The 58,196-nt window shown below is 31.9% G+C and overlaps 5 protein-coding genes across 6 annotated transcripts; 1 reads left to right on the top strand and 4 right to left on the bottom strand.

Annotated features, from left to right (window-relative positions):
• Positions 14,367–16,580, top strand: LOC109363359 (histone-lysine N-methyltransferase, H3 lysine-9 specific SUVH5). The gene is made up of 2 exons (XM_019609601.1): positions 14,367–16,129; positions 16,286–16,580. Exon 1 carries the CDS (start codon positions 14,512–14,514, stop codon positions 16,105–16,107), a length of 1,596 nt encoding a protein of 531 aa, XP_019465146.1. The 5' UTR covers positions 14,367–14,511; the 3' UTR covers positions 16,108–16,129; positions 16,286–16,580.
• On the bottom strand, positions 17,646–18,281 carry LOC109363632 (GATA transcription factor 14-like). The gene has a single exon (XM_019609885.1). The coding sequence runs from the start codon at positions 18,279–18,281 to the stop codon at positions 17,646–17,648; it is 636 nt and encodes a 211-aa protein (XP_019465430.1).
• On the bottom strand, positions 29,491–32,362 carry LOC109325823. Its single transcript, XM_019558401.1, has 3 exons — positions 32,238–32,362; positions 31,245–31,607; positions 29,491–29,693 (listed from the first exon to the last, which is right to left on the bottom strand). Exons 2-3 carry the CDS (start codon positions 31,571–31,573, stop codon positions 29,684–29,686), a joined length of 339 nt encoding a protein of 112 aa, XP_019413946.1. The 5' UTR covers positions 31,574–31,607; positions 32,238–32,362; the 3' UTR covers positions 29,491–29,683.
• On the bottom strand, positions 34,770–37,406 carry LOC109363631 (U1 small nuclear ribonucleoprotein A-like). The gene is made up of 5 exons (XM_019609884.1): positions 37,383–37,406; positions 36,705–37,046; positions 36,116–36,248; positions 35,603–35,691; positions 34,770–35,097 (listed from the first exon to the last, which is right to left on the bottom strand). The coding sequence occupies exons 1-5, from the start codon at positions 37,404–37,406 to the stop codon at positions 34,804–34,806; spliced, it is 882 nt and encodes a 293-aa protein (XP_019465429.1). The 3' UTR covers positions 34,770–34,803.
• LOC109363170 (U1 small nuclear ribonucleoprotein A-like) lies at positions 40,207–45,128 on the bottom strand. 2 transcript variants are annotated; one of them, XM_019609328.1, is made up of 5 exons: positions 44,929–45,128; positions 44,674–44,846; positions 41,553–41,646; positions 41,040–41,128; positions 40,207–40,525 (listed from the first exon to the last, which is right to left on the bottom strand). In XM_019609328.1, the coding sequence occupies exons 1-5, from the start codon at positions 45,041–45,043 to the stop codon at positions 40,241–40,243; spliced, it is 756 nt and encodes a 251-aa protein (XP_019464873.1). In that variant the 5' UTR covers positions 45,044–45,128; the 3' UTR covers positions 40,207–40,240. The 2 variants fall into 2 exon arrangements, with proteins under 2 accessions (XP_019464873.1, XP_019464872.1); XM_019609327.1 differs by having other exon boundaries at positions 40,207–40,534; positions 44,929–45,126.

The raw sequence follows: 58,196 nt of genomic DNA, 5'->3' as shown, positions 1-58,196 counted from the left end.
GATAAGTACTTTGAAATATGACATCTATTGAATTATCAAAATTAACAAATGTATATATCATTAGATAGGGAATGGCGTAATTATGTGAATCGTAAAGAAAAATAAATAATATAAATTTAACTAATACAAACCAATGTTATTATATTTTTTGTTGAAGCGATTATGTACAATTACTAATAATTTATTATAATATTTTAAAATTATAACATTGTATTGATTATATGTTTTCATCCATACAATTTTTACACAAGAATATTTTAATGATCGGCAAGGAATGATAAATGACATATAAAATGATTAAATGATATTAATTGAGAATATTTTAAAATCTATTTAAATGTTTAATTAATACATATTCTATTTACTATATTTAAAATATATTTTCAAGGTTTCATAAAACTTTAATACATAATTTTAATGTAAAAACTAAATCATCATAGTTAATGCCAATAATTGCATAATTATAGGAAAAGAAGCATTTGGGAACTATCAACTTTTCCTTTTAATTAGTATTAAAAATGATTAATTTTATGAAATAAATTAAATATCATCAAATTTCCTCATTAATTTTAATATTATAGTTCATTCTATTAATAATATGATTTGACTCGTGATATTAACGCACTTTAATGATACTAAATGAGAATGTTTTAACATCTATTTAAATAATTAGTATTAAACATTGTTATTTTTATGAAATAAATTCAGCATTTATCATTTTTTAGCCAGACAGAATAACGACGAATTTCCTTATTAATTCTAATATAATGGTTCATTCTTTCTATTGACAATAAGATTAGATTTTTTCTATTTAAGTTTTAAAAAATGATTAAATAATATTAATTGGGAATATTTTAAGATCTATTTAAATGTATAATTACTATATATTTCATTTACTATTTTTTTTCTTTCAAAGTTTCATATCAACTTTAAAATATAATTTTTAAACAGAAACAAAATCATCGTTTTTATTGGAAATGGTTAGGATGTTAGTATTTTTTGTAGACGATACTCGAACCTTCAATCTCCTTCACTTAACCTCTAACTATCAAACTACCTCATAAGTCGTTTTTTATTTTTCTTAAATTTGCTATGGTGAGGCTTGAACCCACAACATCCTTCATTACATTTCTGAAACTTTTTCACCTTAATCATCATACCATATTATGACTCACAATCATCGTTATATATTTCTTAATATTCATTAATTATGTTATACATTCCATAATTGTTACGAAGATTACTTATATATTTCATAATTGTTCTAAAAATTTACTGTTATAGTTTTTAATTTTCTTAATCTACTATTATTAATATTTTGTTTATCTTATATTTTATATTGTTACTATTATAATATAGCAATTGTAAAATGTAATTATAAATTTCTAATTGTATTACATTATATATTCCATAGTTGTTATGGAGATTCCTTATATATTCCATAATTTAGTTGTTCTTTCTGATAAGTTTTGGTTTATGTTGTTAAGTGATTTGTTTGATTTTGTAACTGACCCGCAAATTTATATTCTATTTTTGTAACTGATACAAAAAATTTCAAGTATTCTATTTCTTCATGAGTTTCGAATCATATGTAATAATTCTACCAATTTATATCCATAATGAGAATTGCTTGAAATTTGGAAATAATTAATAATTTAAACAAAATACATTTCATATTGTTACTATTATAATATTGCATTTGTAAAATAAAATTATAAATTCTTTATATACTCCTTAATTATATTATATATTCCATAATTGTTATGAAGATTCCTTATATATTCTTTAATTTAGTTGTTCTTTCTCATATGTCTTGGTTTGTGTTGTTTATTGATTCTTTCCATTTTGTAACTGATCCGTGAATTTATATACTATTTCTGTAACTGATACAAAAATTTCTAACTATTATATTTCTTCATGAGTTTTGAATCATATGTTATAATTCTACCGATTAATATCCATAATGAGCATTGCTTAAAATTTGGAAATTATAAATAATTTTAACAAAATATAAATCAAATCAATTGATTATCACAATCAAAATTCATTGGTTATATTTCTGCAAATTTATCTCCATAATAAGGAATGCCTAAAATTTGGAAACCATAAATAATTTGAATAAAATATAAATCAAATAAAAATAAATACATTATTCTTCTCCATATATGGGAATGCCAAAAAATCGAGAATATATCATATTGTGTTATTGACAACCCAAATAATACAAATTTCTAAGAAAACAATAAAATAAGGTAATGATGTTTAAATAAAATTTCTAAAAGCACAAATATTGAGCCAAAATGAGTGTGTTAAACAACATATATATTAAAAATCATCATAATAAAATACAAAATCAACAAGTGAGTGAATAACTAACCATTAAACAAAAATTAAAGTTATCAATAACTAACTATGATTCTTACCTTATTTCAGAGAGGATACAGTCTAGGTGTTCCTGAAACATGCAAAACATAAAAATTAAAATAGTAATTCTTTAAATAAAAAAATGATGCATAGAGAGAAAATTAACCTGCAGAAATATTTAAAGGGAGAACCAAACTACAAAGAAAGATAAAAAAATGATAAAAGTAAGATAAGATGAGCCGATAAATATATTAATAACAAAAATAAATGTAATATTGTAAGTGAATGTATAAATAAATAGAGATTGAGTACATATCATAGATTTTGAAGGTTTGGTATTCCTTGAGGAAGATATACTTGCTTGTCAGACGCTAAGCAAGATAAATTTTGGAAGTATTTCACATAAGCGTATGATTTGATGTAAGTATTTCACATAAGTGATATAATGAATATTATAGGAACATAAATTTCGTATGAACACATTTTCTTTTTTTGGAACACGACATGCATGTAACTGAATGAATGATTGTATGGAATGATTTTTTTCTCTATTTTGTATGAGCATGACATGTATGTAGATGTTATTATGAGAATTTTTTTCATGAGTGCATGATATGCATATGGAGGCGACTATGACATAATTTTTTTCATGAGTGCATGATATGCATATGGAGACGACTATGACATGATTTTTTTTCATGGGTGCATGATATGCATGTGGATGTTATTATGAAATGATTTATTTTGTAAGTCTTTCATCATGCCATGAGGATACCCAAGTGGAGTGGTACTCTAATACTACTAAGACTCATGTGATGGTGAGTCACTATGATTACGGGATGAAAGTTTTCCCGACTTCTTGACAAATATGAAATAAATAATAATAAAATTAAAAATGTATACTCTCGTGTCCTGCACAAGAGTATTTGATCCTACAAGGTTTGTTTAGGTCTAAAATGTCAACCCTAAGGCGAAGTATTAAGTCCATATATGCAGGATTTGGTGGTACTAGACTTCCACTAAGTCCCCAGACTACTATCACTAGTGGAAGCTGACAACCCAAATATACAAATATGACATGAAGATGTACGAGACATCATGGAGGCCATAACTGTAAAACCTAGTAACAATCACAATGATACATTAGCACAATATCTAAGTGTGCAGGGAAACTCAATGATAATAAGCTAATGTATCACTATGCAACAAGTAAATAGGCTCGATAGATGACCAAAAGAACAATGCATACTATATGAAGTGTGTTTGGGAGTGTACAAAGCTCAACAATAGAAAGGCATAAACCACCTAGAACCTGTACATGATAGATAAACACAACTTCTATATACAATAGTTAAATATTACACATTAGTGGTGAAAAAACAAGTAACAAGAACTAAGAGTAAAATAAAAAAGGTAAAATTAAAATAATGAAACAAAATATCTACATACTTGATCATAAAAGGTTGACTCTCAACTATCCCTTGTGGAGTCGCTACCCCATTTTGTGGGTGCAACAATAATAATGCATATAAATGTAATGGAATCATTTTTAGAAGGATAATATGAAAAATCAATTTTAAAAAAATAAGGATTGATCTACTCGCAGAGAAAAATAAGTTTGGGAGCCGGTTACAAATAAGGAAGGTATGAAGCACCTTATAACGCTTATTATAATAACGATACATAAATCAATCATGCAGATATTCATCCAAAACATTAATTTTATGATCACATTATTACATAAAAATAAAGACAAAAGCAGATTTTTGTTTTTTGTGCATAAGAGGAAAATGTTTGCTTCTACATATTTCTAACTGCAATAGAGAAATCAATGATACATAGTTCTTCTAGAAAATGGTTGATTAATTGATATATTTTAATTTTTTCTATTTTTATAAAGTTAACAAGATAAGATAGCGCGACAAGACACTTGCTCTATAGTGAACTAACTCACCTTGCTTATGAATGACATAAAGTAACGCGACAAAACACTAGTACTATAGTGCACGACTTTACATTGTTTTTTAAATTATTTTAAAATTTGACAAGATGAGGTAACTCTCTTGATATAGGAGAATATACGTATCTCTATATAATATATGAGAAACATAAGAAGACACTACATATATTTTACACCGAGAGTTATAGGATTATGGAATGTTTAGATACTTTACTATAATGAAAGTTCTCTATTTATAGAAAAACTTTCAAGCATTGCATTTAATGCTACTGTCCAACTCCCACCAGATCCATGCATTTGCCTACTATTGTTGACTTCTAAAAAAGCCAAGAAAAGTGGTTTTACATGTTTTAAGTGTCTGAAAATCTCCCACTTAAAGTCACTTTTGGCGAGCTTTCAAAATCCTTCTTAACTTGTTAATCCCATGCTGCTAACATTTCTAATAGGCCATAGGATGATCTACACCATATAAACTTATCAATGTTGATTGGCTTCATCATCGCACTTGTTAGGTTCTCTTTTGAATGAATCTTCTGCATATTCACACTCTCGTCTTCTACTACTTCTCTGACAAAATGATAATGGACTCCTATATGCTTTGTCCTTGAATGAAAGGTTGGATTCCTTGCAATGTGCAAGGCACTCTAACTGTCACAATACACAATAATCTTATATTATTTTTGCCCGAGTTCTTCTGCTAACCATTGAATCCAAATTGCTTCCTTGCATACTTGGGTACCTGCCATGTATTCAGCTTCTGTAGTACATAAAGCTACTACTGATTATAATTTCGATAACTAGCTTATTGATCCTCCTTCCAGTGTAAACACATAGCCTGTAGTAGGCTTTCTTATATTAAGATCACCTTCAAAATATAAATCCAATATATCCTCTGATAGTAAACTCAGTTCGTCCAAAACATAATACAACATTTGATGTCCCTTTGATGTATCTTAGGATCCTCTTAACAACATTCCAATGCACATGACTTGGAATTGCCATGTAACGACTGGCCATTCCAATTGTTTGAGAAATATCTGGTCCCGTACATATCATGGCACACATAAGATTCCAATTGTTGATGCATACGACACTCGAGACATTTCCATCCTCTTTGCTTCATTGCTAGGACTCACATTTGAGGATAATTTATAATTGATAGGAAGTGAGATTAGGGTTGGCTTACAGTCTTGCATATTAAAGCACAACAATACTTTCTTTAAATAATTCTTTTGAGAAAGCCAAATATTCTCATATATTCCGTCTCGATAAATTTGCATCCCTATAGTTTTGTTTGTTGATCCTAAGTCTTTCATATCGAACTCCCTAGCCAATTGTGCCTTCAATTTCTTGACTAGATATTTGTTGTGGTTGACCACCAACATGTCATCTACATACAACAACAAAATGATGAAATTAGTGACACTAAACCTCTTGTAGTACGTACAAAGGTCTTAACTTAATTTGTTGTGTCTGAGACTAATAATGAAGGAACCAAATCTCTTTTACCAACATATGGGTGCTTGTTTTAGACCGTATAGAGATTTGGTGAACCTACAAACCAAGTTTTCTTGTTCTTCAAAGCCTTTTGATTGTAGCATATATATCTCTTCCTCAAGTTCTCCATGAAGAAAAGAGGTCTTTACATCTAGCCACTCAAGATGTAAATCAAATGCAGCAGACATAACTAGGACTACTCTGATAGTGGTAAGTCTAACCACTAGAGAAAATATTTCATTAAAACCAATGGCTTCTCTTTTAGCACATATTTTTACCACCAATCTTGCATGATAGTGTTCCACCTGATCATTGTCATCTCTTTTGATCTTATAGACCCGTTTATTACAAATGACTTTTCGACCTTCTCGAAGTGTAACATGCTCCCATGTTTTGTTTTTATGTAAGGCCTCCATTTTCATATGCATTGATGTCATCTATAGAGAAGTATATGAACTATTCACGTCCTCTTGAAAGGTTGATGGTTCTCCTTCTTCAGTTAGAAGAGAATATGCATCATGGCTTGCCATCACAAAGTCTGAGTGCCATGATGGCGGTCTTCTCAGTCGTGCTATCTGCCTAGCTTCTATATCATTAGCCTCATCTTATACTTGTACCTCGTGCTCCAATTCATCTTCATAAGAATCATCTTCTCTAGATTTTTCATCTATATGAACTATAGTAGTCTCTTTAGCATTGTTGGCATCCCATTTCTAACTTTGCAGTTCATTTTCTATAAATATCACATCTCTGGTGATCACAACCTTGTAGGTAGTGGGGTCCATAAGTGATACCCCTTAACACCTTCAACATAGTCCAAGAAGATACATTTCCTAGATTTTGAATCTAGTTTGTTTCTTTGTTAGGAGTTGTACATCACATACACATGACATCCAAACACATGGAGAGAAGAATAAATTGTTGGGTTGACAGTCCACTTCTTCAATGGTGACTTGAACTCAATTGTGATTGATGGCGACCAATTTATCACATAGCATGTAGTTTTGACTGCTTCTGCCTAGAAAGACTTGGCTAGTCCTGTAGTTATCAACATAGCTCTTGTTCTTACTGTGAGAGTTCTATTCATCCACTCTGCTACACCATTTTGTTGAGGTGTATGAGCTACTGTGAATTGCATTTGAATACTCTATTGCTTGCAAAATTAGAGAAAAATGCCATATACATATTCTCCTCTATTGTCTTTCCTCAAGCACTTAATTCTTTTACTAGTTTGAAGTTCCACTTGTGCTTTGTATTCATTGAATACTTGAAACACATCTAACTTCTTCTTTGTTGGGTACACCCATAATCTCCTGGAGTATTAATTAATGAAAGATACAAAGTATCTTGCTCCTCGTAGGGATATTTCCATGACTCCCACACGTTAGAATGAATCAAGCTTAGAATGTGTTTGCTCCTAGCAGTTGATTTATCAAACTTCAATCTATGTTGTTTACTAATCATGTAGTGCTCACAAAAAGGTAGGTTTACCAATTTAAGCTTGGGTAAGAGATTATGTCCTGTAAGAAGTTTCAAGCCTCGTTCTGACATGTGACCTAGTCTGTGATGCCACATCATCATTATTTCCTCTTGATTGCCTGCTGTAAATGATGCATCTCATAGAAGCATGTACATATTAACTTCGATGTTGTCTGGCTTCATCACCATAATAGCACTTTTTACAACTTTCAAGATTTCTCTTTTTATATGGGTCTTGCAACCAAGGTCATCTAACTGCCCGATAGACAATAGATTTTTCTTCAAACCCGTCACATGTCGTAACATTTTTCTTTCACTTGGATTCTTCTTCAAGAACAGCTCCAACAACATCATCAAAATATAGATAGTCAGAAATATTATTGTTTATAATGTTGATGAAAAGTTGATCATAAGAATTTAATAAACTTTGAAGTAAAAGCTCTGCAAGTTCATTTTCATCTACTTTAAAATTTGTCGATGTAAGTTGAGCAGATAGTGTATTCAGATTGTTGATGTGATCCATCACTGATGTGGATTCACGAGTATAGAGTTTCCCCTTTAAAAATATTTTATTGTGAAGTGATTTGACCTCATACAGTTTAATGAGTACATTCCAAATCTTCTTTACAATCTTCTTTTCTATAATGCTTAACAATATTGAATCTGTCATTGCTAGGTGCAAATTGGCAACAACATTATCATCCATCTCCTTTCACTTATCATCAATTACCTCAGTAGGTATGCCTTCAATTGTTGCTAAACAATTTTCCTTCCACAAGATTGCCTTTATCTTCAATTTTCAAAGGAAGAAATTACTCCCATTGAACCTCTAATAACTCATGTTTCGCTGCCATAGTTTTGACATTGATTTGTTTCCAATTGTGTTGGCTTGCACAATTTCATCGTGAATAGTTCTATATATGTGAGTAGTTTATATGTATTATCGTATACTAGAACAAATCCAATATACGTTAAAAATCAGTACAAAAGTATATAACCACACGTATGAATAGTAATCGTGATCAGTATTACAACGAAGTAGTAACTACCAACCAATAGCTCTGATGTCACTACTTGATAACAGAGTTATGAAAACAATATCATACAACTAAAATATAGTTGAGAAAATAGGAACTGACACACAACATTTAATGCGGAAAAACTATTAAAATGATGATGAGAGAAACAATCATAGACAAAAATACAAGATTTTCAGTTAGTGTGAAAATGTTGCAACTCTTTTCTAATTCAAGGAGAGAACAATTACTCTTTGTTTTGATATAAGAGAATTCACCTCTCTATATAAAATATGAGAAACTTTCATTTAATGCGATATTCATGCCTTTTGCCAACTATTATTGATTTCTAAAAAGAGAGGGGTTCATTAACTCCAAGAGTATATTTTTTAAATTTACTCCCCATCCTAGCCATCAATTATAGAGGAATCCAATAGTTTGAATAGTGAGTAGATCTAAACCATTATATTTTCATAGAATTGATGATTAGGATGATGAGTAAGTTTAAAATACTTAATTTAATTTTGAAGTAAGTGGATCCCACTCTTCTAAAAAAGCCAAGAAAAGTTGTTTTACGTGTCTGACTTTCCCAATGGTGTAGATCTACTCACTAATTGAGACCATTGAATTTCCCTATAATTGATGGCAATGATGTGAAGTAAGTTTAAAAACTTACTCTTAGAGTAAGTCGATCCCTCCTCTACAAAATTAGATAAGTCTTTACTCTTGTTTTGTTGTATTGTTAAGGAGACTAAATCAATAGTTTTTTGGTAGGTAAATCAATAGGTTTTAATTGGTGAGTTTGGTAACCAACCACAAACTCACAACTGAGAACCAATTTTTTTTTAAAATATAATAATTAGAGTATAAACTTATTATATAATTTAAAAATTATATTTAAAATTTATAATTAAAGTATATTTTGCTATTTATATTTAACCGTCTCCGATCTCTTGGCTTGTATCAACTTTCATACATGTCATCCTATCCACGGTCAGGATAGAGATTATAGGTTCCCAACAGTTTTTTATTCATTGTCCAATCATATATTAACACGTGAATAAAAAAATTAAAAATTAAAAAAAAATAATATTAAAAAATAGTATTTTGATTGGCATAGAAAAGGGAGTGAAACACCATTTGAGATTTGAGACATGTGATATATATTATGAAGGTTTGGTTTTAGGAGGATTAGCTCTCATAAACACGTTCTTGGTCAATGAGTCATGATTATTGTATGTATAAGATTTTTGTTATTACAAAATACAATTTTCACTTTTGGAGAGATTATTAATTTTTAGTAATATAAATTAGAGTAAATTACATTGACACCTTTGATTTTTAGTGAAATCATGTAAATCGCGATTTCCTTTTTTAAATCTACACAAATTATTCTAATTATATATATACATTACACTTACTATAATAGAGATAAATGTAATTTCTAAACAAAAAATGACGATGAGTCTAATTAAGTTAAATAAAATATAGTATATGGTTAAAATAATATAAGAGTTAATGTTTATTTATTATTTTGGTTAGTTATAATATAGTATAAGAGTGACTTCTCCTTAGAATTATTGACGTAGTTTGTAATGAACCAAAAACAATGAATATACATTGACTCTTATACTATTTGGATTTGTCTTCATAACATAGCACATTTTGTTTGATTTAATTACATTCATATCATTTTTTAAGAAATTATACTTATCTCTCATATAAGGATAATTAGTGCAATATCTCTATATATATAATTAGAGAATAAAGTATCTCCTAATATAAGAGATGGTTTATCTCCTTTAGTAACTAAAATCATGACATGTGTCATATTTAATTATTTTCTTCAAAAATATTTCTAAAACTAAACAAAACAGTACACATATCATACTTTTACTGACTGGAGGAGATAAATTATCTTCAGGTATGAGAATATATTTTATTCTCATATAATTATAGGTGGTTTTTGTAGGTTTAAAAATAATGAATAATTTATGTAATTTCACTAAAACTCAGGGAGGGTTAGTGTAACTTACTCTATAATTTAACTATCATATGTTCAAGATATGATTAAGGAATATAAATTAAAGAAGAAAGGTAAACATTGCCTATCTATATCTGTAGTATATATAAAGGCAAAACATGGTGTAACTTCCACATGAAGTAATTTCCACTTCATGTTTTGCCCTTCACATTATTTAATCTATATCTATACTATATATAAAGGCAAAACATGGTGTAACTTCTACCATGATGTAATTTTCACTTCATGTTGTGCCCTTCACATTTTTTAATTTTTACAAAAAAAAACCCATATAATTCTAATTAACCACCACCAACACATTATTAACATATCTATTACCTTAAACTAAACATTATCATAAACACACAAAAATTATAATATAAAGTACACTGAATATGACAAATATATTCTAAGTATAAAAAATAAATATATAAAAATTAAATACGTGCTACCATGCAATATTGACCGACAGACACGAAGTGTCTGTGTATAAATTAAGCGCATACATGTCCAATGTTTTAATAAACTAGTTTAAAAGAATGAAAATTTTAAAAAGTTGATAGAACTTTGGGACATGAAAGATAAGTATCCAGGGACAAATACAAGAAAATATGCTTTCTTTTGCCTCCCCTTGAGAGAAAAAGAGAAAAATTTGTTTAACAATACAAAATAAAAATTACACCATCAATATGTAGTCTAAAATTTTAGATCAAAATTTGCTTAACTTATTACAAATAAAAATTTGCTTAACTTAGTGCAAATAAAAAATTGCTTTAAGCAAAGTCTACCAAGATACAACCTATTTCTATCTCGTGTGAAAATGTATTTATAAGTTTTATTGAATAGTATGACTTTAAATAAGTTTATAGGCTGAGCTAGACTTTGAGATAGGCCAGACTGACCCATAAAATGTATCATATTACGCACTAATATGATAGGTTTAGACAATGAATTTGGAACACAAGCCAAGCATGTATGTGGCAGGGCCTAGCTCGACCTAAATTATTCTCACTCCAAGATATGAATGGATGAAAAGTTGTATGAAGATTGATAAAAATCAATTTGAAGGATGAAAATAGATTGACTAGTAAGCTAATTCAACAAGCTAAAACTAGTCATGAGTAAGCATAAGATGTGTTAGGCTTGTCCATTAATATTGTCCGATCAATTTTTTGACAGGACAACGTCCCTAAATATGAAGAGACATAGATTAATTTGGACGATAAAAGATGTGTCCAAATTGACATGGGCATAAATTATAACTATTAAATTATAAAATTATCCTTCACACAAGAATGATAAGCCTAAGGTTGTCAATATGCACCAAGATCAAGATTATTATAAATAAGAATGCATGTGGACATTCATAGTATATAACAATAAAATATAAAATGATCAACATGTGAGAGAAAATAGTCTTTTTTCACAAAGGGGAAACAATAACAATAAAGAAGCACTTAACACTTAAGGGTGTGTGAGAGAGGTTGAGACAGGTAACATTAATCCTTATTAGTTCCTCATTAATCAAATTTTGGATTGAAACTTGTATTTTTTAGGTATGACGAATAGGTTTGACCCAAACTGAATTTTGGAGTAAGAATAAATTTCATAGTCTGAATTATGCTCACCCTTAAAACTAGTAGTTAATATGGAAGTAGAAGTGTAAAATTATATTAAATAATTAAGTCACAACTAGGTTATCAAATCAACCTCATGAAACTTGTCTAAAAAAGTTCCTATCACCAAATAGACCAACTAATTTATTTTTATCAATGATCCTTAGTGTTGGAGATAAAAAAGATAAAAATGAGACTCTAAAACTAAATATTTAATATTTTAAGAAGTAGTGCATATATTTCTCAATACATTTCTCATTTAATTTCATTTGTTCCTTTCATATGTTATTTTACAAAAATTAACAAAATCATTCAATTATATATTTTTAGCAATATTATTACTGTGTTCTTATTATACATATGTCAACTACTCTCTAAACTTTATCCTACTATTATTATTATTTCTCTCTTTATACTTATAAAAGTAAAAATATAATTAATACTAGTCTGTCAATAAACACATCATATCTGAACAACTAACCTTTTTTTTTATGTAACTGAATATTTAATTTTTATATGTTTCATTTAGTATAATTAAAATGTATTTTTTTTTGTATTTGGTGTATGTTATATTATAATTTTATATTGGATATACTTTAAATTATATTTTTTTTGTTTTTATTAGAATGTTCAATTTAAGGTGAGATGAGTAGTTTCAATTTACAATTAATATTTTAATATTGGTTATCTATGATTATATGGTTTTTTTGTAAAAATTAAAAAAATTGTAGAAATATAAAAAATTTGTAAGAATAAAATAGAAAAGTATGAATTACATTTGAAGTCACAATATTTTTAGAATAAAAGTTAAATATTACATTTTTCTAAAGTAGAAACATACAAAATTAAAAATTATATCAACTTTTGCTTGCCAAACGCACATTGATGAAGCTGTATTTGAATGTGAACTGATTCAAAATTTGTTTCCGTTAAGAGAGCATAGAACTCAGCCGAGTGGAAACCCAAAATAAATTTCCAAAAAAGCACTGTACTACTAGTTACTCATTATCCATGATAAATGAACTTATTGATTCTAAGATGTGTGATGACTCTCACAATAAGTATTATTCCTAAAATTGAATATTTGATATTTTAATTTTTCTAAAAATATAATAAAACCTTATAACATTAAACCAATGTCATGTTGATATTAAAAAGTCACATGTGTCAAGTTAAAATATTTAGTATTTATTATAATTAATTTTTAAGTCACTTTAGTCTCTATCAAAATTACTAAAATAACACTCATATTCAACAGATTTAAATAACTACCCATTAAGTATTTTTGTTTTCATATATTTTTATAACTTCTAATTTCATGTTTATATATACTAATACTAATAAATATAAAATAACTATATATCAAATATTTTATGTTTCCCTATTTTAACTTCTAATTTTAAGTTTATATAAATTTCTATAATCTATTTATCTATATCTATACTTCTATACTATTAATAAAACCAAAATAATAACCACCACCATACCGTGACATAATTTTTATATTCCAAATTTGTCATTTGTAACATTTCTCATTAATAATTAATAAACTTCCACATATTACTTCGATTGTTATTATTTTTATATTAATATATCATTAATCTTCCATAATCTCTTTTATTTATTTTTCATTTTCTAATGTGTTCATATATTACATTTTTTTATATTTAAATTATTTTTCTTAAATAATATAATAAGAAGTTCATACATTATATATTAAAAAAAATACGAATGCCGGTACATCGGCACGCTACTTCTTCATAAAGCACAAAGATTTTTAAGGAATTTAAAATTAGTTTCATGTCATATTGGTTGGGATTTAGTAACCTCTAAACTTCTCATTTTCTCTGAAATGTCATTTTCCTTTGTAACATGAACAGACAACCTTACCTTAATGAATAACCCAATCATCATTCAAACAAGTTTCAACTTTGAACACTTTCACACTTTTCACACTATTCCATGTCTACTCGTCCAATTCAACCTGCTATTCGCAATTTCCCACATGGGTGTGGTCCCTTTTCTCAAAGAATCACTCCTATTACAAAAGGGTATCCTCAACAAGATGAAGATGAACATTTTTCAACTAAAAATCTAAACTTTGATCCATATGATGAAGTGGGTTATTCTTCAAATGCAACAGTATCATCTAAGGTTTTTGTTAGAAGTTATTCTACACAACCAAGGGTTTCAGCCATTAGAGATTTCCCTCCATTATGTGGATTAAATGTCCACAAGAAAGTGGAAAAGCATGATCATGAACCAGGGAGTGTGGTCAAAGAAAAGGTGAAAAAACATGGTGAAGAAAATTTTAGGGAAAAGAGTTTCAGAAAAAAAGTGGTTGTTCCTTCTAGTAGGATAGTGTCACATGGTTGTGAAGTTTCTTCCAAATTTGATTATGGGTACAAGTCTTCAAATGTTCCTGTTTTGGGTCATGGTAGTTTTGATGTTGGTGGAAGTTCAAATCAAAACAAGGGAAAGAATATTAAAGAAGTTCCACATTATGTTGGGAATAAGTTTTCAAAGAAGGAAGGGAAGGGTTGTCTTCAAAGAAAGATGCAGGAGTTTTCCAATGTTAATGTTGCTCCTTTCCATCGCAATGAACCAAATGCGAAAGCTCGAATTAGAGTGAGGGCGACTTTGCGCCTTTTCCATGCTGTTTGTAGAAGGTTAATGAAGGAAGAAAATAAGATTTCGAGAGGAGGCGGGAGGGCTGATGTTCGAGCAGCCAAGTTTCTTTATGATAATGGAAAATATATTAATGAAGGGAAGCAGATCATAGGATCTGTCCCTGGTGTTGAAGTTGGTGATGAATTTCAGTACTGGAAGGAGCTTAACATACTCGGCCTTCATAATCAGCTTGTAGCTGGCATTGGTTATTCGAAACGCAATGGTAGGGTCCTTGCTACGAGTGTTGTTTCATCATCAGGGCATTATGATGATGAAATGGATAGTACAGATGTTTTGGTTTATACAGGGCAAGGGGGGAATGTGATAAAAAATAAAAACACTGATAAACCCGAAGACCAGAAACTCGAGAGGGGGAATCTTGCTTTGAAGAATAGCATCGAGGCAAAGAATCCGGTTAGGGTGATTATGAAGTCTGAATCCAAGGATGGAAGCTGTAAAGTATATGCATATTATGGTCTGTATGAAGTTGTGAGATATTGGCAGGAGATATGGTCACACGGTATGTTGGTTTTCAAGTTTGAGATGAGAAGGATACCGGGTCAATTAGATGTTCCATGGAAAGAGTTGAAGAAATCCGAAAAATCCAAAATGAGGAAGGGTTTATGTGTTGCTGACATTTCTTATGGGAAAGAGCTAATTCCTGTGTGCGCTATTAATACAGTTGATGACGAGAAACCCCCGAAATTTAAATACTTATCTAGCATGATATATCCTAATTGGTATAGTCCTGGTAGTCCGGTTGGTTGTGATTGTACTAGTGGATGCACTGACTCAGAGAAGTGTGCTTGTGCAGTGAAAAATGGGGGTAAAATCCCATTCAATCATAATAAGGCTATTGTGGAAGCAAAGCCGAAAAGTGTTGTCTATGAGTGTGGTCCTCATTGCAGGTGCCCTCCAACATGCCATAATAGAGTTAGTCAACATGGCATAAAATTTCAATTTGAAATTTTTAAAACAAAGACAAAGGGTTGGGGAGTGAGATCCCTTAATACCATTCCTTCCGGAAGTTTTATCTGTGAATACACCGGAATGCTTCTCGAAGATGCAGAGGCTGAAAAAAATATCGGTCAAGATGAGTATCTGTTTGATATTGGGAATAACTACATCGATAGCAGTCTTTGTGAAGAACTTTCGAAAATCATGCCCGATGCAGCAGACTCGAGTTCTTCTGAAGTTTTCGAGGATGGTGGCTTCACAATTAACGCTGCCAACTATGGTAATATAGGGAGATTCATCAACCATAGTTGCTCTCCTAACCTTTTTACTCAAAATGTCCTTTATGATCATGATGATAAGAAGATTCCTCACATAATGCTATTTGCTGATATGAACATTCCTCGCATGCAAGAGCTGGCTTACCATTACAATTACAAAATAGATCAAGTTTTCGATTCCGATGGCAATATAAAGAAGAAGAATTGCTTTTGTGGTGCTCTGGAGTGCACTGGCAGGATGTACTAAGGCTTGCTACGGTTAACAAGAGGTGATTTCTTTTATTCTCATTCAATTTTTTTTAATAACTATGATAACCATTGTTTTGAATGCTCAACTGTGTGTTTCTATCTATCGATGTAGCTACATATGTATGTAATTTTTGTTATGAAGCACTATTAATGTTGTTTCCTTATAATTCTGGTAGGTATCAATTCATCAAAGTGTCACACTGGAGTTTTGTTCGAGAATCAAGCTAGGCATTTTGCATTTCCATCTCATTCTAATGGACACATAGTAGTGCTTCATATTTTAGTTTTGTGCCGAAGCGCAACAGCCGTTTGGTGATATAAACTGTAAGTAAAACTCTTACTCTCAGACTTTTGTAAATGAAAATGTTTGATCATATATGTAGTTTGTTTAGTAGACTATGAATTTTTAGTATTATGATAGCATTGATGATATGTTCTCTTTCTCATAGTTTAATGTTGCATACTAAATTGTCTGGTTAGTAAACATGGTTGGTTTTATTTCATGCTATCAATAATCTGAATCACATGTTATCAACATACATTTTAGAGATTCAACTTAAAATTAATGGTAGTTATAGTGAAGTCTTTTGTACTAACAAGGTTATGTATATTAGACCATTTGTTCTTCTTACATTTGGAATTGAGATTTTTCTTTCGATTCCGAGAGTATCTTCTCACCCGTTATATAACAAACTAATCCCTCAGGGCATAGTCAGGTGCCTAAGCGGAAATCCCTGCAAAAGTGTTTAATCTATATACATTGATTCATGCCTGACCAACCCACATAGGTCGGAATTAGGACTTCTCAAAAGTAGTAAACTCTGTTTCATATATATCACTTTGGCATATATATCATTTATTTAGAATAAGTTCTAGTGTAAGTTATACAGATAAAGCTACTTATAGTATACAACGAAAGTAATTCTACAAGAAATAGCAAGTTTCATGTCACTAATGGTGGTAAACTGTAATTTACCCAATAGAATGATAGGGAACCTTTTTATGATAAAAAATGGAATAAATAGGACTATAAGGGGATACTCAATCCTTATACAAAAGATGAACTTAAACAAATCTAGTTGAAGGAACGTAGACATCAACTAATAAATAAAGTGGAGATATAAACCATTGACCATAAATGAAGAATACATGACCCACAATGAATCGGGTCCAAATTATTTATATACAACAACTATTAAAATAGAAAACAGAAATTGTTAACTAGCTAATCGATTAATTCTATTAATTAATCGATTATCATATACAAAATTTACCTTAACAAACTAAAGCAACTAACCACTGTTAATTGATTAACTCTTATAGAATTACAACAATTCTAATGTAATCAATAATACATTAGATGGGCCACCCCAGAAATAAATTCATCAAAAATTGAACTTTCTAGTGTGCCATAAAGAGTCCTCAATATCTTGTATTCAAGAATCAAACCATGATAAAACTAGGATAATGAACTTGAATCTAATATTAATTGATGAGAAAATCATAGGGTATATACAACCAAAATGCTATTATTCCTCATGTTTTCAATGTCCTGAGGTTATAATGTGAGTGCCTTTTGCCACCAAAAGTTGGATTTAGAAGATGTCTATACTCTTGAAACAATTTGGTAGATCTATATCTTATTCCACATGCATTGCACAAAGTATTTTTCCCCATTGGTCCTGTTCTCCACACAGGAGTATGTTTTGTCTCACACTGGCTGCACCTTTTCTCTTCAACTGTCTCTGAATTCTCAAAACCAAATTTATACCATGTTCCATAATCAATCCTCTTTCTTCTAGGTTTCCTTGTTCTAGGTCTCCGAATAACTCTCAACTTATTTTGAACGTTTGATTGAGATACATGATCGTTTTTCGCCGTTGTTTTCGACTCTTCATTTATGTCATCGGCGTATAATAGACTCAATATATTTGGATCCAAGTCATTAGAAAAACTTGGATCCCATAATTCCATATCATGTAGTGTGTCTTGTGGAACACAAAGTGGTTTTGCTAAGTAATCATTGGAGGTATCGTCTTCGATATCGATATCGTTACTATCACAATTACAATCGTTAAAGAAATCATCGAGTAATGCGAATGAAATCATTGAGAGAAGCCGAAATTTGCTTGAAGGGAAGAAGATTGTTGAATAGCAAGATGAATATGGCATATATTTATACTGAGATATAATTTAATTAGATAGATATTTGAAACAACAACTTGTTTGATTATAATTGCTTTATCCTTATCTTGTTTTATCAGATTTATTTTCAGGATTATATCTTATTTAATTTGTTCTTGAAGTGCAAACAAAGCATACAATTCTACCCTCCATCACCTATTTTTTCTATAATTATTTTAGCCAAATCATGACCCAAATTAATTTGAATGAGATCTTTTTACTAAGATTATCCACACCATTTTTAATTACCCATTTTAATCTTTTACAATTATTCATATTATATATTATTTACATATCGCTTATATTTCTAATTTTCTTGTTTGTTTATCAATTTTATCTCATATTAATCACACGATAAGATCCTAATAAATCCTTATCCTATCTGATAATTTCTAAAATAGATCTATTAAAAAATAATTTTAAATAAAATTAGTGATATTATGTGAATATTTATCTCTTTTGACAAGTATCACTCTCATTATTTATTTGAACATGGAAATTTAGTACTTTACGATACTTTTGGGATCTAATAATGAGGTTATATATTATTGCAGAATAACTATTTGAAATACATTCTAAAAATTATTATGATAATTAAATTTGATTTATCTTAAATTTTTTTTGAAATAATATTGATTTATACTTATTAGGATCTTAACCTTTTTATTGGTGCATATCTTAGAACAACTATTAAAGATTTTTTTAACAAAGTCACAATCTTTACTTAAAATTATTTATCTATTAAATATTATATACATTATCTTATTCATGAAGTTCACAAAATACTCTACTATGTTATCGCAATTAACTAATTCCAGTAGATAAACTTAATTTACCTTTAAAAAAATCTTGAAGTAATTTAAAATTGAGTATTGACGTCTATCATCATTTAATCATATTATCATCTACTATGATTGTATTAAATAAACGGATATTTTTAAAACGATTATATAGTTAGGAGGAATATTTTTTATGATATTAATATGTGTTGAATAATAGATTATAACAACAATTCAACTATTTAATTGCCCGCTTTTAATTGCCCGCTTTATTTTTTACAATCATTCATCTTATATTTTATTTACTTATTGCTTATATTTGTTGTTTTCTTCTTTGTTGTCTATTTTATCTCATATTAATCATAGAATGGATCCTAATTAATAGATTCTTATTCTATCTAATTGTTTCTAAAATAGATGATTAAAAATTCATTTTAAATAAATTAATTATATTACAATATTATAGAATTATTTAGACAAATTTTGAAAAACTAAATATTCATATGTATTAATAAAACAACTGTTTTTTTGTATTTAATAAGAGTAACCCTTGACTAGTGAATCATAAAGTCTTAGCTTAGAAGAAACTTAGAGCTAGATCAAAATAAAATAAGTGTGTTCCCTTACTTCAAGCATATGTTCCTAACAAAAAATTTCACAAAATTACAATCACTTTACTTTTATATCAAATTTAACGATGATTAAATTTTTTCTTTATTAGCTCAAGAATCTTCTCAAATGGCTGAATATTTTATGGCATGCAAAGTAGAAGGGTCCTTTACTTTTTGCTGTAATGTTAACTAAATTAATGCTCTCATTTTAATTTATTTTAATAATTAACAATGCTCCTAATAAATTCATGCCCCAACAAATTTTGAATAGCTTCAATTTGATAGTTTTCTATTGGAACTTAAAAGTCTCAATTCCCCTAGTCAATTGTTCGTTACTTGAATTTATGTATAAAAAAAGGTAAATTATACTTTACCACCCTTTAGTTTGATGTAGTTCGAATATATGAAAAAATGTAACTATATTCATACATTGTATTACCGAATATATTAAAAGTTTAAAATCTATCCACTGAATGGTGGAGATTTGTTGACAGTATAGAAAACACTTATACATATTAAATTCATATATTAATTCTATCTATCTTGAATAAGTTTGCCTACATCGCAGCACATACAGTTCAAATCAAGAAAAGTTAATTTGATCCCTATACAATTATTTTTTTAATACCTTACCTAGTTACCTTGTTACCTAAGGAAGTACCCTCAGAACTAAACACCCATCAGATTCATTCTTTCCTTTGCTATTCTATTCTCCAAGGTGAAGAACAATAGTGGGAAAACTAGAATGCTTGACAAATAGAGTACAACAAATGAATTCTCACAATAAGATATACTAGTGTTGTAGCATTATCAATAATGATTAAAAAATAATAGTCCATTGCACAATGCTCAAACTTAGAGGGGCATGAGAATGATAGATGTGCAATATTACATCTACAAGTAAAAAGACTATTTCTAAGATTTGAAACCGTAATTTCATAGTCACTGCAAATTCTAAAATATGATTTGATTTTGGCATATATATCATGTATTTAGAATAAGTTCCAATATAAGTTAAATGGACAAGGCTACTTATGGTGTGCATGTTAAATGTGGGCAATAACGATTTTGCACTATGCTGGAATTGTCTATTACCAATGCATATTCAATAGAGCCTATATGTTAATTTTGTTCATCTCTTACTTAAAGTCATGTTGAATTTTTAATAAAGTTATTAGGTTTCATAATAATCTTATCAATCATATAAAATTTGGTCTGGAAAGAGTGAATATGATGTTCATTGTTTTGTTATATGGTTCTTAATGGTATTGATATTGCAAGTATATGACTTATGGAATATATAACGGAGGAGTTCATGACAATTTTGTTTAGTTAGTGTTTTCTTTGTAACATTTTTAATAGGAAGTTTCAAAACATTATGGTCATTTATTTTGCTTATGTATATAAACATGTTTGATTATGCGAATGTGTGAGTACATGGAGAATGTGTGAGGACATGGAGTAACATATATGTTATTAACAATATGAAAGCATGAGTAATATGTGTACTCTTAACAATGTGAATGCACAAATAACATGTGTGTTGTTAACTATTTGACAAAAATGTCATCCCAAATACCAAAAACAAAGGTCCCACTGTACTACTATAGTCCTACTCATAGTCCTACTCACAGTACATAATCAAACTTATTAAAGGTTGGTACAAAAGAATAATAAAATGATAAAAAAATAAACTTAGAAGTTAATTGTACCACTTCTTTCGAAGGGTTGATATAAAGAATAAATAAAACAATAAATAGTTAGTTGTAGAATTTAAATGACAGAAAATAAATGTTAGTTGTGGAAAGTAAATGATTGAAAGTAAAAGTTAGAGTTAGATCACTCATTATAACTGTGTATTTTTTTTTTCACAAAGATACAATTTATGAATTAAATTACAGTTTCATTCAAGGTTTCTTTCTTTGTCAAAAAATAAAATTATAAGTTAACACTTTACCATTTTACATTTGCATCTCTTTCAAGATTCAATTGTAGTATGGTATAGGGTTATGTCGAACCACAAGGAATTGCCTAATAGAATATTATTATAAACATGTTATATTACTAATAATGTTTAAACATCTTTTTTGATTGATTTTGTTTAAGAAATATTGACAAGTAAACAAAATCATAAAACAACTATTATGCACAAATTCTTGAGGAGGAAATTGGTTTGGAAATATGGATTTGTTTCTACACTTAATTGATTTTGAAAACATTACAAGTTATGTATTATACCTTCGGTTAATTCCATACATCATTTCTAAATCTTTCATCTAGTGTCCTAGACTGATAAGATGATTTTGGATGATTTTCAAACCTTATGTAATAATAGTTAAGTGTCACTCATCGGAGTAGGTTGTCACACCCTACTTCAGGCTCCATTAACTTTATTTAGCTTTGAACATAAGTTGCTTAAAATAGATGCTTAATATGGCAAGTGGACTAAGGTGTAAGTTATATTTTTTAGTTCACTTGTCAACACTTTAAGAAGAAGCATTTTGGATCTTTAAATCATGTTTTACGTGATCAAGCTAAAACCACATTGAGAACTTAATAAAGAATCAAAACTTAACCCAAAAGTAATAACTTAAATGCATTGATTTCAAAAGATGATAAATTAAAGAGAAGAAATTATACCATAATTCAAGTCAATTTGTAGGAGCATGAGTCATCTATCCATAGATGAAATGCTTTTGGTCCCAAGTGAGATTATAAAATTATGTTTTTGCATCTAATTTGCCATATCCTTTTTCCTCTTGAATTAAGAAAGAAAAACTACAAACTACACTTACCTAAACTACTTTCATGTGGAAATTCTCCATGAAAATTACAAGAAGAAGAAGAGAAGAATTCAGTTCAAGTGTGTGAATGTAGAAGTGGATGTTAGAATGAAAAATGGAATGTGTTTTTGCCTTTGAGGTGCATCCTTTTTATAGGCCTTCCTGGACCCCGCTGAGCTGCTTGTTTCTACCGCCAAGCTGCTGACCAAACTCTTCAGCATGGGTTTGGTCACTTGGCCAAGCAGCTTAGTCACCTGCTTGAGCTGACTCACAGAAGCTATGGTGGGCTACTTGGCTCAGCTATTGTGAGCTACCTCTGAAAAGCCTATGGAGGCTACTTGGAGTGAGGTCATGCATGTCACGGTTACTTGGTGGATAAGTCAACTTGACCAAGTTGCTGGGTGCACATCGCTAAGCGCCTATGTGGCACCGTTGAGCTGCCTGCTTGAGCAACTCTGACCGTGTTGGTGGTGATGTGGCCTGGTGCTTGCTGACCTAGTCAAGTGTGTGGTTCCACGCAGGGCGGTCTAGGTGCTCTGCTAAGCTATCTGCTTGAGCAGGTTGGCTTGTGTCAGGCTTGTATTCTGACCGTGCTAGGTTGATTTTGACCGTGTGATTTTGGTCTGACCATGCCAGGTTGGTGTCCAGGTCACGCTAGGCGTGGGTTTGGTCCAAGCTTAGCTGCTTAGTGAGCAGTTTCATGTTGACTCCACATAGGCCAAATTTTGATGAGTCCTGCTTATGTGTTGAACATTTTGGCCTATTTTGAGCACTTTGTATAATTTTGATAAATTTTTCTCTTTTCTACCTAAATCCTGCAAAATACAGTACAAAAGAAATATACAAAACATATATACAAAATTGTGATATTTTATCCAAAAAGTGTTGAATTAAGTTGGTTTTCTCAATTTATCCAAGGATAAGTGTCATGAAAAGTGTATGAAAATTAAGTATTTTTGGCACTTATCAGTAATCGAGAGTGATTCTTACATTGCAGTAGGACATCATATAACAGAGAGCTGGGCTGTTTTATCATGGGGACGACGTGATTGATAGTCTTCTTGCACAATTTTAGCAGTACCATGAAATGTCTTAAAGAGAGCGACCTGGTCGAGACTCAGCGAGTACGGATTATTTCGTGCCATTCAAAACATTTGCGAGCTACGGTAACAAAAAATTTTAAGACATTTTTACTACAATGCCATTCATAGATAATATTACTAGACCGAACAACTATAACATGAACAAACCATTTCGGTTTGACGGGACAAATTTCAAACGTTGGCAACATAAGATGAAATTTTTCCTCACTATGAGAAATGTTGCTCACATTCTGCAAACCGACATCCCAGTGGTGTCGGATGAGGCTGAAAAAGAGGAAAGGGATAAACTGGCTATTGAAATATCTCTCTGGAATGAAAGTGATTACTTACGTAAGAACTTTATTCTGAATGACTTGTCTGATGATCTCTATGATTACTACAGCTCATACATGTTTGCCAAATTAATTTGGTATGCATTTGAAAATAAATATGATACCGAGGAAGCTAGGACCAAAAAGTATGTTGTTAGCCGCTACCTCAAGTATCAAATGACTGATGATAAATCAGTAGTCTCAGTCCCACGAGATACAGAAAATTGTTCATGAGATCATTTATGAGGGTATGTCCCTAGATGATCAATTCCACGTGGTTATCATAATTGACAAATTGCTTCCTAGCTGGAAGGACTTCAAAAGCCTTTTGAGGCATAAGACCAAAGAAATATCTTTGGAATCTCTAATCACTCGTCTTCATATTGAAGAAGAGGCTCGTAAGCAAGATGAAAGAGAAGAATTGATGATTGTCTCCAACAATAGCACTAAGAAGAAATTCCCAGGTTCGGTTCTGAAGCCTTCTAACACTAACTTCAAGAATCAAAACTGCAACGGGAATAAGGCTAAGAACATTAGTCGCAACAAAAATTGGAAATCTCAAAAGGTCCAGTATGTTAAGTCACCTTTTAAGAATGACTCTGGCAACTTGTTCATCTGCTTCAAGTGTGAGAAGCCAGGTCATATGGCATGCAAGTGCAGAAATAAACCAATGGATCGTCCTCCACAGGCCAACATGGTTGATGGGCCATTTGTGGTTGTGTTATCTGAGGTCACTATGGTTGGAGGAACTGATGGGTGGTGGGTAGATACATGTGCATCCTGCCATGTCTGCTATGACCATGTTATGTTCAAAACATACACGGATGTTGATGACAAGAAGGTGTTGTTGGGTGACTCCCACACCATTGTTATTGCTGAAACTGGTGACGTGGAGCTGAAGTTTACATATAGGAAGACTCTGATTCTCAAAGATATGATGGACACTCCAGAGATAAGGAAGAATCTGGTTTCTAGCTTTCTTCTTAATAAGGCTGGTTTTACCCAGACCATAAGAGTAGGCTTGTATACTCTTACTAAGAGTATATGTGAATTAGATGAAACATTAACTAGAAATAGTAAACGTTAACTAGAAATGGTAAACGTTATTTTATCACTTCTACTGATGATTGCTTTGATTTTACTTATGTATATCTTATGAAAAATAAAAGTGAAGCATTTGTCATGTTTAAGTTATATGTAACTGAAATTGAAAATCAACTCAACAAGAAAATAAAGAAACTCATATGCGATAGAGGCACTGAGTATAGCTATAACATGTATAATGATTTTTATAAATTAAATGGCATAATTCATGAAACAATTGCACCATATTCACCTGAAATGAATAGTAAAGCTGAAAGAAAGAATAGAACTTTAACTGAATTAGTTGTAGCTATTACGTTAAGTTCTAGTGCAGCACGCTCTTGGTGGGGTGAAATTTTATTAACTGTATGTTATGTGCTAAACAGAGTCCCAAAGGCTAAAAGAAAATTTTCCTCATATGAAATTATTAATAATAGACAACCAAACTTCTCTTATTAAAGAACTTGGGTTGTTTGGCTTATGTCCGGATACCAGACCCCAAGAGAGTTAAACTCATAAGTATAGCCTATAAATGTGTATTTGTTGGGTATATTGTAAACATCAAGGTGTATAGGTTTTATAACCTTAATTTAAAAGTGATCATTGAGTCTAACAATGCAGACTTAAAGAAAATGAAATTCCTTTTAAATTGAGGAATAGTGGAGGCACACCAACTAGTCACATACATATGATTAGTAATAATGATAATGACGATGAGTTAGAAATAGAACCTAGAAGAAGTAAGAGAGCAAGGATTTCTAGAGAGTATGTACCTGATTATATGGTCTATACATTGGAAGAAGATCTATTAAGACTCCAAGAAGTTTTGACTTCTTTGGATGTTGATTTATGGCAAGAGACCATAAATGATGAGATGGATTCTCTAGAGTCTAATAAGACTTGACATTTAGCTGACTTCCCTCCTGATTGCAAACCCATTGGTTGTAAGTGGATATTGAAAAAGAAACTGAAACTTGATGGCACAATGGATAAATACAAGGCTCGCCTTGTAGCAAAGGGAGAATGTAGATTTCTTTGACACATTTTCACCTGTTACAAGAATAATATACATTAGAGTACTAATATCGCTCGTTGCGATACATAATTTATTAGTATATCAAATGGATGTTAAGACTGCTTTTTTAAATGGTATCTTGGAAGAAGAGATCTATATGGAAGAACCTGAAGGTTTTGTAATACATGGGTAAGAAAATAAGGTTTGCAAGTTAGATAAGTCGATGTATGGTCTTAAGCAAGCACCTAAATAGTGGCATCAAAAGTTTAACGATTTAATGGTATCGAATGAGTTTAAGGTGAATGAAAGTGACAATGCATTTATTACAAATCAGAAAATGACATTTTCACTATCATATGTCTTTGTGTAGACGACCTACTCATATTTGGTTCCAACATTCATTTTGTGAATAATGTGAAATCATTGTTGTGTAACAACTTTGATATGAAAGACCTTGGAGAGATAAGTGTAATCATTGGTATAAAAATTACTAGGTCAAGAGAAGGAATTTCTTTGGATCAATCTCACTATGTGGAAAAGATCTTAAAGAAGTATAAATACTTTGACTGTAAACCTAGTAGCACACTATATGATCCAAGTGTAAAACTTTTTAGGAACACTAGTGAAGGTGTAAGACAAGCTGAGTATGCGAGCATCATTGGCAGCATTTGGTATGCCACTGATTGCACTAGACCCGACATTGCCTATGTTGTAGGATTACTATGCAGGTTTACTATACTCGACCTGACTGACTAGAGATCCCAAGAAATGGGTTCAAAGAGTAATAACAAGTTGTGAAGTGATATGAGAATGAACATGCTATAAAATTATGAGAAACATGATTCCTAAAGCATATGTAATGATGAGTTAAACTCTTAATGAGATCTATAGTCCAATTGGAGTGGAGTAAATGTGTTGTGGTGACACTAGCATTCGTGTGTGCAACTATGACCTAAGAAGAGAATTCACAGGCACAGTTGTTGTTTGTGTTTTTACGAAAATATATATAGAGAGAGAAGGATATCATGAAATGAACTAGGATTAATTAAAAAAATATTTATAATTAAATTTTTTTAACTTAAATATTTTTTTAATTAATTATAAGTCATGAAGATTCTTCCACATAGGGAGAAGATAAGGGTGAGTGAATGTTTTTTGAACAGGAGAGAAAATTCAACGAAAAAAGGTCTAAAAATAATAAAAACTAAACCTACTTATCATTAATCTTAATATACAAATATATCACTAACTAGAAGTGTGATTAGGACAATAGTGTCATTTTTTTATGGAGTTTAGTCTTTTTGACATTGGTATTCGTTATCGGTAATTGTGTGTTTTGAGATAACATTTCCTAGAGCTAGAAGGTGGTCTTTGATTGCAAAATGAGAAAAATATGGGCATTGAGATCCATTTACAAGTTAAGTTACACTAATTACACTCAATCTTAGTCATTGATTTTCTTAAATCATGTGGACCAAATGGGTGAGTGAAAAATAAATAATGAGAGAGAAAAAGAAAATTCTTAAATGACATTTAAGTTTCACTTATTTGGTCCGCAGGATTTAAGAAAATCAATGACTGGAATTGAGTGTAATTAGTATAATTCAAATTGGGGTGTAAACGGATCCCTCTTTTATATATATATATATATATATATAAAAGATTTATGCATTATCACTGTATCACAATTATTTATATTCGTTGACTTTTAAATAATATTAAATAATGGTGGATAGTATGTTTAGTGTGTATACATTTTTACACTGGTCGTGCATATATACACTGAACACATTATTCATTATTTATTTGTATTTTTAAAGAGTCGAACATGATTAAATATGAATAATAGATGATACAGCAACAGTATAAAACTCATAAACTATAAATATATATTTTTTTCTCAATAATTAAACTTCTAGGTGGTTCTAATAATCAAACATTGTTCATAATTTATCAAGACATGATTTTGGATGATATATTGTTAAGAAGAGAAGTCTTTATTGGCAGTGAATCAAAATTAGTTTAATGAAAGATTGATGAATGCACATATAATCAAAATTAGTTTAATGAAAAGGATATAGATTATTATAGAATACAAAAAGACTCCATAAGTGCATTTCATATGGGTATATTTTTAACCATTATTGGGTATTTGAGATAGTAGGTAAGGGATTTCATTCCACTATGTGAAGATGTATTTCCTACAACTCAGTATGTATAAAGCTATAGGAAGCATCACAATCAATCAGAATTGATACCTTCCTTTCTCTGATTGCACCACATTACCTAAGTGTGTGTTTGGATAAGTTATTTTTAGAGGAATGTAACTTAGAAGGGTATTTATTTAACATATTTTTCTAGATATCCTGCATGTGGTCAAAGAATTTTAAAATAGGAATTTAGTAGCTATTCTTTCACTTAGGAAGATGTATTTTTTGGTATAACTAATGATATTTACTCTATTGGTAAGGAATTAATCTATTTCGAGGTATTTGATTCTCTTTCTCAACAAATATCCTTCTTAAAAATCAAAGATATGACATTTTGATTTACCTGATAATCCAATAAAACCTTATATTAATAGACCAATTTCTTGTCAAAATTTTGAAATACCACATTAGGACATGAAATTTTGAAATCCTCCATAAACCAACCTCTGACACTTTTTTCTAGCTCCATCTCCCATGACACTCTTTTCTCACTCCATTCTCATTCTCCTGATAAATATATTGTTCTTATGAATCAAATCTTTGACTTAGACTAGTATGATATTAGAGATTTAGTGGATTTTATACAACTAGACTAACACATTGATAGTCATGCTCCCGACTTTTGAGTCAATAGATATGCTTCCTGTTCTGTTTAAATTATTGGGATTTTAAAACCCTTATCCAACACAGGCTAGAAGAATTTATGTTGCCATGCTCCTTGAATGAGAGTCTTGATGTATCTTATCAATCTTGTATAAGATTTCTTGCACCATAGTTTTTGTGCTTCTGATGCAAACATCCATTAATAATCATCATTCAATTTCTTCATCTTCCCATCACAAATTCTGAGATTCGATTTCTTCTTCTCCCAGTCACATCAATTATTGTAGGCTTCTTGCCACTCCAGACCATGAAACACTCCTAGAATGATAGAGCTTTGATACCAGATGGTAAAACATGAGACTATAAAATAACAATAGGAATTTTATTTAATGCTATTAGACAGTGTTTTAAACTGTGTTTGTTGCATTTTTGACAATTGTGGAAACTTATAGGATAATGTGGCCACAATTGCTCTTCCATCAAAAGTTCGGTAAATTACTTGGCACTCGATAACTTTATCAATGTCACATACCTTGCCACTATAATATATATGTCAGTGTAAGAATTTATAATAGCCAAAGCATTATTCATTACTCCCTTATATTACTTATATTTAAAAGTCAATAATAATTAAATATGAATAGTGAATGACATAACGACATTGTAAAAACTCTTACACTATGAATGCATATATCTTCCTCTCATACATTATAACAAAATGTCCACTTTATTCAAAGTTAATTAGATTATAGAGATGCATGATACCCAAAATCAGCTCCAATGTACATATAACCCCTTATGCAATTTAAAACAATGTGCCAATTGAAGGGGCTACCTTCAAAATAAGTGCAACTTACACCAACCATTTTAGAGCAATAGTAGTGCAACATTGTCATAGACCCCTGCCATGTAGCAATAATATGTATCAGTACAAGTAGAACCAAAATACACACAAGTTAAATAAACATCCCAAAGAGCAAATGAGAAAGAAAAATATGTTATAACAACAACTAAGCCTTAACCACACCAGATGAGATCGGCTAGAATGAGAAAAAACATTTAAGGGAATGAAATTAGCAAAAATGGTTTCTAATACTAAAGTTCATGGAGAAAGGAGGCAGATAAAATTACAAAGAAAGCACATAACAAACTTATGTATATGTAATTTGATATATAAAATGATATATATATATTGTTAATCATTTACATATACATGTATATACGATGAAAAGAATTAGAGAACCAATTGTACTTTGGGTCAAAAAGATGTCATCGCTCTTTATGCAATTGAATAGGCACACACAAACATGATGAATGGGTGACTATGGGACGGGTCGGACCAGGTCATGCTTGTCTCTTACCCGGCCCTAAATATTAATTGGGTCTAATTTTTTAATCTGAACCTGACTCTAGACCTGATGAAACCAGACCATATTTAGACTTGTTCATGATCAGAACAAACCGGGGAAGCGAGTAGGGTCGATACTGCTCACCCCTAAAACAAACTCAAGAATATCAGTGCTCAAGGGTAATCCAAAATATATACCAATATGAATAGCAGCAGATAGAAGCCAAAAACCTTGTTTTAAGAAGAGAAGCAACTTTACATTTAAAAAAATGAAATTCTGAAATATGTACAGTATATCAGTTTGGATAAGATTTTGACAAAAGATTTTTGGCTTTTTTGACAAGCACAGATGAGTTGCTTCTCAACATAATCAATTATTTGAGATGCAATAGAAGAGAAAGAAATTAGTCAGTACGTTTTATAATTGTATCCAAACATAAAACAACTTAAAATTTTCACCCAAGTCTCTAAAGAATCTATTATTTACACAAACAAGGATTACCATACCATTAGTTCTAAACATCAAAATAGATAATGACAGAGCAACATCTAAAAAAAATCTTCAGGGTCAAATCAACAGCAAAATTTTAGAAAAAAATTATAAGCAAAAATTATTTCTCACTTCAACTAAAAATCAAATAGTACTTTGCCCAAGGATTGCAGACAAGATAGAGAAGATGAAACTACAAGAGCATATCCTTGTTATCTTAATCCTATTTTCTCTCAGAATTTCCTACAATATACTAAGACAAAATTATTAAAAAGGCAGTCCAATATATGAAGCTCCCATCTAGTGTGCAGCCATACCCTACAAGTAGAGAGGTTATTTCTAGGATTTGAACCCACGACCTCTCGGACAGTGGTGTCACTATGCAGGAACTACGAGTGCACCGAGGTTCACCCTCTACAGTTACAAAACTGTGGAGAAATAATGTTATTTTTTTAAATCATTCAACGCCACTGAAGTATATTCCAGGGAATTTAAGTTAACTAATATGATGTATTTAAATTGTTGATGAAAAACAGGTTATGCAGGGTCAAAGTGTATATTTTGCTACCCTTTAAAAGTAAGAAAAATCGATCTTCTGATATCGGCCTTGCTTACCTGACTTTCTTTATCATAATGGCCTTAAGTTTCCTAGCAAGGTCCTCGGATCGAAGCCTCCGCTCCAAGTTCTTTCGGGCTAGGACACGCTTCTCAGAGTTCTTGATATGGAATCTCTGCTCCTGCTTTATCATCCTCTCGATCCCACTGGATTGCATCTTACGCTGCATCAATGCCAGTGCTTGTTCCAAGTTCCCGTTTAAGACCTTCACTCGTATGCCTCTGTATTGCTGAAGCTGGGGTAGTAGAGGATGCACACTATTGATGGGTTCAACGGTGTGACCCGACTTTCGGACGAAGCTCCATAAATGCCCAGTGACTGAGTTCATATCTAGGAGATGAAGGCGATCACCAACTGTCAACCTCTGAAAACAGGTAAAATAACAAAAGCCAAAGCAAAAAAAAGTCAATTTTCACGAACAAAACACTTGTGTATAGTGTTATTTGCTTGTGAACAAGTATGGCACATATAAAATTAGGTTCAACTTATTTTTCATCATTATATCAGAATTTTCCTAGGAATTAATTCCGGGGATTTTAGTCTCTTCAGGGGCTTCTATAAGTTTCCTCCGTACATGTCCAAACCACTAAGGTGCAATTCTACCATCTTTTCTACAATACGAGCTACTCTAATTTTCTTCTTCTTGATGTATTCATTCCGAATTTTATCATGTGTAGCGTAACATTCTCATATCTGCTACCTTGACTTTATATTCTCGTGACATTTAACTGCTCAACATTCAATCTCGTCTTACACACATTAGCTATGAACTAAAAATTGAAACAACCGCAAGGAATCAATGTAATGGTAAGCAAACTACAATCTAAAAAAATGCCACTTTTTTGGAGAGCCTAACCATATTGCTCCATAATCAAAGGGAAACAAACCAATTACAGCTTATTTGAAAAAATCGCTTTTTTTACTTCCACAATCACAAAATTACCCAAGATGGAAAAAGCAGTTCAAATATAATAAAAAGAAGCTGAAATTACAGTAACGGTGATGAGTGGCAGCGTGTGATTGTTGACAATTGCTCAGTTCGTTGGAATGGAGTATGATAGGGTTCTCTTCCAAGTGTTTCAAATGAGAAATTTTGATTTTTTTTTTGGTGTTTGGGTTTGTGATGGGCTTTTAATTAATAATACCTGTAAATCCAAAAGAATTATTTTTTATATTACGAATAGTATCTTTTCACCTTTTTTTTTTATTAAGGAACTAATTTTTTTTTTAGATTTGTGACCACCCCTCTAACAAATATTGCTGGTAGGATTGAACATTTGATCTAGTGGGGCCTTACAAATTATGACAAGTCAAACAAAAAGAAATATCACTTATAGTTACATTGTTAACAAAATGCATAATGTTTACTAACAAGACATTGGTTTAATAGTATATGACATTTTAGATCTCTAGATAGACCAAAAGATCAAGAAAATAGTTCGTTACTCATGATGTGAGTTGATACTATTGATTATACCAAAAAATGCTTAGGTGATCATTATTTTGGATAAATGAATTATATTTATAAATACTAGTGTGTCGACTGACACTCTGTATCCATCGACCTATATTCTTATTTTTCTGATATCAAGTGTATGCACAACATTTCTATAAATTTATCAACTTGTGTTTCTAATGGATGTTACAAGTAAAATTAGAATATGAAAATATGTCTTCATTACTAAATGGAATTGAATGAAATTATAAAAGTTCAATTACATGAATGTCTTTTGGGCATATTTTGCATTTGTATAATAGTAAGGACAAAGTTGGAATATAGAAATCACATATATTCAATTACCTAGATACCTTTATACATATTTTACCTTTACTAGTATTGTTATTAATGAAAATATTCCATCATAAAACTCAACTAAGAGGTCCATCCTTCTAACAAAAGTTAAAAGCAACTACAAAATACAACGGTGAATAACAAGAAATAGATATATATTTCATGATATTCCACAAATCTCTCTAATAGCTTGAAGTTTTCAGATGAAGTTTTGATAATTTTCCAAAGAAAAAAGAATGATTTACTTTTTGTAAGATTCCTAAAAAAATTCTTCGATTTCCAAAGTAGATGATGAGATGCTATATAATAAGTTGGCACAGTAAGGAAAATCTAGAAAAGAATTTAGAGATTACTCTAATTCTATCTTTGTTCATTCCGTTTTAAGAATCGGAGAATTCAAATAAAGAATCAATCTTTGTTTTATTTTAATTGTTGATCAAAGGTTTTAAGCTCAAACATTATGCCTTTTGATGTTTAATTGTTTATATTCTTTCCCCTTTTATATTAAATATATTTTTGCCATTTTTAGAACATCTAACTTTGTCAAAGTTTGCCCTCAACATTTATATAATTAGAGAAAGAGGTGCAAAAGTATCAGGAAACTACATGTGATTTTATCAAGGATAGATATAAAAATTTCTAATCAACTAGAAAATTTATTTCCCACACAAAAACATGTTAATATTTATATACTGTAAACGTAAAAAATACTAGATAATTTGTATCATATCAATGATAGATAATAAACTGACAATATTAAAAACTTTCACACATTTATTGCATATATATTAAACATTTTTTAACCAACTACAAATATATAAAATTTAATTTACATTTCCAATTAAAATCCGGAAGAAAGTTATGCATCTCTCAAAGACTATCATTGACAAATAAGAAAAACTTGAAGATGACTATTTCTCAAACTTTCCAAATAAGTTAATTTCTATATACCTAGAGGGAGGCCAAGAACCACGCACACAACTACTTGAACTACACTAGTTCACGGATATTGTTGGATCAATGAGCAATCTATTCCTGCTATGTGATGTCTTTTAATGGCTTTCTCTTTTTCATTTTTAGTCACCCTTTCTTTTTGGTGATAAAAGAAACTACCTTCTCGATTGTTTAGTGGTCAAGAGATCACGAGTTCAAATCATAGAAACATTTTTTCTAATTGTGAAGATAAGGTTGTGAATATCCACAATCCGACTAAATAAAAGTCTCGCGAACTAAACTACCTTTTGGCTACAATGGGCTACCTTGTTTGCTTAAGGAAACACAAATATAACATGACAAAGCTTAGATGGCAGCATAAAAAGGTAAATGATAGAAGTTGAGGGTTGAGGGTCCATTCAACCCTTGATGAAAGATGAAACTTAGCATTCTAGAAGAGTCCATTTCCATGAGAATTGTCCTACCATTTAAGTTCCATGAAAGTTTGAGAGAATGAGTAACTCTCATAAATGGGAGAAAATTCATTTCATCACAAGAGGATAACCACAATAATTGCAAAACTTGGGCAATAAAGACATACAAAATCAAAATCTTTTTCAGATAATACAAATACATGACAAAGGACAATTTAAAAAAAAAGTAAAGTAACTTCTTGTGCATAAACTTGAACCTGTTAAAATTTATCAAATACATATTTTTTCAAGAACCCAAAAGTTACTTACTCTAACTACAATCATAGGATCATACAACTCTTTGTTCAAGATATGTATAATTCTTGACCTTCTTAACACACAAGTTAAAGAAACCACTGTCTATTTCTTGGCATAAGTTATCAACATAGGGTTCTGTGGGGTTATCTTGAAACTTTGTAGAGCCTGCATTGCTACTGTGGATTGCATCTCATCCCCATACTCCACAAAGGCAATTCCTGGCTTTGTTTCCACCATTCTAACTTCCTTGAAACCGGGATATTGAAGAAAGAGCATTTGCAACATCATCGGCGTCGTCTCGTTGGGAAGATTCTGGATAAAGAGGATGTTATTTGGTGGCGCCGGAGCCTCAGGTACCAATGATTTTGCACCGCCTGGATAAGGTATCTGGGATAGCTGCATTATTAGAAACAGTATGTAACAAATGTAGGAGTAACCAAGTAAACATGGTGACCAGAAAGAATATTGAAACATAAAATTGTTCGCGCTTCTGTATATTTGAATCGGTTGCTTTGCAACAGAGAACAGACAGCACATCATCTCATTTTAATTTCTAGTGTTGAAAATAATCTCTCCTTTTCTTACTGTATGCTAAAAGAACACTAATTTTTGTTCTGAAGGCTTTTATCAGAAAATTTCAATATTTTTCAAAAGAAAAGCAATCGACTGAAAAGAGAGCTTTCTAATTAGAAATTTTTTCATGAGATGGGCTCCACTTGCACCTATCTAATCTAAAATAGATGTTGTAGCAAAATTCCAAAAGCTCATTTCTCAACACTAATTACTACAATGCGAAAATAATTGTAGAGTTGGTATATTCAAATGGGACCGACTACCGGAAAATTAATAGGAATAGCGTGATCATTGAGCAAAAATAAACTGAACAGCAGAAGGAACTTACAGCAGGTGTTGCACCATATGCACCAGCATAAGCTGGATTTATGCCCAGTCCAGCTAAATTAGCATCATGCTGGTCCTTCCGTTTTTTGCCTGCAACAAAATGTATTGAGTTCACTTCCTTATAAGTTCCTTCCCAAATAGAAGCAATTAATTAGCGAATGTGTAATGCATTTAACAAGATATCCATATTATGTGGTCCATATTACACATGCTTTCCAGAAAAGTTCATTCTAGATGATCAAAACTACAAAATTAGCTTGTCAATTGCTGATGTATATATATAAAATATTGGGACTTTATGAAATCATTAATTACAATTTTCGTAGTTGCCTAAAGCCAGGCTGACATTAGATAACATGTTTACTAAAACTTTTCGTTCTTCAAAATTATCATTTACAAAAGCATCAAATCAACTTGAACCTAAAAGCTCCCACTTTCTTTTTTGTTCACATATGTCTAAGCTTTACCATATAACATCCTTAAACGAGAATAGAGAGGAGAGAGAATGTTGTACCTTTGTCATCATGCCTCTTACGTCTTTCCCTCGGAACAAAAGAACCATCAGCCTTTGCTATTACGTCTGACTTAGTCTTTGCATACTGTATTCTCTGCATAAATTGCAACGCCAAATTCAATCCTTGTAAGTTCTACTGAACTGACATAAAATGGGAGTAAACTATAACATATCTGAATCAGCAACAGAAAGGAGACAAAGAAAAAGAATATGCATGTCGTCAGCAGTGTCATGAAACCCGGTTCGTGCCGGTCGGTTCAACTGGTAAACCGGTGAACCGGTCCCAATACCGGCACAATACAATAATTATAATGGTCATGCAATCATATCAGTCAAAACTGGCCAAAACCGGTCATACCGATCGATTTTCAATTGAACCGTACCGATCATACCAGTCAATTTTATTTAAATTTATTTTTGAAACGAAAATAACTTATTTTTACCAAAATGTTAGTGTGAAGGATCAAACACACAACTACTACACTTTTTATACTTCTAAAACATAGTCTACCACCAAGTGATACATTTTTTGTTTTAACAAATATTATAAATAAAAGTTGTTAATGTCTTCTTTATTATTTTTCGACGCCTTAAGTTTCCTAGCAAGGTCCTCGGATCGAAGCCTCCGCTCCAAGTTCTTTCGGGCTAGGACACGCTTCTCAGAGTTCTTGATATGGAATCTCTGCTCCTGCTTTATCATCCTCTCGATCCCACTGGATTGCATCTTACGCTGCATCAATGCCAGTGCTTGTTCCAAGTTCCCGTTTAAGACCTTCACTCGTATGCCTCTGTATTGCTGAAGCTGGGGTAGTAGAGGATGCACACTATTGATGGGTTCAACGGTGTGACCCGACTTTCGGACGAAGCTCCATAAATGCCCAGTGACTGAGTTCATATCTAGGAGATGAAGGCGATCACCAACTGTCAACCTCTGAAAACAGGTAAAATAACAAAAGCCAAAGCAAAAAAAAGTCAATTTTCACGAACAAAACACTTGTGTATAGTGTTATTTGCTTGTGAACAAGTATGGCACATATAAAATTAGGTTCAACTTATTTTTCATCATTATATCAGAATTTTCCTAGGAATTAATTCCGGGGATTTTAGTCTCTTCAGGGGCTTCTATAAGTTTCCTCCGTACATGTCCAAACCACTAAGGTGCAATTCTACCATCTTTTCTACAATACGAGCTACTCTAATTTTCTTCTTCTTGATGTATTCATTCCGAATTTTATCATGTGTAGCGTAACATTCTCATATCTGCTACCTTGACTTTATATTCTCGTGACATTTAACTGCTCAACATTCAATCTCGTCTTACACACATTAGCTATGAACTAAAAATTGAAACAACCGCAAGGAATCAATGTAATGGTAAGCAAACTACAATCTAAAAAAATGCCACTTTTTTGGAGAGCCTAACCATATTGCTCCATAATCAAAGGGAAACAAACCAATTACAGCTTATTTGAAAAAATCGCTTTTTTTACTTCCACAATCACAAAATTACCCAAGATGGAAAAAGCAGTTCAAATATAATAAAAAGAAGCTGAAATTACAGTAACGGTGATGAGTGGCAGCGTGTGATTGTTGACAATTGCTCAGTTCGTTGGAATGGAGTATGATAGGGTTCTCTTCCAAGTGTTTCAAATGAGAAATTTTGATTTTTTTTTTGGTGTTTGGGTTTGTGATGGGCTTTTAATTAATAATACCTGTAAATCCAAAAGAATTATTTTTTATATTACGAATAGTATCTTTTCACCTTTTTTTTTTATTAAGGAACTAATTTTTTTTTTAGATTTGTGACCACCCCTCTAACAAATATTGCTGGTAGGATTGAACATTTGATCTAGTGGGGCCTTACAAATTATGACAAGTCAAACAAAAAGAAATATCACTTATAGTTACATTGTTAACAAAATGCATAATGTTTACTAACAAGACATTGGTTTAATAGTATATGACATTTTAGATCTCTAGATAGACCAAAAGATCAAGAAAATAGTTCGTTACTCATGATGTGAGTTGATACTATTGATTATACCAAAAAATGCTTAGGTGATCATTATTTTGGATAAATGAATTATATTTATAAATACTAGTGTGTCGACTGACACTCTGTATCCATCGACCTATATTCTTATTTTTCTGATATCAAGTGTATGCACAACATTTCTATAAATTTATCAACTTGTGTTTCTAATGGATGTTACAAGTAAAATTAGAATATGAAAATATGTCTTCATTACTAAATGGAATTGAATGAAATTATAAAAGTTCAATTACATGAATGTCTTTTGGGCATATTTTGCATTTGTATAATAGTAAGGACAAAGTTGGAATATAGAAATCACATATATTCAATTACCTAGATACCTTTATACATATTTTACCTTTACTAGTATTGTTATTAATGAAAATATTCCATCATAAAACTCAACTAAGAGGTCCATCCTTCTAACAAAAGTTAAAAGCAACTACAAAATACAACGGTGAATAACAAGAAATAGATATATATTTCATGATATTCCACAAATCTCTCTAATAGCTTGAAGTTTTCAGATGAAGTTTTGATAATTTTCCAAAGAAAAAAGAATGATTTACTTTTTGTAAGATTCCTAAAAAAATTCTTCGATTTCCAAAGTAGATGATGAGATGCTATATAATAAGTTGGCACAGTAAGGAAAATCTAGAAAAGAATTTAGAGATTACTCTAATTCTATCTTTGTTCATTCCGTTTTAAGAATCGGAGAATTCAAATAAAGAATCAATCTTTGTTTTATTTTAATTGTTGATCAAAGGTTTTAAGCTCAAACATTATGCCTTTTGATGTTTAATTGTTTATATTCTTTCCCCTTTTATATTAAATATATTTTTGCCATTTTTAGAACATCTAACTTTGTCAAAGTTTGCCCTCAACATTTATATAATTAGAGAAAGAGGTGCAAAAGTATCAGGAAACTACATGTGATTTTATCAAGGATAGATATAAAAATTTCTAATCAACTAGAAAATTTATTTCCCACACAAAAACATGTTAATATTTATATACTGTAAACGTAAAAAATACTAGATAATTTGTATCATATCAATGATAGATAATAAACTGACAATATTAAAAACTTTCACACATTTATTGCATATATATTAAACATTTTTTAACCAACTACAAATATATAAAATTTAATTTACATTTCCAATTAAAATCCGGAAGAAAGTTATGCATCTCTCAAAGACTATCATTGACAAATAAGAAAAACTTGAAGATGACTATTTCTCAAACTTTCCAAATAAGTTAATTTCTATATACCTAGAGGGAGGCCAAGAACCACGCACACAACTACTTGAACTACACTAGTTCACGGATATTGTTGGATCAATGAGCAATCTATTCCTGCTATGTGATGTCTTTTAATGGCTTTCTCTTTTTCATTTTTAGTCACCCTTTCTTTTTGGTGATAAAAGAAACTACCTTCTCGATTGTTTAGTGGTCAAGAGATCACGAGTTCAAATCATAGAAACATTTTTTCTAATTGTGAAGATAAGGTTGTGAATATCCACAATCCGACTAAATAAAAGTCTCGCGAACTAAACTACCTTTTGGCTACAATGGGCTACCTTGTTTGCTTAAGGAAACACAAATATAACATGACAAAGCTTAGATGGCAGCATAAAAAGGTAAATGATAGAAGTTGAGGGTTGAGGGTCCATTCAACCCTTGATGAAAGATGAAACTTAGCATTCTAGAAGAGTCCATTTCCATGAGAATTGTCCTACCATTTAAGTTCCATGAAAGTTTGAGAGAATGAGTAACTCTCATAAATGGGAGAAAATTCATTTCATCACAAGAGGATAACCACAATAATTGCAAAACTTGGGCAATAAAGACATACAAAATCAAAATCTTTTTCAGATAATACAAATACATGACAAAGGACAATTTAAAAAAAAAGTAAAGTAACTTCTTGTGCATAAACTTGAACCTGTTAAAATTTATCAAATACATATTTTTTCAAGAACCCAAAAGTTACTTACTCTAACTACAATCATAGGATCATACAACTCTTTGTTCAAGATATGTATAATTCTTGACCTTCTTAACACACAAGTTAAAGAAACCACTGTCTATTTCTTGGCATAAGTTATCAACATAGGGTTCTGTGGGGTTATCTTGAAACTTTGTAGAGCCTGCATTGCTACTGTGGATTGCATCTCATCCCCATACTCCACAAAGGCAATTCCTGGCTTTGTTTCCACCATTCTAACTTCCTTGAAACCGGGATATTGAAGAAAGAGCATTTGCAACATCATCGGCGTCGTCTCGTTGGGAAGATTCTGGATAAAGAGGATGTTATTTGGTGGCGCCGGAGCCTCAGGTACCAATGATTTTGCACCGCCTGGATAAGGTATCTGGGATAGCTGCATTATTAGAAACAGTATGTAACAAATGTAGGAGTAACCAAGTAAACATGGTGACCAGAAAGAATATTGAAACATAAAATTGTTCGCGCTTCTGTATATTTGAATCGGTTGCTTTGCAACAGAGAACAGACAGCACATCATCTCATTTTAATTTCTAGTGTTGAAAATAATCTCTCCTTTTCTTACTGTATGCTAAAAGAACACTAATTTTTGTTCTGAAGGCTTTTATCAGAAAATTTCAATATTTTTCAAAAGAAAAGCAATCGACTGAAAAGAGAGCTTTCTAATTAGAAATTTTTTCATGAGATGGGCTCCACTTGCACCTATCTAATCTAAAATAGATGTTGTAGCAAAATTCCAAAAGCTCATTTCTCAACACTAATTACTACAATGCGAAAATAATTGTAGAGTTGGTATATTCAAATGGGACCGACTACCGGAAAATTAATAGGAATAGCGTGATCATTGAGCAAAAATAAACTGAACAGCAGAAGGAACTTACAGCAGGTGTTGCACCATATGCACCAGCATAAGCTGGATTTATGCCCAGTCCAGCTAAATTAGCATCATGCTGGTCCTTCCGTTTTTTGCCTGCAACAAAATGTATTGAGTTCACTTCCTTATAAGTTCCTTCCCAAATAGAAGCAATTAATTAGCGAATGTGTAATGCATTTAACAAGATATCCATATTATGTGGTCCATATTACACATGCTTTCCAGAAAAGTTCATTCTAGATGATCAAAACTACAAAATTAGCTTGTCAATTGCTGATGTATATATATAAAATATTGGGACTTTATGAAATCATTAATTACAATTTTCGTAGTTGCCTAAAGCCAGGCTGACATTAGATAACATGTTTACTAAAACTTTTCGTTCTTCAAAATTATCATTTACAAAAGCATCAAATCAACTTGAACCTAAAAGCTCCCACTTTCTTTTTTGTTCACATATGTCTAAGCTTTACCATATAACATCCTTAAACGAGAATAGAGAGGAGAGAGAATGTTGTACCTTTGTCATCATGCCTCTTACGTCTTTCCCTCGGAACAAAAGAACCATCAGCCTTTGCTATTACGTCTGACTTAGTCTTTGCATACTGTATTCTCTGCATAAATTGCAACGCCAAATTCAATCCTTGTAAGTTCTACTGAACTGACATAAAATGGGAGTAAACTATAACATATCTGAATCAGCAACAGAAAGGAGACAAAGAAAAAGAATATGCATGTCGTCAGCAGTGTCATGAAACCCGGTTCGTGCCGGTCGGTTCAACTGGTAAACCGGTGAACCGGTCCCAATACCGGCACAATACAATAATTATAATGGTCATGCAATCATATCAGTCAAAACTGGCCAAAACCGGTCATACCGATCGATTTTCAATTGAACCGTACCGATCATACCAGTCAATTTTATTTAAATTTATTTTTGAAACGAAAATAACTTATTTTTACCAAAATGTTAGTGTGAAGGATCAAACACACAACTACTACACTTTTTATACTTCTAAAACATAGTCTACCACCAAGTGATACATTTTTTGTTTTAACAAATATTATAAATAAAAGTTGTTAATGTCTTCTTTATTATTTTTCGACATTAATGTTAGTATAAAATATATGTATATCTAACTTCACCGATATGTGGTTTAATCAATGAACCACCAGTTGAACCACTATACCAATACTCTGACCAGTTTCATGACTGGTACGGTATTAATAACACTGGTTGTGATTATCAATCTGTTCCCTTTTCCAAAAACAAAATAATAGTGTTCTTATTAAATAAAATACAAATGAGATGTGTAAATATAATAAATATCATTTTGCAAGATAAATTATTTTAACATTTTAATATAACTAAGCTCTACAGCCAAGAATTCTATTTTAGCATGAGATAAGTTACACGTATCTGATCATACAAAAAGAAATTTTACGAATGCAATTCTGCAAGGGACTCATAAATGTCCACCAGGAGAATGTACCCCAAAAGAATGTTCAGCAGGAGAAGTGTGTACATATACAGTTCAAAGATAGAAGTAATTTCCAGCAACCTAGTACAATGAGGAGGATACATAATACAGGTTCTAGCCCATGCTCCATAAGATCACTAAATCATATCACAGGTTAGAAAGTGAACTAAGATGCACATATTAAATAAAGCACAAATAGGAAAACTGAGCAACAATTGTTTTAGCAGACAATGCTAAAAAGCCATTCGCTTAGTCTAAGAGCACTCAAATAAAAATTATCAGTTTGCCAATTTCCTAATGCCATATAATGAAGTCAGACCATACATCACAGAAATTTAGAAATACTTTCTCTGTGCTATACTAATATAAAATCTAATTTGATCCATAAATTGTGTTAAATCTTGTTCTATAGAACTATAGTGACAAAATTTCCTTTGGGACCGACAGAAGATAAGATATATCCTTGAGGCCCTGTGGACCATAGTGTATTAAATTTAGTTCAAGATGATAAAGCACTGATGTGTCTATCAAGATAACCACAAATCCACATTTTTGGTCAATGGATCCTTCCCCTTGAGAATAAACATCATCATAATGTACAAGCATTAGTTTTCCATAAGTTCTAGACTCTAGATTAAACCTTTTCCATAAGTTCCTGTCAAGTAAATATCTTCCTATTTTGTTCAGTGAGGGAGTTGGGGCACTTAGAACCCAGCTGATAAAGCCAATTTACTCTACTATTTCGTTTAGCGCACCCATGAACAATTTAATACCTGCTAAGAATAAAAGAGTTGCTACTAGATCAGTATCACTCTGCAGCGTTTCTTTTCTTATTTTTCTTCTAACCTTACGACATTTAAGTTATGCTAAATTTCAAAATAACTATGTGTCATACAAACTTCTGTCGACCAGAACAGCGAAGCAAGTTTACAACAACATTGTTATAGACACCATGTGAGAATTTGTTCTTAGAATAGAACCAAAACCAAACCAAATAATTCCAATTTCCAAAGCTACTTGTAATTAAGACTATACTTAAAACCTTCAACAACAACCAAGCCTATCCCCATAAGGCAGGGTCGACAACAGACCTTCTTCACATGCCCAAACTACCAAAGTTGAGATTTTAACATCTTTTCTACATAAGTGCTTCCTCAATTATCTCTCCAATGTATTCATTCTTAATCATAACAACCCTAGTGCATGATGTACATCCAATCATCTAATGCAACATGCACATATCTAGTATGTTGAGCTTATTCACTTGTTCGTTTTTTACTGTGCAGCATTCAATGTTATACAACACCATGAATCATATAGTTGCAAGTTAAAATTATCCATTGAATCATATCTAGTTATTTTTGTTGTTGCTGGAATTACCTGGATTTAAGTTCTAGTCCCTGGGACTTTTAGGACCCATTCTGTCTTAGATGTTCAAAAAGTTTGGTTTTAGGTCATGCCCGCCGGCTAAGTGGTGGTGAATCAACACCAAAAATGGCCATGTCATGATTAGTATGAGACGTGGCACTAATGTTAGCAACATCATCCCTTAACTAATGGCAAAATCAAAATTCAATGTCCTAGGCCGGGCATGAAATGATTTAGTAAAGTTTACAACAAAAACAACCAAGCCTTAATCCCACTAGGTTGGGTCAGTTACATGGATCAAACGACAATGTCATAATGTTCTATCATTCATCCACAAAGCATTGATATCTTTCTTAATTATTCCGTCTCTAGTTTTTCTTAGTCTTTCTATTCCTCTAGGAATTGGTCTAACCTCTATTTGATATATGCTCCTTACGAGGACTTCTACCGGTCTCCTCCGCACATATCCAAATCACCTAAGGTGTGATTCTACAATCTTATCTACAATAGGAGCTATTCCAACTTTCTACCTAATGCATTCAATTCTAATCTTACATTGTCTAGTGTATCTAGTCATCCAACACAACATTCTCATCTCTTCAACACAAAGTCTATTATCGTGTTAACATTTTACCGCCCAACAAGAAATTGAAAGCGAATAAGGTTGTTGCTTACTAAAAACAGTCTCTATGCTTTCAAGTAAGTCTGTCTACATCTACCCTCCCCATACTCCGGCCTCACGAACCGAGCCGCAAAAATGATAAAAGAATGTAAATGGGTGAAAGAGGCTACCATGGGCTTATCATAGAAAGGGAAGCCTTGCATTTGCCTAAGGGCATTGGAAGCAGAAGATGTATCCTCAAACACAACCCAAGCTTGACCTTTATGCTTCAGAGTCTTGAAAGCTAACACTTCTAATATCTTCCCAAACTGAGAAAAAACAGCGCGCAAAGATTTCTTCAACTCTACATCAAACACAACAAAATCATATACTTTATATATAATAAAATAAAGAAATTCGCATAAAAAAAAGAGTTAGAGCGTTACCTTCAATCTTAATCTTTTCATTAAGGTTGTTGATGTAGATGGTCATGTTCTGAGGGATTTCACCACCGCCACCACCGCCACCACCGCCGCCACCAGCATTGACAACTTCAGACATTGTTTGATGTCAGGGATGTTTTGTGTGAACTGCGATTGATGGTTTTCTACGACGGAGGTAAAACCCTAAGCCACTACCGGAGATGATGGTGATTCAAAAACAGTGGACTTTTCTTCTTTCTGATTTGGGCTTTCTTCTGCTTATGGGCCTGGTATTCATTTATAGGACATCGATTCATCATGGTTTCTTATACTTTAATTATTTTTCATTTACTTGTAACTTGTAATATTAGTTTATTAAATTAGAGTTGATTGGCAAAACTAATTTTATAATTAGTTAAATTTTGAAATAATTAAAAAGTACAAATATATTTATTTATTAAATAATTATTAATTAGAGTTATTAAATAAATAAATAAATTCAAATAAAAAATTCAATCCATTATTTTAATATTTTATTTATAAGGTGAAAAAAATAAAAATATTAAGATTTTTCGTTTGTAGTACCTAATATTATTTTTTAAATTCGAAGGATAAAATTGGAAAACAAATTATTGAGAATTATTTTCACTTTCTAAATATTACTTCAACTAACTTTCTGAAAAGTAAATTTAACGTTATAATATAATTTTTTAAAAGCTACACACTCTTTTCAATTTTTGTTTGATGAACGACTTTAGTAGTATATTGACTTAATCAAAAAACTATAAACTACCTAAAAATCTACAAATTCGCATGGTATAACACTACCTTCATCTATTCTTATTAGTAGGGCTAAGAATATCTTCCACAAATATTGATTTATACAAAACAAGGATCTTGTGTCTTTCAACTAACAATTGTTATTCTAAGCTACTTTCAAAAAGATTTTGGATGGATAATTACACTAAAATTGACAAGTGGGTTATAATACTTTGATAAAAGATGTTGGGATCAAATTTTCTACTCACTATAAATATACACACAATCCAACAACACTAATTCATTTAACAATGACTATTCCATGCAAATGACCTAAAAAATACTTAAAGGTAATATCTTAGTTAATTTAGTAACATATGCAATAAAGCTTCACGCCTATTAAATTTACACACAAGACAAAGAAATATGACTCACAAAAATTCTATTCAAGTGTCTATAGCCTTTGTATATGAAGTTGAGTAAAAATGCAACATATCAATCATATTAACTACAAATGTCTTGGTCATGTTAATAACTTATCAATATAGCTCTATGTCTAGCAACTAAATTATTAAGATGAAGATATATAAACCGTTAAATATACATCTATGTCTAGTAGTCTACGTTAACAAGTTTGAGAGTTATAAAGTTATTAAATTAACTATGTGTCTATCAACTAATATAACAACGTGTATAAAGCGACAATCTGATATAAATTCATGTATATCAACCATACCAATTGATGAGTTGAATAAAGTCAGAATTATAACAAATATTTTTCCAAGAATTTCATTCACATACAATTCATACAATAAGATGAATAACTCAAAGTAAGCACTAAGCACATACACAACTCAAAAGAATCAAAACCTCATGAATTAATATAACATCAAATCAATGTGCATACATCAAGCTCATATTATATTCAATCCTAACAATAAAGAACTAAACTATTCATGCTAAATAAATGCAAGCAAAAATGAGAAGAAATGTAACTCATGGATGATGAATTACTAATTGAATGAGCATGAACTAGCTCCTCTAGTATTTATACATTACTTCCACAATTCTAAGAGAGCTAAACTCACCTAAACACTAAGATTTTATCATATTAGAGGTGTATTTCCCGAAGTATAATTAATAAACTAAGTTAAACCCCATAAATAGTGTTTGAATTTTGGTTTCCATGCTCATCATCACATCGCCTTGTGTTGAGCGCATCGCTTCGACTAGTCAAACTAAACCTTTCAGCACACCAACATACATTCCCCCCCCCCTTTTCCGTTGTGTGTCAGCTTGGCGCTTGGCATATATGAGGCATTAACTAATTGTTGCAATTTGTAATTAGTTTAACCGAGTGGTGATTGTGCTAGGCGCAACTTCTTTTGTTGCTGAGTGTGGTTGTAGCGTTAAACACAAATATATTAGATGTTGTTTGTTTTGTATATGTAAAGTTTGTTATGACTTTCTATTTAACCTTTTGCAACTACCTTTGCATAGGTGGACGTTTGTACCGAGAATAAGCAAATTTATCTCTCATGGATTCTTATTATTTTCTCTTTTCAGTTTTCACCATTATTAAGATGGTATCAGAGCTTAACAAGCTCTAATTCGTCTTCTTTCTTCTTCTTCTTCTTCCTCATGAAAATCTATTCTATTCTCTTACTCCTTCAGCCTTCAATTTCGTTTTTCTTCTCTGTGAAATTCAATTCTCTTAAATTGATTCACCATGACGAATTAGGATTTTGATGATTTCAATATCAATCCTTCTAATCCTTTCTTTCTTCATTCGAGTGAGAATCCTTCTCTTATTCTTATTTCACCTCTATTGAATGGAAAGAATTTCCATTTGTGGTCGAGAGCTATGAAGCTTGCTTTGCAATCGAAGAACAAGCTCAGATTCATTGATCATAGTATCACTCAGCCTCTTTTCTCATGTTCTCTGTATTCATAGTGGCTAAGGTGCAATACAACGGTGTTGTCATGGATTTAACATTTTGTTGAGGAATCCATAGTGAAATCGATTTTGTGGATTAATAGTGCAGTATGGGCTTGGAAAGATCTCTATGATAGATTTTCTCAAGGTGATATGTTCAGGATAGCAGAATTGCAGAAGGATTTTTACAAACTCAACCAAGGTAACCTCTCAATTTTTGATTGTTTCACTCAACTGAAGATCATGTGGGAAGATATTAAGAATTTTAGGCCAATAGGACATTGTAGATGTTCCTTGCCTTGTTCATGTGGAATAATTGAGTTGGTCAAGGCCTACATGGAACATGATTATGTGATTCGGTTCTTAAAGGGATTGAATGAACAATATGGACAAGTTCAATCCCAAATAATGCTTATTGAATCCTTGCCGACAATTAGCAAGGTTTTCTCCATGCTTATGTAGCAAGAGAGGCAATTGAATGCTACTCAGGATCTAGGAAGTGATCTGAAGGCTATGACCTTTCAAACATAGAACAATTTCTTTAAGAACAGTAGTAGTCATGGAGGACAAAGGGGAAGAGGATTCCAAACAAATAGAGGCAGATGGAGAATGACTAACTATGGTGCTGGAAGAGGCCAATCCAATAATTTTTGCACTTATTGTGAGAGAACTAATCACACAGTGGATACATGTTTTCTCAACCATGAATATCCACCATGTTTTCAAAACCACAGAATAAATAGAATGGAAAACAATGTTGTTGATTCTTTGACTGATAGCAACTCTGCTTATGAAGATAAATCAGGATAAGGTATGGGAGGTTTTACCAAGGAACAAGTCAGAGCAATACTAAATTTGCTAAAAAGGCTAATATGGATGCTAACCATTCTACAAATTATGTTGTCATCAATGGTTTAGAATGCATTGCAGAACCAACTGTGAACATTGTTTCTGTTGGAACAGGTAAGATGACTAGTAGTTGGTTATTAGACACAAGGCCAATTGATCACATTACACATGATTTGCAGCTTGTCAGTAATAAAAGGTTCATATCATCAATGTTGATCACTCTACCAAATGGTGAAAGAGTCTCAACTACTATCTCTTGCACAGTGATTATTATTGATACATTGGTTTTGCACAATGTTCTAGTTGTTCCTAATTTTCATGTGAATTTAATCTCAATTGGTAAATTGATTCATTGTTTATGTTGTCATCTAATATTTCATCATAAATTTTGTACTATTGTGAAGAACAATACAGACAAGATGATTGGTTCAGTTAGGATACACCAAAGATTGTTTGTGATAGATCTTCCTCAAACTAAACCAGCTAGTGTCAGTTCTGTCTCACAAGTTTCAGCCAGTTCCAAGAACGCTTTTCTTTGGCATTTTCGTCTTGGTCATATATCTTATTCAGTCATAAATACATTGTCTAGAAAGTTTACTTGTATTCCTAGTTGTAATAATGATCTACCTTATGACATTTGTCATTACTCTAGACACAAGAAACTTCCCTTTTGTAATAGTAATTTTGTCTCATCATACTGCTTTGATATCTTACATGCTAATATTTGGGCCCCCTATTCCATTCCCTCTTTGTATAGGCACAAATATTTTCTCACACTAGTAGATGCATTTTCTCGTTACTTTGGTAATTTTGATGAAAGTTAAAGCTGAAACTAGACAACATATTATGAACTTTGTTGCTTACATAGAAAACCAATTCAAAACCATATTAAAATGTTTAAGGAGTGACAATGGATCTGAATTCCTTATACATGATTTATTTTCTTCCAATGGGATATTACATCAAAGGTCTTATGTGTTAACCTCTCAAAAAAATAGGATAGTTGAGAGAAAATACCAACATATCCTAAATGTTGTTAGAGCCTTGTTCTTTCAATCTTCTTTACCACCAAACCTGTGGAATTTTGACATACAACATGCAGTGCATATCATAAATAAGCTGCCAACACCCTTACTTCAAGATCATAGTCCTTATCAACAAATTTACAATACTCTTCCTAACCTTGACAACCTTAAGATTTTTGGATGTTTATGTTATGCAAGTAATGTTGAGCCCAACAAAACCAAATTTCATCTAAGAGCAAGAAAGGCAGTGTTTCTAGGATATAAGGAGGGAATCAAAGGCTATGTTCTATATGATTTACAATCTCATAACATTTTTGTCTCAGGGGATGTTTTTTTCTATGAAAATCATTTTCCTTTCCATACTCTTAGTCCTTCTTCTAATTCATCTGGTCAACAAACAGTGTTAGTCACACAACCTTCTATCTCTTACATTGATGAGTTTCCACTTGATGTCCATAGTAATTCACAATCATCTGTCACTGTTAATCCTCCACCAACATCATTCCCTCAAGAGTCATCTTTTCCTAGTCTTGTTTCTGAGTCTCCTACACCTCCTCCAACGGTCTCTCTCAGACATTCCACAAGGCCCTAAAAACCTCTTTCTCATCTCAAAGACTATCACTACAACCTTGTTACATCTTATCCTCAGTGTTGAGTTACTCAAAATGTTCTAATTCTTACAAGAAATTTTGTTTAAGTATAACTAATCAACAAGAGCCTACTAGTTACAAACAAGCTTCTCAGTTCAATTGTTGGACAAAAGTTATGAACTTGGAATTATTTGCTTTGGCTCAAAACCAGACATAGAGTCTTGTCCCTTTTCCTCCTAGAAAAACCCCTTTTGGTTATAAATGGGTATACAAGATTACATATCATGCAAATGGAAGTATTGAGAGGTACAAAACAAGGCTAGTTGCAAAAGGATATACTCAAATAGGGGGTGTGGACTACTTAGACACATTTTCTCTAGTTGTAAAAATCACAATAGTAAGAGTTGTTTTGGCTTTGGTAATAAGTAAATCTTGGCATTTGGAACAACTAGATGTAAATAATGCCTCCCTTCATGGTGATCTCCATGAGAATGTCTATATGACTCCAGCCCCTGGCCTAAAAGTTGATGATCTTCGCCTTGTTTGTAAGTTGCATAAGTCCTTATATGGACTCAAGCAGGCTAGCAGAAATTGGCATACTACCATATCCCCAGCCTTGATTTATATGAGGTATTCTCATTCCTTTGCATACCAGGCACTCTTTACGAAGATTACTTCCATTTCATTCAATGCCATCCTAGTGTATGTGGATATTATGGTTTTGGCAGGGAATGACATGAAATAAATTGTTAAAGTCAAACAGTTCTTGGATAAGGCTTTTAGAATCAAGGACTTAGGTTCCCTTCAATTCTTCTTAGGCCTGGAGATTGCTGGATCTAGCATTGGGATTCATCTCAATCAAAGAAAGTGTGCCTTGTCCTTATTAGAAGACTTTGGTTCTCTTGATTCCAAGCCTGCAAAGGTGCCTTTTGATCTAACACAAAATTGCAACTCAATCAAGGAATGCCTCTATCTGATGGTTCTTCTTATAAAAGATTGGTTGGGAGACTCCTTTACCTCACTATTTCCATACATGATCTAGCCTATGCAGTGCAACAACTTAGTTTGTTCATGGTTGTACCAATGGATATTCACCACAAGGCTACCCTCAAGGTTCTGCATTATATCAAAACTTCCTCTGCATAAGGACTATTTTTCCCTTCCAACACAGACCACAAATTTTATGGTTTTGTTGACTCTGATTGGGCTTGTTGCTTGGATTCTCAGAGGATCATAGAGTTCTGTGTGTTTCTTGGTTTTTCTCTCATTTCATGGAAGTCCAAGGAACAAAACATCATTAGTCGATTATCCTTTGAAGCTAAGTATTGAGCTATTGGGAGCTTAGTTTGTGACCTTCAATGGCTGCAATATTTGTTCACAGATTTGCATATTCTTTTTCCTAGCCTAGCTCTCGTTTACTGTGATAACAAATCAGGTGTTTAGTTAGCTCACAATTCATTTTTTCACGAGAAAACCAAGCATATCAAGATTATTGTCATGTGGTTCATGAAAAAATCCAACAAAAACTTGTTCATCTCATGCCTATTTCTTCTTCTGCTCAATTGACAGATGTGTTCACTAAGCCTCTTGCTTCTAAGGCTTTTCATCAAATTATTGACAAGTTGGGCTTGTGTTCTTTGCACAGTCCAACTTGAGGGGGGATGTTAGAGCATCGTTTGTATTGATATGTAAAGTTTTGTATATGTAATGTTTTGTAAAGTTTATTATGACTTTCTATTTATCCTTTTGTAATTGCATTTGCAAAGGTGAACATATGCAATAAAGCTTCACGCCTATTAAATTTACACACAAGACAAAGAAATATGACTCACAAAAATTCTATTCAAGTGTCTATAGCCTTTGTATATGAAGTTGAGTAAAAATGCAACATATCAATCATATTAACTACAAATGTCTTGGTCATGTTAATAACTTATCAATATAGCTCTATGTCTAGCAACTAAATTATTAAGATGAAGATATATAAACCGTTAAATATACATCTATGTCTAGTAGTCTACGTTAACAAGTTTGAGAGTTATAAAGTTATTAAATTAACTATGTGTCTATCAACTAATATAACAACGTGTATAAAGCGACAATCTGATATAAATTCATGTATATCAACCATACCAATTGATGAGTTGAATAAAGTCAGAATTATAACAAATATTTTTCCAAGAATTTCATTCACATACAATTCATACAATAAGATGAATAACTCAAAGTAAGCACTAAGCACATACACAACTCAAAAGAATCAAAACCTCATGAATTAATATAACATCAAATCAATGTGCATACATCAAGCTCATATTATATTCAATCCTAACAATAAAGAACTAAACTATTCATGCTAAATAAATGCAAGCAAAAATGAGAAGAAATGTAACTCATGGATGATGAATTACTAATTGAATGAGCATGAACTAGCTCCTCTAGTATTTATACATTACTTCCACAATTCTAAGAGAGCTAAACTCACCTAAACACTAAGATTTTATCATATTAGAGGTGTATTTCCCGAAGTATAATTAATAAACTAAGTTAAACCCCATAAATAGTGTTTGAATTTTGGTTTCCATGCTCATCATCACATCGCCTTGTGTTGAGCGCATCGCTTCGACTAGTCAAACTAAACCTTTCAGCACACCAACATACATTCCCCCCCCCCTTTTCCGTTGTGTGTCAGCTTGGCGCTTGGCATATATGAGGCATTAACTAATTGTTGCAATTTGTAATTAGTTTAACCGAGTGGTGATTGTGCTAGGCGCAACTTCTTTTGTTGCTGAGTGTGGTTGTAGCGTTAAACACAAATATATTAGATGTTGTTTGTTTTGTATATGTAAAGTTTGTTATGACTTTCTATTTAACCTTTTGCAACTACCTTTGCATAGGTGGACGTTTGTACCGAGAATAAGCAAATTTATCTCTCATGGATTCTTATTATTTTCTCTTTTCAGTTTTCACCATTATTAAGATGGTATCAGAGCTTAACAAGCTCTAATTCGTCTTCTTTCTTCTTCTTCTTCTTCCTCATGAAAATCTATTCTATTCTCTTACTCCTTCAGCCTTCAATTTCGTTTTTCTTCTCTGTGAAATTCAATTCTCTTAAATTGATTCACCATGACGAATTAGGATTTTGATGATTTCAATATCAATCCTTCTAATCCTTTCTTTCTTCATTCGAGTGAGAATCCTTCTCTTATTCTTATTTCACCTCTATTGAATGGAAAGAATTTCCATTTGTGGTCGAGAGCTATGAAGCTTGCTTTGCAATCGAAGAACAAGCTCAGATTCATTGATCATAGTATCACTCAGCCTCTTTTCTCATGTTCTCTGTATTCATAGTGGCTAAGGTGCAATACAACGGTGTTGTCATGGATTTAACATTTTGTTGAGGAATCCATAGTGAAATCGATTTTGTGGATTAATAGTGCAGTATGGGCTTGGAAAGATCTCTATGATAGATTTTCTCAAGGTGATATGTTCAGGATAGCAGAATTGCAGAAGGATTTTTACAAACTCAACCAAGGTAACCTCTCAATTTTTGATTGTTTCACTCAACTGAAGATCATGTGGGAAGATATTAAGAATTTTAGGCCAATAGGACATTGTAGATGTTCCTTGCCTTGTTCATGTGGAATAATTGAGTTGGTCAAGGCCTACATGGAACATGATTATGTGATTCGGTTCTTAAAGGGATTGAATGAACAATATGGACAAGTTCAATCCCAAATAATGCTTATTGAATCCTTGCCGACAATTAGCAAGGTTTTCTCCATGCTTATGTAGCAAGAGAGGCAATTGAATGCTACTCAGGATCTAGGAAGTGATCTGAAGGCTATGACCTTTCAAACATAGAACAATTTCTTTAAGAACAGTAGTAGTCATGGAGGACAAAGGGGAAGAGGATTCCAAACAAATAGAGGCAGATGGAGAATGACTAACTATGGTGCTGGAAGAGGCCAATCCAATAATTTTTGCACTTATTGTGAGAGAACTAATCACACAGTGGATACATGTTTTCTCAACCATGAATATCCACCATGTTTTCAAAACCACAGAATAAATAGAATGGAAAACAATGTTGTTGATTCTTTGACTGATAGCAACTCTGCTTATGAAGATAAATCAGGATAAGGTATGGGAGGTTTTACCAAGGAACAAGTCAGAGCAATACTAAATTTGCTAAAAAGGCTAATATGGATGCTAACCATTCTACAAATTATGTTGTCATCAATGGTTTAGAATGCATTGCAGAACCAACTGTGAACATTGTTTCTGTTGGAACAGGTAAGATGACTAGTAGTTGGTTATTAGACACAAGGCCAATTGATCACATTACACATGATTTGCAGCTTGTCAGTAATAAAAGGTTCATATCATCAATGTTGATCACTCTACCAAATGGTGAAAGAGTCTCAACTACTATCTCTTGCACAGTGATTATTATTGATACATTGGTTTTGCACAATGTTCTAGTTGTTCCTAATTTTCATGTGAATTTAATCTCAATTGGTAAATTGATTCATTGTTTATGTTGTCATCTAATATTTCATCATAAATTTTGTACTATTGTGAAGAACAATACAGACAAGATGATTGGTTCAGTTAGGATACACCAAAGATTGTTTGTGATAGATCTTCCTCAAACTAAACCAGCTAGTGTCAGTTCTGTCTCACAAGTTTCAGCCAGTTCCAAGAACGCTTTTCTTTGGCATTTTCGTCTTGGTCATATATCTTATTCAGTCATAAATACATTGTCTAGAAAGTTTACTTGTATTCCTAGTTGTAATAATGATCTACCTTATGACATTTGTCATTACTCTAGACACAAGAAACTTCCCTTTTGTAATAGTAATTTTGTCTCATCATACTGCTTTGATATCTTACATGCTAATATTTGGGCCCCCTATTCCATTCCCTCTTTGTATAGGCACAAATATTTTCTCACACTAGTAGATGCATTTTCTCGTTACTTTGGTAATTTTGATGAAAGTTAAAGCTGAAACTAGACAACATATTATGAACTTTGTTGCTTACATAGAAAACCAATTCAAAACCATATTAAAATGTTTAAGGAGTGACAATGGATCTGAATTCCTTATACATGATTTATTTTCTTCCAATGGGATATTACATCAAAGGTCTTATGTGTTAACCTCTCAAAAAAATAGGATAGTTGAGAGAAAATACCAACATATCCTAAATGTTGTTAGAGCCTTGTTCTTTCAATCTTCTTTACCACCAAACCTGTGGAATTTTGACATACAACATGCAGTGCATATCATAAATAAGCTGCCAACACCCTTACTTCAAGATCATAGTCCTTATCAACAAATTTACAATACTCTTCCTAACCTTGACAACCTTAAGATTTTTGGATGTTTATGTTATGCAAGTAATGTTGAGCCCAACAAAACCAAATTTCATCTAAGAGCAAGAAAGGCAGTGTTTCTAGGATATAAGGAGGGAATCAAAGGCTATGTTCTATATGATTTACAATCTCATAACATTTTTGTCTCAGGGGATGTTTTTTTCTATGAAAATCATTTTCCTTTCCATACTCTTAGTCCTTCTTCTAATTCATCTGGTCAACAAACAGTGTTAGTCACACAACCTTCTATCTCTTACATTGATGAGTTTCCACTTGATGTCCATAGTAATTCACAATCATCTGTCACTGTTAATCCTCCACCAACATCATTCCCTCAAGAGTCATCTTTTCCTAGTCTTGTTTCTGAGTCTCCTACACCTCCTCCAACGGTCTCTCTCAGACATTCCACAAGGCCCTAAAAACCTCTTTCTCATCTCAAAGACTATCACTACAACCTTGTTACATCTTATCCTCAGTGTTGAGTTACTCAAAATGTTCTAATTCTTACAAGAAATTTTGTTTAAGTATAACTAATCAACAAGAGCCTACTAGTTACAAACAAGCTTCTCAGTTCAATTGTTGGACAAAAGTTATGAACTTGGAATTATTTGCTTTGGCTCAAAACCAGACATAGAGTCTTGTCCCTTTTCCTCCTAGAAAAACCCCTTTTGGTTATAAATGGGTATACAAGATTACATATCATGCAAATGGAAGTATTGAGAGGTACAAAACAAGGCTAGTTGCAAAAGGATATACTCAAATAGGGGGTGTGGACTACTTAGACACATTTTCTCTAGTTGTAAAAATCACAATAGTAAGAGTTGTTTTGGCTTTGGTAATAAGTAAATCTTGGCATTTGGAACAACTAGATGTAAATAATGCCTCCCTTCATGGTGATCTCCATGAGAATGTCTATATGACTCCAGCCCCTGGCCTAAAAGTTGATGATCTTCGCCTTGTTTGTAAGTTGCATAAGTCCTTATATGGACTCAAGCAGGCTAGCAGAAATTGGCATACTACCATATCCCCAGCCTTGATTTATATGAGGTATTCTCATTCCTTTGCATACCAGGCACTCTTTACGAAGATTACTTCCATTTCATTCAATGCCATCCTAGTGTATGTGGATATTATGGTTTTGGCAGGGAATGACATGAAATAAATTGTTAAAGTCAAACAGTTCTTGGATAAGGCTTTTAGAATCAAGGACTTAGGTTCCCTTCAATTCTTCTTAGGCCTGGAGATTGCTGGATCTAGCATTGGGATTCATCTCAATCAAAGAAAGTGTGCCTTGTCCTTATTAGAAGACTTTGGTTCTCTTGATTCCAAGCCTGCAAAGGTGCCTTTTGATCTAACACAAAATTGCAACTCAATCAAGGAATGCCTCTATCTGATGGTTCTTCTTATAAAAGATTGGTTGGGAGACTCCTTTACCTCACTATTTCCATACATGATCTAGCCTATGCAGTGCAACAACTTAGTTTGTTCATGGTTGTACCAATGGATATTCACCACAAGGCTACCCTCAAGGTTCTGCATTATATCAAAACTTCCTCTGCATAAGGACTATTTTTCCCTTCCAACACAGACCACAAATTTTATGGTTTTGTTGACTCTGATTGGGCTTGTTGCTTGGATTCTCAGAGGATCATAGAGTTCTGTGTGTTTCTTGGTTTTTCTCTCATTTCATGGAAGTCCAAGGAACAAAACATCATTAGTCGATTATCCTTTGAAGCTAAGTATTGAGCTATTGGGAGCTTAGTTTGTGACCTTCAATGGCTGCAATATTTGTTCACAGATTTGCATATTCTTTTTCCTAGCCTAGCTCTCGTTTACTGTGATAACAAATCAGGTGTTTAGTTAGCTCACAATTCATTTTTTCACGAGAAAACCAAGCATATCAAGATTATTGTCATGTGGTTCATGAAAAAATCCAACAAAAACTTGTTCATCTCATGCCTATTTCTTCTTCTGCTCAATTGACAGATGTGTTCACTAAGCCTCTTGCTTCTAAGGCTTTTCATCAAATTATTGACAAGTTGGGCTTGTGTTCTTTGCACAGTCCAACTTGAGGGGGGATGTTAGAGCATCGTTTGTATTGATATGTAAAGTTTTGTATATGTAATGTTTTGTAAAGTTTATTATGACTTTCTATTTATCCTTTTGTAATTGCATTTGCAAAGGTGGAAGTTTGTTATTTTTCTTTCAGTTTTGGCATATATATATATATATAGCATTTTTGCTGAATGAGAAGCTTAATAAGAATAAGCAAATTTCTCTCTCATGGATTTTTAATCTTCTCTCTCTTTTCAGTTTCCACCATTATTAAGACTTGACATATCCGAGGCATAGACTAATTGTTGCAATTCGTAATTAATTTTGTTGAGTGGTGAAGACGCTATGCACATGTTCTTCTGTTGCTGAGCGTGGCTATGACGTTAAGCACAAATACATAAGATGTTGTCTGGTTCGTTGAGCTTGGTTCTTGCACTGAGTCTGATTGAATTTTGCTTGGAAACTTAACTTTTTCAGTCATTCTTATGGTTTAAACCTACACAAACACTTCAATATGATATTTGACTAATTAAGAAGTTTTTATCATTTAAGATCATAAAACCAATAATTTAGATTGAGTAATGAGTTAAAGTGTTACAAAATTGATTTAAAATTAATGATTATTTTAAAACTTAATATATATCAAGTTTATATTTCTTTAAATTGTCCTAATATTTTCAATAATAAAACAATAAGTT

Source organism: Lupinus angustifolius, chromosome LG13 (assembly GCF_001865875.1).
Source record: "Lupinus angustifolius cultivar Tanjil chromosome LG13, LupAngTanjil_v1.0, whole genome shotgun sequence".
Lineage (NCBI taxonomy): Eukaryota > Viridiplantae > Streptophyta > Magnoliopsida > Fabales > Fabaceae > Lupinus > Lupinus angustifolius.
This window is presented reverse-complemented; position numbering and strand designations above follow the sequence as displayed.

What these genes read in the sequence shown, in the direction of transcription:
- LOC109363170 (XM_019609327.1), bottom strand. Translation starts at nt 45,043, where the DNA reads ATGTCTGAAGTTGTCAATGCTGGTGGCGGCGGTGGTGGCGGTGGTGGC. An exon ending in TAAGAGGCATGATGACAAAG is followed by an intron (nt 41,129 to 41,552) that starts GTACAACATTCT and finishes ATTTTGTTGCAG; the next exon opens with GCAAAAAACGGAAGGACCAG. An exon ending in CATATGGTGCAACACCTGCT is followed by an intron (nt 40,535 to 41,039) that starts GTAAGTTCCTTC and finishes CTAATAATGCAG; the next exon opens with CTATCCCAGATACCTTATCC.
- LOC109363632 (XM_019609885.1), bottom strand. Translation starts at nt 18,281, where the DNA reads ATGCCATATTCATCTTGCTATTCAACAATCTTCTTCCCTTCAAGCAAA.
- LOC109363631 (XM_019609884.1), bottom strand. Translation starts at nt 37,406, where the DNA reads ATGTCACGAGAATATAAAGTCAAG. An exon ending in TAAGAGGCATGATGACAAAG is followed by an intron (nt 35,692 to 36,115) that starts GTACAACATTCT and finishes ATTTTGTTGCAG; the next exon opens with GCAAAAAACGGAAGGACCAG. An exon ending in CATATGGTGCAACACCTGCT is followed by an intron (nt 35,098 to 35,602) that starts GTAAGTTCCTTC and finishes CTAATAATGCAG; the next exon opens with CTATCCCAGATACCTTATCC.
- LOC109325823 (XM_019558401.1), bottom strand. Translation starts at nt 31,573, where the DNA reads ATGAACTCAGTCACTGGGCATTTATGGAGCTTCGTCCGAAAGTCGGGT.
- LOC109363359 (XM_019609601.1), top strand. Translation starts at nt 14,512, where the DNA reads ATGCAGGAGTTTTCCAATGTTAATGTTGCTCCTTTCCATCGCAATGAA.